The 72089-nt window shown below is 36.8% G+C and overlaps 2 pseudogenes; one reads left to right on the top strand and one right to left on the bottom strand.

Annotated features, from left to right (window-relative positions):
- Window positions 1-22774: 22774 nt before the first annotated feature.
- On the bottom strand, window positions 22775-28897 carry LOC100714487 (DCN1-like protein 1; annotated as a pseudogene).
- A 19141-nt stretch (window positions 28898-48038) lies between these two features.
- LOC100714766 (RNA-binding protein 39-like) lies at window positions 48039-49341 on the top strand (annotated as a pseudogene).
- The last annotated feature ends 22748 nt before the right edge of the window (window positions 49342-72089 follow it).

Genomic DNA, 72089 nt, shown 5'->3' with positions numbered 1-72089 from the left:
TTACACCAGAGACACAATGTGATTTTATAAATATGATTCTTATTTATTTCACTTATGAGAATAGTCTCCAGTCGCCTCCATTTACCTATAAAAGCCTAAGATCATCTTTTTATAGCTGAGTAATATTTTATTGTATAAAAATACCACATCTTTTTCATCTACTCTGTGGTGAATGGGCACTTTTGGTTGTTTCCAAGATTTAGCTATTACAAATTGTGCTGCTATGAATATGGGTGCAAACATACATCACTGTGACATTACCTTTTCAGTTTTTCTGGGAAAATACCCAGGAGGTGAATAGCTGGATTGAATGGAGCTTCCAATTCTAGTCTTCTGAGAAATCTCCATACTTATTTCCATAGTGGTTGCACTAGTCTACACTCCCACCAACAGTGGGAGCAGTGCTCCTTTTTCCCCACAGCCTCACCAGCATTTATCAGCTATTTTCTTGATGGCAACCATTCTTTCTGGAGTGAGATAAAATCTCAATGTTGTTTTAATTTGCATTTCTCAAATGACCAGTGATGGTGAACATTTCTTCATGTATTTATTTGCCATTGTGTATCTTCCTCTGAGAAATATGTGTTCATCACAGATGCTCATTTTTGGAGAGGATCTTTGAATTTGGGGGGCTTGATGTTTTTCATTTCTTTTATGTTCTGGATATAAGTTATTTTTCTGAGGGATTTCTGGCTAAAATTCCTTCCCACTCTGTCGCTTTTCTTTTCACTCTGTTGGTGATTTCTTTTGAAGTGCAGAAACTTTTCAATAGTATGAGATCCCAGTTGTTGATTCTTTGAAATGTTTCCTGTGCAGTTTGTGTTTTGTTCATGAATTCTCTGCCTACCCCTATGTCTCCAAGACTTCTACCTATCTTGTTTTCCAGTAGATTTAGTGTTTCTGTTTTAATATTTAGATCTTTGATCCATTTAGATTTTAGTTTTAGCAGCTTGTCTTTTAAGCTTTTTTTTTTTTTTGAGATTTCTCCACTCTAGGATGTGAACTTTCACTAATGATGATCTCCCTATCTTGGTTGAAACACCTGGTACTGGCTTCTACATGGGCATCAACTTTCAAGCCATCACCCCTCGTGATCCCCAGCGTGATGCTCCTGTTCAGCAGGAATCAATCTGAGAGAGTCATTGCCCTTTCTTAACACAACAAAAAGATGAAAATGAAATGTTTCTGCCCAAATATAAATTACTGAATATTATGGTAGTGGTCTAACATGACAGAAGTCCAAAACAAAAATGACAGCTTATTTCCCTGATGGCTACTGTCTCCTCCTTATCCCCTCATCCCTGATTACAATTTCCTCTATTTTTCTGTGTGCAAGAAGAAAATTCCTATCAGTTCCTCATGCATCATTAGTACCTACCCCAAGCTCTGCCTCTGGCCAGAGGTCTGATAAAATTCAGCCCCCTTTGTATATAGCCAGAGGTGGAGCCCCACCCCATGAGATGTGCACTCCTCTTTACATCTTCAGTAAAACCTTCTTTCTCTTGTTTTTGTGTCTCTCTATTGTGTCAGAAAACCTAACAGTGATAGGCTTTCCTTTATAGGTGATTTAGTTCTTTTGTATAACAGTTTTTAATATTCTGCTCTGGTGTAGAATTTATAGAATCTTGAGTATTATAATCTTGGCTACTTTTTTATTATAGTTAATTGGGGTCCTAGATTCTTCACTTATCTGTATGTCAAATTCATTTTCTCTGCCAGGGAAATTTTTTGCCATGCGTCTGTGAAGAGTTTTTCTTTTATATCATTTGTGCCATCTCTTGCTTATTCATTGACTCCAATCAATGTTATGTTATTCTCCTTTGTCTCATCTAGCAGCTTCTGGGTTGGTTTCTCATGGTTCCTTGCTGTTTTTATTTGTTTTGTTTTTTGGTACTGGAACCAAAATCATGACCTCATCATTGCCAGGCAGGTGCTTGTTGTACTGAGCTAAACCCATGGCCCCTTTGTTGTTTTTAAGAAATATTTCTTTTCATGATCATTAACCACAAACCTGTCATCTGTGTCTAAAATTCTGTCCTCACATTGGTTTATTCTGCTATGTATACTTTCAATAGGAATTTTAAATCTGGATAGCTGCTTGAATCTGATTTATAGGTTCTATTTCTTTCTTGGTGGGTATTCATGGTTTCCATCATTTTCCTAAGTCCCTCTATTTTTTTATCTGTTTCTGATCTAAGAGTCACTAAGCATGTTTTTCTTCATGATCACTATCTCTGTAGTTATCTGAGAAATTATTTCTGGTTTGAGATTTTCTAGAGTCTTGTTCATTCACTTTGTTGTTACCACCTCAGAGTGGCCAACTGAGTGGCTTTCAGATTGTCCTTCCTTGACCCCTGGGTTTGCCTTTGGTTAACTGGATGTATGGTGCTGTGTTTGTTTGTCTTGTCATTTTCTATTTTTAATCTTAATTCCTAGGTTGATGTTTGTAAATTGCCTGTGGTGAGTTGCTTTATTGCTAGTATTTAGAATCCCTAGGAAATGACTACTTCTTAGAGGTTTCTTCCAGGTATAGCTTTTTTTGAGTTTTGAGACTATTACAAGATCTTACCTCTTCAATTTGTTGGCTGTGAGAAGTTCTTGCCTGCTTGGCTTGGCTCCTGGTCCTTTGGCACTGGTCCACAGTGTTTTCTGACTCTTAGGCAATCTCAGTCTTGGTATACAGGAAGAATAGCTAGCTACAGTAATTATGTCACTTTGGCTAAAGTGATACAATCAGCAATAACAATAGCATCCAACATAACCTACAAAATGATAAATTGAGGTAGTCATTACATTGACACCTTCAACTATATGAACTAGATTTGTGGTTATATAAAAAATATAAAACAATCCAGAAAATTTTATGCCATAAATAAGCCATCAAAATGCCAGTTTTGTCCCCAGGGGAGAAAATTTAAAAGGGGTTGGGGAAAGATAGACAAATAGAAAGAAAGGAAGAGATTAGAAGCAAGGCTGGAGGACAAAGGAAGCTAATACAAACTTGGGGAAACTGGTAAAGAAGACAGGAGGGAAAGAGAGAAGAAAGAAATAACAGAACAACAGCCACAAAAATCTAGAAATCACATTCACACTCTTGAGTACAAGATAAACAATGAAAAGAAAAAAGTTAAAAAATAAGAAAAGAGAGAAAAAAGTGTCCACCTCCAGATTTGTCTCTGCTGTCACTGGTAGGTAGTGTGTTGAGACAAAGCCCAGATCCATGTTGATTTATCCCAGTAAGCCAACAGTACCTTTGTGGTAGGGTAGTGTATTATCTCAGTGAGCCTGTGTCTTTATTTCCCCTGAAGTTCAGGCTGATTTGTGTCAGTGAGGCTGGAACCAGACCTGTTCAGCCCACAGCATTTAGTGCATTTTTTGTGGGCTTGAACTCAGCTAGGAGCTGCTAGATGGAGCTAGGAGTTTTTCTGAGTTCTAAGTTCAGTTAGTTCCTCCCAAACATGGCTCTTAGCCAATTACCCTCTCTCACGGAACATCCATTCCCCACAAAACTCACCACAAGCCAGTGCAGTCCTCCAGATTCACTGCTCCCTTCCACTGCTTTGTCTCTCCATGGAGACCTTTGTGGTTAACAGCAGTCATTGTGTTATGGTTTGTGTTTGGATGTTCCCCCTGAAGCTTCATATAGTCATGAAGGTGGCTGAATGTAGTATTTGTGATTGATTCATTGTCTAGTGCTGGGATTGGCAGTGTGAGTGCTGCACTTGCTGAGAGGTGAGTAACTGACACACAGTATAAGGGAGGGAAAGAAGCTTGCTTCTCAGTTTTGTCCTTTTTTTGCCCTTTTCACATCTGGTGTCTGCCACAGATGCCATGTTGTTCCTCAGACATGCCACCCTGACTTGGAGACAGCTGAGTATGGACTGAAAACTCCATGAACTGTGACCTAAATAAACCTTTCTTTCCTTTATTTTGGGTGTCAAGTATTTTGTCTCAGCAAGGAGAGAAAATAATCACAAACCATGTGTCCACAGGTTTGCCCCTCCCACACAGTGGGTTCCAACTTAGAGAGAAGGCTCCACCACTACCTCATTCTTTGTTGAGATTTCTCTCTTCACTCTCCCCTTGGGCTTCAATTCTCACTTCAGATCATTCCTGGGTCCAGAGGACCCACTTCCCTCTTTTTTCTTCTCTGCAATGCTACATTCCAGTGTCTTAACAATTCTCAGAGAGGCACTTTCTCTGTTGCTTACCCATTCTACCATCTTCCTGGAAGTCACTCTCAGGATAAACTCCTACACTGTTTTATTTTGTTTGCTTTCTTGCTTTGGTTGTTTTTTTTTTTTTTTTTTTAACATCAGCTGTTGACTTTTCTTGCAGTGAGCCCTGCTGGGCCTTTATTTCACTCCTAAAATTCATCTGGTACTAGAAGAGACCTAGAATAGCAAAGACATTTCTAAGCAACAAAAGCAAGGCAGGAGGAATCAAAATCCCTGATTTGAAGTTATACTACAAATCTACTGTAATAAAATCAACATGGTACTGGAATAAAAACAGAATTCAAGATCAATGGAATAGATTAGAAGATACAACTACAAATATAAACACACTTATTCACCTTATCTTTGATAAAGGGGTTAAACATGTCCACTGGATGAAACATAGTCTCTTTAATAAATGGTGCTAAAAAATTGGCTCTCCATATGCCAAAAACTAGAACTAGACCCATGTCTATTACCATGTACTAAACTACAGTCTAAATGGATCACAGGTCTGAATATTAAAACATAAACACTAAATCTGTTGGAAGACAAAGTAGCTAAAAATCTTGAACACGTAGGGGTAGGTAGAGAATTTATGAACAAGAATCAAACACAGGAAATACTTCCCAGAATCAATAACTGGAATAATGTCTTATTAAATAGTTTCTGAATGTCAAAAGAAATCTCCAGCATAGTGAAAAGAAAACCCACAAATTGGAAAAAGTCTCAGTGAATCATCCTTCAGACAAAGGACTTTTGTCTAAAACATATAAAGAATTAAAAAAATCAGATTCCCTAAATTCAAAGACTGAATCTAAAAATGGGTATCTGAGATGAATACACAGTTCTCAGATGAAGAAATACAAATGACAAATACATGAAAAAATGTTCAGCTTCATTAGTCATTAGAGAAATGTCAATTAAAACCACACTGAGATTCCATCTCACTCCTGAAAGAATGGCCAGGATCAAGAAAACTACAAACAACAAATGCTGGACAGGCTGCAAGGAAAAAGAAGCTCTTCTACACTGTTGGTGGGAGTGTCGACTGGCACAACCTTTGTGGAGGTCAGTTTGGAGATTTCTCAAAAAGGTGGGGTTAGAAGTCCCATTTGACCCAGCTATTCAACTTCTGGGTATATTCCCAGAAGAACCGAAAGCATCATACCACAGTGATATATGTGCTCCCATATTTATAGCAGCACAATTTGTAATAGCCAGGTCTTGGAAACAGCGTAAATGCCCATCAACTAAGGAATGGATAAAAAAAGATGTGGTATTTTTATATAATGGAGTTCTGCTCTGCTGTAAAGAATGATCACATTGAGATGTTTATAAATAAATGGATGCAATTTGAGACCATACTCATAAGCAAGATAAATCAAACTCGCATGTGTAAATACTGTATCGTCTCCCTAATGAAGGAAATGGTAAGAGTACATAAGATTTTACGGTAATAATGGTTTCCCATTATATTGCTTTGAAGTCTTATAATGTTTTCATTCATTAGTTCAAATAGTTTTATTCTGTTTTGTTTGATTTTATAATGTGTGATCGTATGAACAGATACTTTGAAGAAAATAAGACATTATGGCAGCCATTGCTGATTTACTGTCATCTTGGTTTGAAGTCCTACCATGCTTCTGTTCTTCTGTTTTGATTGGTTCTAACCTGTTGTGTCTTGTTAGATTTTATTATGTGTGATGGCACAAAAAATTTTTAAGAAGAGAATGAGATATTATAGTAGCCATTGTTCATCTCCTGTTATTTAATTTTGAGTGTTCTATAATGCTTTCGTTCTCTTGAACAGTTTTATACTATTTTGTTATGTTTGATATTACTGTGTGTGTACGTATGCTCATGTATTTCAAAGAAAAGAGACATTATGGTAGCTACTGTTGATATCCAGTTGCCTTGCTGTGAAGTGCTCTGTTGTTTGCACTGTACTGTTTTGATTTATTTTGTTCTCTTTTGTTTTATTCTATTAAGAACAAAAAAGAAAGAAAAAAAAAGAAAGTCTATCTTCAGTCTCTTGCACGTGGTTTTGCTAGGTTTTGATTGAATTTTTAATTTCCTGCATCTCTCTTTGAATGTGTTTCCTGCATTGTAATTCCTTTCTACATTCATTCAAGGTTTCCATTATTTTCCTATGCTCCTCTTTGTTGACTCCATCTTCTTTAGACCATCTGAACAATTCTTTCAGTATGTTTGTGATTTGTCCTTTTACCTGAAGCATTATTTCTGACTTGACTGCTTTTACAATCTAATGAAGTTGTTTCCTTACTTCAGTTGCTATCCTTTCAGAGATTTCAGATGTGTGACTTCTGTTTTCTTCCATGACTGTATCTCCCAGACTTATTCTGTGTGGGCTCAGTTTGCCTTTTGCTCTTTTGTTTTGACATTCCCCTGGGTTCCTCCTGACAAGCTGGCTGTGGAACCCCAGGCACTTCCCACAATGTCTGCCCCTAGGCAGTGTAGGAGGATGAGACAGGCAGCTGGGTTCCTCTAATTCCAGGTTTACAGGGAGCCAGCAGGGCATGAAGCAGGCTTCTCTCAAAGTATGTGGCTACACTGTGGCTTTGCTGATGATCAGGGTGCATGGAGGTGTGGCTACTTCTCTCAGCCTGCGTGTCTACACTGGGCTGTCCCAGGATGGTGGCAGACACAATGGAGTGTGTTTGTCTTATTCTCCTAGTGGGTAATGGCTGCCTGAGGGAATCAAGGACCTCCAATGGTGACCTATAGATGCACAGGGCTTACCTAGCTGTGTGTCTCCGATCTTGCTGCTGCCCGCAGGAAGGAGCCTTCTGGTGGCAGCTCCCTGAAGGTAAAGGTGGATCTGCTGGTTCTCTTTGCCCATGCTGGCCATGTGCAGGATGTGGTCTTTTGGTGGTGGCGCACAACAGGCAGAAGTGGATCTGTCTTCCTCAATCTGCATGGGACACACAGAGGAAAGGGCCTTCAGGTGGTGGCACCCAGTAGGCAGAGGCTGATCTCCTGGTTCTTTCAGCCCACACTGGGTGTGCAGAGGACTAGAATTCCTTAACTGTGTCTCCAATAGCTTTTAAGATTCTATTATTCTGTTGGTCTTCTGAAATTTTGAATATTATGTGGCATAGAAAAGCCACATCTTTTCTGATTGTGGCTATTGGGGTTCTGTATGCCTTTCCTATCTACACATTAAACTCTTTTCCTATATTTGGAAGTTTTTAAGTATTATTTCAGAAAACAGGTTTGTTTTTAAAAAAGTGCTGTGTGCTAATTCTTCACTAATTCCAGTTAATCTTAGATTAGTCTTTGCAACATTTAGAAGCTAGCTATTGGGTGCATTTTTCATGTTCTCTTGCCCTTTTTAAAGATACCTCTTATTAGCTGATCATCAACATCCACACTACCTTTTATTCTGCCACTCTATCCTCACATTGGTCACTTCTCTTGCTCATATTTCAATAGAAATTTTAATCTGAATTTCTGTTTGGTATCTTTTTATGGACTGTGATTCTTTTATATGCTGAACATTTATGTTTTGTGTCATTTTGTTTAGCTCAGCTAGCTTTTCATTAGGGTCTTCCATAGGCTTACTGATTGTTTGTTTATTAGGTCAATTATCTATTTAGTTATATCATCTTTAAGCTTGCCAAGCACCTTGTTGATATGTTTTTCAATATCCTCTATTATCCTTTTGAATAATTTAACTATGTTGCTTTTGATTTCCTCCCCCTCAATTCTCCATGTGTCAGCTTTGGAAGAGTTGGGAGTTTGGAGGGGCATTTTATTGACTTTTCTTCTCATGTCTCCATTGTTGTTTTTTTGTCCTGAAATTTGAAGGTTGATTATAATGTAAAAGTTTTCTATTAGTTTGGAGATTTCTTAATTGGTGTCTGCTTTTCTGTGATGCACTCGGCATGGTTAACTACAGACTTTGTCACTGTCTGGAAGTTCAATAATCTCCATTCATTTGGAAGGGGAGCCTCCAGTGCATTTGGCCCAACATACAATTTGCTAGGAATGTACCACAATATTGACACAAAACCAACCCAGATATTGTCATACAGAGAAAACCAACTAATAACAACAAGTATTGGACTTTGGCAATAGCAATAAAATCAACAACTATAATAGAATCAAAGACAAACTACATATTTTCATATCGAAATGACCAATAATATATCACCCTTTAGTATAAAATGAGATCTATAATTACAGTATAAATACTAAGGCAAACCAAATATTGGCACACAACAAATATCTAGTAAATGCAACAACGATACTTCCACTGAATATAGAAAAGTATTCAACAATAATGGCATGGAGTTAATGATAAAATTTTTTTATTTCTTTCCATTTTAAAAGAAAAAGAAAAAATCATAAATCTTAATGGTTATACTAAAGATGGAGTGGGAAACTGAAGAACAAAAAATATATGTAAAAAATGCATCATACTTCTCAGATGAAAAAATACAAATGACAAACAAATATATGAAAAATGTTCAATGTTATTGGTCATTTGAGAAATGCAAAATAAAACAACACTGAGATTTCATCTCTCCCCGAAAGAATATCTATCATCAAGAAATGAACTAGTAACAAATGTTGGAAAGGTTGTGGGGAAAATGAAACCCTTCTCCATTGTTGATGGGTGTGTAAACTGGTGCAACCATTGTGGAAATCAATGTGGAGATTCCTAAAAAAAAAAACTAGCATTAGAAGTCCCATTTAACTCAGCTCTTCCTCATCTGGATGTTTTCCTAGAAGAATTAAAAACATCATACCACAGTGACATATGTGTACTTGTGTTTATAGCAGCCCAATTTATAGTAGCCAAATCCCAGAAACAACACAAATTCCCAGCAACTGAGGAAGGGATTAAAAAAGATGTGATATTTTTATACAATGAAATATTACTCAGGTATAAAACAACATAAATTCAAGGATTTTATAGGTAAATGGATGCAATTCGAAACCAATTTTAAATGAAATAAATCAGACTGACATGTGTAAACATTGTGTTGTCTCCCTCAGAAACTGAAAAATTAAATAAGATCTAAAATGTACAGTAGATATTGTGAAAGGAAATGAAACTGTTCAAGAGGAAAAAACAACTGGGATGGGGAAAAATTATATATGCATATTTGACTATTGTGAATTTCCTATCACCTTGTTTTGAAATCCTATATCATTTCTATTGTTTTGTTCTCATATTTTGTTTTCTTTTAATCTCTTTAAAATAAAAAAAGAAGGCCTGACCGCACCCTCAATTCTGGAGACTGGGCGGCCTGGGGTGAGTGTCCTGGCACCATCCCAAGACCCAGGAGTTTAAGATCCTTGTTCTCGCCCTGCCAGGAAACTTCACTACTGCCTGCCACCCTGGACTGGCTCAGCAGGTCTTGGGCCTGCCTGCACTAACTTCCCGACTTCTTGCTGTGCTTGGCCAGCTCTGGGGATCTTGGACCTGCCTGTGCCCTCAACTTTGGAAACTGTTTGGCCTGAGTTTCCCTGCATCATCTGGAGCCTGGGAGATTGGAATCATTCCTCCCACCAGTCAAGGAACTTCACAGCTTCCTGCCACACTCCACTGGCCCCACAGGGCTTGGGCCTGCCTGCTCCACCCCCAGTGAACCTCTCTCAATCCAGGTAATGGTGCCCAGAGTCTGAGGAGCTGAGAGTATAGAAGAGGATTTCCAACAGGTCAAGGGGAAGCCTTGGAATAACACTTGAAACATGGAAATATAGGAAAATGACAAAACTAAAGACCAAAATACAATCTCAAACATCCAGCCCATCCCAAGAAACCTTAGGAGCTGTGTACATAGAAGAAAATATATGCCATACACCTGAAATACCTGAAATAATAGCAACTGAAATAAAGAAACAACTCTGGAAAGCTTTAAAGGAATTCAAAATAGAAATGATCTCCCAGGTAAAAGAAGAAATGATAAAATAAATGAAATAGATTCTGAACATATCTAAAGAAGACACAGTTAAAAAAATTGCAGGAACTAAACAAAAAGATAGAATCCCTGGATGAACAATATAAGAAACAAACAGAACACATAAAATAGATGCAAAGAGATATACAGGAAATCAAAAATTCCATTGAAAGTTGTCAAAATTGCCTCAATGAAAGTGAAGATAGAATCTCTGACCTCGAAGACAAGATTGAAGCTGGTGAACAGGAAAGGAAAGATCTTTTAAAAATAACAAGGAATCAGGAAATAACAATTCAACACCTGCAAGATAATGCAAAGAATACCAACATAACATTGAAAGGGATAAAGCATAAAGAAGGGGACAACATAAAGGATGTCAAGAGGATATTTAGAAAATAGCTGAAAATTTCCCAAAAATGAGAATGGAAACTGACATAAGGATCACTGAAGCATACAGAAGTCCAAATAGCCATAAACAAAATAAAATTCACCCAGACATATAATAATCGCTATCCCAAAAATTCAACATAAGAATAGAATATTAAAAGCTATCAGAGAGAAAAGATAGATTATCTATAGAGGGAAACCTATCAGAATCACAGCAGACTTGTCAGCACAAACAATAAAGTCAAGAAGACCATGGAGATAAGAATTTCAGATTTTTTTAAAAAATTTTATTTAAAGAAAGACTAAACAAAACTGAAAATGGGTAGAAATAATACATACGTTCAGAGAAAAATAAACAGTAAGAAATCACTAGTTAATATTTACATACTGTCCTTTTGCAAATTAGTTGTTCAAGATACAAAAGTGGAACATATAAAGTGGGAATTCAAACAGCAAGACTGTAAACAGTTCTGTTCAACTATCCAACAAAAACTTAGAAATATGGTCATCAATCCTATACACTTAAACATACATGCAGTTATCCATATCTTCAATTATGTTGAGATTGAACAAACCCAAGCAGTCTAATATCACTCTGAACAGAGAATAATACTATTGCTGGGTTTCACATTATGACACTCCAGGATCAGCACAGAGTATTTTAGTGTCTCTTTTTCTCCAAAGTACCTATTCATTTCATCATGTGTCATAAGATCAGTTCTTATAAACTGTTTATAGATTCTACACATGCATGAGTCTTAACATGTATTTCTATCCTTTCTATATTAGGGGTAGAAACAAAACAAAGCAAGACAAAACAAAACATATTCTTATAAACACATGAAACAAAAAAGACATATAAGACCGTTGTGCAAGGAGTTCTACCATAGTTCCTGTGTTGTCTCTCATTATCTTCAACAGAATTGGCTATATCATCAGATATAAAAAAAAGACACCACAGCACCCAGTGGTGAACCCGGAGTGTCATGATATGAAATCCAGCAACACTAGTATTCTTTGTTCAGAATGACTTTAGCTTGCTTTTGTTTGTTTAATCACAACATAATTGAAGATATGGATAACTGCATGTATGTTTAAGTGTATAGGATTGACAACCATATTACTAAGTTTTTGTTGGATAGTTGAACAGAACTGTTTGCAGTCTCGCTGTTTGAATTCCCACTTTATATGTTCCACTTTTGTATCTTGAACAACTATTTGCAAAAGGACAGTATGTAAACATTAACTAGTGATTTCTTACTGTTTATTTTTTCTCTGAACGTATGTATTATTTCTACCCATTTTCTGTTTTGTCTAGTCTTTCTTTAAATAAAGTTTAATAAAAATTAGAGGGGAAAAAGAAAATTAAGAAAAGTGAGAAGTATTAAAGGAAAAATTGAAAAAAAGAGAAAACACCCCACACTCCATTTCTTAGTTACTTTCCTCATTGCTGAGACTAAAAACATGACACTCAAAGTTAAAGGAGTAAAGATTTATTATAGCCCAGTTGTTGGAGAGTTACTATTTGTCTGGCTAAAAGCCACATGCTGAGGCAGAGGATACACTGCTGAGCAGAAATAGTTCATAGCAAGCAGAATCCAGCAAAGCAGTATAATAGTGAAGAATCAGCAAGCAACAAACCACATCATCCTTCTTTTTCTTTTTTCTTTTGGTACCAGGGAATTGAACTCAGGACCCCGTGGTTGCCAGGCCAGGCACCTATGCTGCTGAGCTAAATCTCTGGCTCCTCACAGCATCCTTCTTTCTCTTCATTATATTCTACCCAAGCTATACACCTTAGAGTGGGTAGCACTCACACCCAGGGATCGCCTTCCTATCTACACCCCAAACTATGCCATACCAATCAATGGACTAATTTAGTAATCTTACATCTTTAATCCTAGCATTACATTCTTTAGATCCAGCCACCGCTGAAAAACTCCATTTACAATGGTATTAGATTTTGGAGGAACATCTAGACAAAAGCCATAACACTCCCCAAAAACCAACAAAGGAAAAAGAATGAAAAAAATTAAATTAAAATCTCTCCTCCATAGTTTTTTCTTCCATATTTTGAGTGAGTGGTTTCTTTCCAGAATCTGCAGTTTGAAATCCAGCAAGTCACTATTTTTTCCACTTAGCTCTATAGCTGTGGATTTGTGTGATTACCCTCACCCCTGCTCCAGAGGCCCTTCAAGCCAAGGCATGTCCTTTGTCACATTGGAAGATGGGGAAAACAATCAGATCACTGATATCTGCTGGATGTAGGCAGCATGGTGGGGCTTCAAGCAGACTGAAGCACTTATTACCAGCACTTTCAGATTCAGCTGCCTCTGAAAGCCACTCTTCTGAGGCACTGTTTCTCACCATGGAGAGCATTGCCTGTGCCCTTCCCAGCCTGAGTTTAAATTTCTCAGAATGTCTGTATTTAGGCCACACCCTCTCTGTGACTGTCTTGCATGGCTGTCTCTTACTTAGTCATTGTGGGATGATAACACTGGAAACCCTGAAGTGGAGTTGTTAGTTTATAGTTATTATGTGGCTCAGTCTTACACAATTAATCCCTTCTTAAAATGGCACCTGATTAAATGCTCACTAGCAATGCATCAGGTGCTGCATTGGGCTTCTTCTCAAACTCTACCTTGTCACAAAGAGTCACTTTCAGAGTAAGACCCCATGCTGTTTCTTTGCAGTTTATAATAGCTGTGGGATTTTCTTGGGATTAGTGCTGCTGGCTAGGTCTGTAATTTTTCCCGGGACTTGCTAACCTTCTGGGTTTGCTTTATCTCCTTATGTTTGCTTCATTCCTGATCAGGTTGGTTGACTAGCTGATGCCTTTGCTGCACGGTGCCAAGGGACTACAAAAATGCAGAGCCAGCTCAGAGTTGATGGGTGACGACAGCCAGGGCATGGTTTTCATCAGAATGGAATTGGTTGGGGGTCAGCATGCAACTCCATAATCCATGAGATATTGCTTCATTGACTGAGTGTTCCAATTTTTCTATATCCTCACTAATGCATGTTTTCATCTGTCTTTTTCATCATATTCATGCTGGTAGGTAGAATAATATATAATTGTGGTTTAGATTTGCATTTTCCCATTGGTTAATGATGTTCAGTATTTTTTCATGTGTTTAGCGCCATTTGTACTTCTCTGGATAAATATCTATTAAAATCTTAGTCCTTTAAAAATAAATTTAAAAAATTTTAAAAATAAATAGGCATGGTGGCATGACTGTAATCCCATTACTCAGGAGGCTGACACTGGAGGACCAACATAGGTTTTAGTCAGCTAATGCTACCAAGGTCATTCTGAACTACATGGTGAAACCCTGTCTCAAAAAAACAACAACAAAAAATCAATCTTTTCTGTTTTTGAGTTGTAGACATTCTTTCTCTATTCTGGATACTGGACATGTTTACAATGTTTCTCTATTCTGGATGTTTCTCTATTCTACATGTTTCTCTATTCTGTATACTGGACATTATTACATACGATCTGTAGATATTTTATTCTATTTTGTGGGTTAATAAATCTTTTCTTGGGTTGGGATTTTGAGACAAGGTTTCTCTGTGTAGTCCAGGATGACCTTAAACTCACTATGGCTCCAATTTTTTGGTGATCCTCCTGCCTCAGCTTCCTGAATTCTTTGTTTACATGTGTGCACCAGCACACGCAGCTAATAATTCTTAAATGTATGTAGCATTGTGTATTGATTTAAAAAGCAGCACCATTCAAAGTAGCCAAAAGGTAGAAGCCACCCAAATGTTGATTAATAGATAAACAAAATGTAAGATGTATACATATATATATATATTTCAACCTTAAAAAGGTATGAAATTCTGATATATACTACAATATGAATGAGCCTTGAAGATATTATGCTAAGTAAAGAAACCAAACCCTTCTAGTCTGTTCTGTTCCTGTCCCTGAAATCTTCAAGATTTTGGCCTTTGTGTTCTTAACCAGGTGACCGGAGTGATGTATTAAAGGAGAAAGAAAGCTAGAGTACCAAGCAAAGCATATCTACCTTTAGGGAATGTGTTTCTTAGCTCTAGATTCCTGACTTCAATTTTTTCATTCAATTTAACATTTTATGAGTAAGTTCATGTGTCACTTAACAATGGCAATACATTCTGAAAAAATGCATCATTGGGTGACTTAATTATTATCATAGAGTATATTTACACAAACTTGTATAGGATAGTCTTCTACCCACCGAGGATTTATAGCATATATCATCATACATGTGGTCCATTGTTGACTGAAACTTCATTATGTGATACATTGTGGTATTTGCTTATGCCACATACTTTGTGATACTTTAGGGTAAGAGTTGAGTATGATTTAGTTCCCTTACAGGAAGAGTTCATAATTTTGTAGGGAATACAAATATAACAAATAATTACAATACTGCAAAGTATAAGTTCTAGAATAGAGATACGAGTATGCCATGTGAGAACCTGAGAGTACCAGAAAAAATAAACCTACAGAAGAAATATTTGATTTAAATACTGATGCATAAGGCAAGTTTACTGGCAGACATTGGGGCAGTATGAGGAAGGACAGAGGATAAAAGAATGCAGAATATTTTAAAATGTTTAGAATGTTTCCTCCAATTAGAATAGCATGTTTATCATGATGAAATTGGACCGATAGGATGATACTAGATTACAAAGACTTTGCCATTGAAGTTTAGATTTTATCACATAGGCTGTTTCCCAAAGTTCACTTACTCATATTTTACCTTAATCACTTAGGATCTTAAATTCAGGTAATATTTTGATATCATGAACTTTATGTTGTATTTCTTATATATAAAAATATACCTATTAAAATAAAAATACATTTATTTATGTACCATGTATAATCATGCTGTTTACCCTGCAACAATTGAGAAAGCTAATTCCAAGAGCATTGTTTAAGAGTATAGTTATGTAAGGAGTAAGATAAGGCTTACTTTGAAAGCTATTTAAATACTGAAAGATGATAGTCCTGAAATTAAAAGAACCTATTGGCAAGGAAGATGAAGAAGAGAAGGGATTTTAAAACACATCTAGGAACAAGAAAAAATAGGGCTTATTTATTAGCGGAAGTTAGGGATATTTATGAATTAGGATCTGGATTTGTTAATGAAGTGAGGAAGATTACAGAAAGATTACCTACCAATTTCTGTCCTGGGAATGAATGATGACAGAAGGCAAAAGCAACAGCGGGTTTGTGGGAAAAGCTGTTTGTTCCTCAAAAGAATTTTTTGATTCACTTCACTTTTCTTTTAAATTAAAAAGACAGTGTATTTTCATTGTAATAAGTGAAACAACCCAAAGATACAAGACAATAATTTTAATAGTCTCTCCCCCCTTTCTTGTATAGAGTGAGACATATGTAAAAGAGAGATCAGATGTGAAATAATTTCCCTAATAATATTTTTAATGTAGAAAAGAGACAACTACATATATTGTAAAAATAGGTAAATAATCATGATACCTAACCCAGATGAGTTATATACTTTCTTACACATCACCAAGAAAAAATCCAAGTCCATTATATAAGCATTTTGTCTAACTTTAATTCCCAACTGAAAATTTCTGATACCTGCATAAGGTCAGAAAGTGTATTTCATCAAAAGTTTCACAAAGCAGCAGCTTATGAAATGTATTCCTTTATTTTGTGTGTTTTCACTGATAATCTGTTAAGCTAATATATCCTAATATAAGCTATTGAAAGTTTATAATAGTAATAAAATCTGGTTAGAACACTCTTGTTTATAAGATAATAGTAATTGGGGCTGGGAATTTAGCTCAGTGGTGTAAGTGCCTGCCTGGCAAGTGCGAGGTCATAAGTTCAGTCCCTGGTACAAAAAAAGAGAAGATAATAGTAATCTATACTCCTTCATATCCTTCTATTCTGCTCTTATGACACTGAGGGGACCAATAAGTGTAGGATTTCATGCCATCTTCTTGAGTGTGTGTATGCATGTAAACATATATATGATTTTGATAATGATTGTTTTACTTTATAGAAAATGATGTTATACTCTCTATAAAATCCCATTTATACAGAAAACTTCATAAAATGAAATATATAAAAATACGTATTCCTACAACTTGATTTTTTTCACTAGATAACACTGCCATGGCTATACCCTAGATCAATGGTGGCAAATCCATGGCATATGTACCAAAGTGAGCTATTTGCCTCATTGAAAGCTCTGGAAAGTTCACCATCACCCTAGGTCAACAGGTAACAATCTAACTTTTTTGAATAATGTATGTATAGTATATCTTTCCACATCCTTTTATTTTCAATCTACTAATCATGTTTCAAGTAAATTTCTTGTAGACAGCAACCTTTGGTTCATTTTTAAAATCTATTCTGTCAGTCTCCTATTTTTTCTTTTTAGCCCTAATATCTTTGTTTAATTCTAAGATGCCATCATAGTGAACAATCTTAACTTTTATGCTCTATAATTATAGTCAAAGCTTTAGGTATTTTATTTATAATTGCACAGTAATTATGAATATTTATCACAAAACTGATGACAAATATTATTTTGTTGAAAAGTCTTGTATTTAAAAGAAATATGTGTAAGATGCAAGGCACTAAATCACAACAAATATCAGATTTTTATAAATAATAATTTATATTGGGGAAAAATGGGACATCATTTGAAAACACAACAAACTTGAATTAATTAATCTGAAAATATTATAACTCAAAATCCTCAAAATAGAAAATAAAGATATATATATATATATATATCTTTTAAAGTTTTTTGCAATTGAAATTTCTCTTCCAAATTACAAAAATAAAATCAGGAAACACTGAAAACAGTGATTCTTCTCTTTTTTTTTTTCTCTTAATAACTAATTCCAATAACCTGAATAGAAATTTAAAAATTTTTCTTTTGGTAAAATTACATTCTTTTTTCTTTTAAAAATTTTTTATTAAGGAGAAAAAGAAAGAAAAAACAGAAATAGGGTACAAGTTATACAGAATTTCAGAAAAAATAAACAGTAGGAAATCACTAGTTAATAGATTACATATTGTATCTTAAAAATAGTTGTTCAAGTTACAAAATTAAGGCATATAAAGTGGACTTTCAAACAGTGAGACTGCCAACAGTTTTCTTCAATGATCCAACAAAACTCAGTAATATGGTTATCTATCTTATATACTTAAATATGTATGCAGTTATATTCTTTAGAGCACTTTCTTTTCCTTCCTTTTGTACAATGACAATTACACATTTTGTGTTTTATTACTCCCACAGTTCTTATTACTTTTTTTTTAAGAGAGTAAAACCAAATGTGACATAACAGAACAGAGTCAGTCAAATCAAAAGGATGGACATAATAGATAATGTAAAAACAAAATACTAGGTGACTAACAATGGTTATCAGACTGCCTCTTGCTATCTTAAAAAGAATTGCCTATATCATCAGTTATAATAAAATTGAACAAAACGGTAAAGAATAAAACCAAAAAATTGGAGACATTATGGGCTTAAAAAGAAGATAATAGTCAATCAGAATGGGCGTCATAATGAATCTTATTGTCTTTACAGTTGTTGCCTATACTTTCGAACTTGCTACTATCAAGCAAAGCAGAATAGAGGAAAATCAGTCAAAGCAAGATGGAGAGGGCTATACAGGATTCCAAATCAAGTTAATAGGAAATCAAAGTGGGTTACTATAATATATCCTGCTATTTTTAAAATTTTTCCCTTAAAAAGAAAAAAATAAAAAAGTAAATAATTGAAAAAAACGAGACTGAGATAAAAGAGGGCATAACAACAAAACAGCGCAGGTCAAAGCATAACCATTTAAGCAAAATAGTGTTTCACCACAAGACATCCCGACATAAGAGTAGTTACCATAATGTCTCTTTCCTTGAAATCTTTGAGTATAAGTTCATATACTGTAGCACCAAACATATCAAGACAATGTAAAACCATTCAAGAGAATGACAGTATTACAGGGTATTTAGAACCAACTATCAGAAAATGAACAATGGTTTCTGTATAATCTCCTTGTCTATAAAAGTTTTTGCTTATATTATCACATATAATAAAATCCAATAAGATACAACCTGTTAAGACTGATGGAGACAGAAGAATAAAAGCTTGATGGGACTTCAAAGCAAGATGATACTAAATCAGCACTAGCTATTATGATATCTTGTTTTCTCCAACATAGCTGTTCCTACCATCCAATCTTTTTTGCCTCATTTCTGTTGAGCTCTTTTTCTGTCATTTGTTGTCACTTTGTCTTCATTTTGCTTTCTGCCCCATTCATTGTGGCCTCTCTGCCATTGTTTCTGAAGTCTTGGTATTTTCCTTTTTTAGAATATCAGTATTCTCTGTAGAGTTGAATTGGTGGTTGCAAATTCCTCTAGCTCCTCTTTATCCTGGAAGCACTTTGTTTTTCCATCAATTTCTAGGGACAGTTGTGCACGATATATCAATCTTGGCTGGAGGTTGTTATCTTTCAAAGCTTGAATTATTTCCCCCCACGCTCTGCATGATTTGATTATTTGTGCTGAGAAGTCTGCTGTAATTCTGACGGGTGTTCCCTTGTAAGTGATCTGTTTCTTGTCTTTGATGGCTTTTAGTATTCTGTTCTTATATTGGATTTCTGGAATTTTGATTATTATATGCCTGGGTGTGGCTGTGTTTGGGTTGTAGGTCGCTGGGGTCCTGTATGCCTCATACATCTGAGTATCTTTACCTTTTGCTAAATTAGGGAAATTATTTTGGATTATTTCTGTGAATAGCTTTTGTAGTCCATTTGTTTGTGTCCCTACTTCTTCTTTTATGTTCTTAATTCTTAGGTTATAGATCCTATCATCTTCTAGCCTTTGCATTATTGATGTTTGTTTTCTTGTTATTTTTAAGAAGTTTTTCATTTCATGCTTCCATATTACAAGTCTGCCCTCCAATTCAAATAATCTATCCTTAGTTTCTTTCAAGCTGTTATGCCAGCTTTTGACAGTTTTTCATTTCCTAGTAATGTCTTTGAACTTGCTTCACATATTCTATGTTTTCTCCATCAAACAATTCTCCCCTTTTTTTCTGTTCTTCCATTCCACCATCTGTTTTTTCTTGGGTGGTGCTTAGCACTTCTCTAACTATTCTACTTATATCTTGCTTTATTTTGTTAAGTACTTCATTTTTAAACTTGTCTATGTGGCTCTGGAGATATTGCTTTATGTCTATTGGTGCCGTGTCTGATACTGCATGTTTTCTGTCTTCCTTTGTGTTTCCCTTTCCTGGATCAGTGTTCTCAGGATTGGGGATTGAGGACCCTTTCTTGTTGCTTCCTCTTCCCGTACTTTTTGTTCCTTCCATATAAGTGAATGTAGGAGGCCCAATTTTTTTCTCTTTTTTGGTTACAGTTTGTTTGAATTGCACCAGCTAGGTGTTCCTGCCCACTGCAGTGTACTAGGGAGACACAGACCTGGGCAGCCTCTGCTGGGCCCGCCCCTCCAGGTCGACCTACCAAAGGCTTCACCACTAGGGTGCACCTCCAGGTGCTGGGACCTGGTTTGGGCTAGCCTACTGGGTCTTAGTCAGCAGCTCACGCAGGCCAGGCACTCCCCACCAATCCTGCTTGAGAGGGGAATATGCCACTAATGTCACTGCAGCACCCTGTTCTGGCAAGTCTGTACGGTCCCAGTATGTCCTTTGCTGAAGCCTCCTACTCTGTGAAAGTGTCCCCATTCCACTCACTCACTGCAAGTCAATGTAGGGTTCCCTGCTAGTCCTGCTCACAACTCTGTTTGCAGATTCCTGCTCTCAGAGCTTTTACACATCTCTCTCCCTGCCCTGCAGATTTGGACACAGCAGCGGCAGCAGGAAATTCAAATTGCGGCTTCTAGTGGCGTGGGTTCTAGTTTCCACACTGAGATTTTATCTGTTTCTGTTATAGCACCAGGATTGGATTTCCAGTTGGTTTCTCTTAGCTTAGTTCATTCCTGGGTCAGCAGGGTGTATTTCCCCTTGCTTAGCACTCCTCGTACCGCAGCATTCCTGGATTCTAAGCAGGGTATCTCAGAGAGCCTCCATAGCTGCTGCTATCTATCCGCCATGATGAGACTGGGTCTCGTAAAATTACATTCTTAAATTAAATGTTATGACTAAAATATTAATGACATCATCAATTTCAAAATTATATATAAATAAAAAGCAGTTTTGTAAATCATTGTTTCTTAAAATCAGTTCTGCCTCTGCATAAAATTTACTGCCATTTTAAGTACATTCTGAAAGGTTCTTGCCCTAGTATAAGTTACTGTACAATTATGGCAGTGGTGAAAGGCCAAAGCAGAAATTCTTATCCTTCTTCCTTCTTCTTCAGCCCTAATTGTAACTCCATTTCCTGTTTGCATGCAAAGAAAATTCCAATCAGTTTCTCATACATCATCAATGTCACTTCCAATCAGAGGTCATATAACCCTTTGCTTTTCTGTATCTAGTTGAAGGAGATAGCCCAACCACCATGGGTTGTGTGCTCCTTTCCACATCCTTAATAAATCTGTCCTTTTCTTTTTTTACTTTTTGCTTTTCTATTGCACCAGAAAAGTCTAACACATTCCTTTATTAATATCAATACTAGCCCTTAGAGAGTACCTGGATATACCAAGCACAATCTGTTCCTGGTAAAGATTATCATTTTCCAAAACTGAAGTTCAACATTTTTAACCTGCCTTAAAGAAATGTTTAAGAAAGTAATGAACTCTTTTGCACATGACAGTAAGTAAACAAAAATTGGCAATAGAAAGAAGAAAGCCATTGACAGGTTTTGTAACCAAAAAGCGGAGGGGGTGGTTTCTATGCAAGATAGCACTCTGCTTTGATGTGGAAACTGAGCTAATACGAGTGAAACAAAAACAGTAGACTAAATAAATTTTTTAAAAAAGAAGCCAGATTGCTATTTTTTATCAAGTATATGCTTGTTTAAAATCTTTGCTGCTTAAGTAAATATTTGGCAACCACAGTGATTAGGAGTTACAGAAATTTCAACAAAATAAGAAGTCATCAAAAATGGACTACTTGTCTGAAAAAGCAGTACCTATATTATATAGATTGAACTTCATGGCTCATCACAACCATTTCTGAAATCTAATTCATACTATCATTTATAAAGAGAATTTAATTTGTGTTCCATAGTGTGATAACCAAAGAGGAAGAAAAAAGCAAAAACAAAAACAAAAATACACCTTATACCTAAATTTAGGATACTGTAATATATAGCAATTCAAAAATTATTCAAAACAAATTAAATAGTTTAATTTATTTGATAGGCATTTATGCATTTCAAAAGCATAGTGCAATCCAATTACATAGTGCATAAAGTAGATAAGAGTGGAATCTAACATTATGCAGAGATTTGCTAAATAAAAGTTCCCTGTAGGGCCATTACATACAAACATAGGTAAGGTGAGTGCAGACTAATTCCATGGAGCCTTTTTTGAAATTGAGAGTGTAAGATACAACACATATTTCAGGTAGGAACCAAATTACCAAATTATTCTTAAAAATGTTCATGATGGTTGTTTTGGCATTTCTTTCATCACTCTATTTACATTAATACATGTGATTTTCCAAGAAAAAAATCCCTCCTAACCAAAACACCATTCCAGATCCAGTTTGCTTAAATATATCATTCTCATTGGAAATACTATCAGCATAGTCTTTGAAACTAACCCAAAGCATATATTTAAGAAGTTATTTTAAACTGTTTTTGATATTCATTATGTTTACTTTTTATGCCAAACTATCATGTGATGAAAACAGACAGCAATGTGCTTTACTAAAGAATGAAAACTTCAAAATAGTCTCTATATAGCTTCTAAGACGTGTGGGAGAATAAACTAAAACGGTCCATAGACATTAAGATGAAATTCACAATGTTGGAATTATAAATGTTTAGAGCATCCCAGATTAGAAGAGAAGCCCAAACCACCATTAGAAGAATGAAATATGATTATGGTCCAAAATGTATCCTTAAAGTTTTATCTCAAATCTCAGTTTGAATAGTGAGAACTGATGTTCAGTTCAGCTCAGCCAGAAAAAATTGTGCAATTTTCCATTGTATTTATTTTACAGACTATGTACATTGTAGAAAATTTCTTTAGTGGTACACTGTTGTACGTTTTGTACAATTCAAGGGTATGCAAATTCCACAAAGCCATCAATAAGAACAGGCTATGCTCCTTCTTCATAATAATTAAACATATCATCTGCAATCATTGTACTGAAGTCTAAAAGAAAATTCCAAGTATCTTTTGGTATTGATCATTTTTGATGTTCAAAAAAAATTTGTTACATAAGTCTAAGAATTTAAATCTTCCATTAAGTACTAAGTTCCAGTAGGCAATAGCCACTTCCAGATCTAATACTTTTTGTCCTGGATTCTTTGCAAAATTAAAAGTAAACTGGTAAAAGTCCATAAATCATCCTGGTTCTATCAATTCCTGTTCCAATTTGAGTAATTGAGCCTTTAGCTTTTCTATGCCGTCACATACTAATTCTGTCATATGGTCCATGAACTTCTTCTTGGAGAACTCACATTGTGTTGCTGCTCTGAACTTCCATGCAGTGATCAAAACGCTAATGCTGGCTGGATCAAGTACCTGTTCATGGAATTGCTGTATGCCATCTATGCCAATTTTATTTTCATCTTGAGGATTTTTGGTGGTTTTTTTTTTTTTGTTTTTGTTTTTGTTTGTTTGTTTTTTTTTGACACTGAGGATCACACTCAGGGCCTCAGGCTTGCCAGGCAGGAACTTATTCTGCTGAGCTAAATCCCTGATGTCTTGAGGATTTTCATATCTATTATATAGTTGTTCTGAGTTCTTTTCTTCCACGATCCTGTTACATTCTCTCCTATACAAAGTTCAGGATTTTGGAAAAAATTATCTGTTGCAACATTTAAGTTCCAGTCATTTTGAGAAAGACAACTTACTGCAGTTTTTTTTTTACTATATTGTGTGAAGATCATAAACTGTTGAACTTTATCCTGCTGCAATGATTTAAACTAATACACATTGGTCTCCTTCAAGCCTCTCCCCTCCTACTCCCACTCCTCAGAGAATGGACTGTCCCAGAGGCATTGCTGGTGGCTTCTCTCAAGAACTCTTCTGGCTCCACTCATTCTCAGAGTAGCCCCCCCACCCCTGCTACCTCTCTGGGAAGCCTGAGGAGGCCACCCAGGACCATAGGATCCTGAGAGAAGGGGTTGGGTTGGGTCAGGTAAGTTGCCAGCTCTGGCCAGTGCGGGGCTTCCCTGATCCAGTTTATTTTTAATTTGTTACATTTGGACTGTTTACATTTTACATAATTGTATTAGTTTCCAATGGTTGCTGTAACAAAGTAATTGTTAGAGTTTTCTGGCACAATAGAGAAGCAGAATACGAGAAAAAGTAAAAGTGGCCTTTTTATTTAAAGGATGTGGAGAGGAAACTACAGCCAGCAATGATTTGGCTTTCTCCTCTGACTGGAGATAGATAGGGGTGTGGGGTATATGTGCCCTTTGACCCAATGTCAAAGGGTACTTGGCGTGGGTATTGATGACATGCAAGGAGCTGATTGGAATTTTCTTGGCACACACTGGGAAAAGAAGAAAGAAATTATAATCGAGCAAGAAGGAGAAAGTGGCCGTCAGGATAAGCATCCCCAATTTGGCCTTCCAGCATGTTGAACTACTACCATAATGTCCTATAATTTATTCTAGGGAAAACCTCTTTCATTCCTATCTTTTCATTGTTAGGAAAAGGGCAAAGACTCTTCTGACTACTTCTTGCTGAATGGGGCATCATGTTGGGGTTTAGTATGGTGGACAGGATGACAACTGATGCTCAGGTAGAAGCTGGTATCAGGTGTTTCAACCAGGACAAGGAGTTTATCATTGGTGAATGCTCACATCCTAGATTGGAGAAATGAAAAGATAAGGTGCTATGAAGAGGCAGGCCATTATCATATTTAAAGGATTTAAAGGAGAGGTAAAAGGAAAGGTGCCCTTAATCAGAATGCATTGTTCCATCAGGTCCACGGTGAGGAAGAATCTGAAAAACAAGTTTGGAGTTGGGAGGGATGGAGTTACAAGAGGTAATTATTCCCCTGTCTGAAAAGGTAAAAGTGTAGGTAGGACCCCTCTTTGGTCTAGGAGTTGAGCTGGAGAGAATGGAAAGCATAAGAAATATAAGGCCTGATAGTTGAATCATGTTTGGGAGTAGGGGTGGGAAGGCTATGGCTGTATCACTATAAGGGAGACAAGAGCCTAGACCCACAGGGTTCTCATGTTTAACTAAACAGCTGAGGGTAGAGAGAACTAAGATAGTTGTTATGTAGAACAGCATGAAGCAAATTTTACATATGATGTGGAAGTCTTTAGGAGAGACTAGCCAGAGTCCTACAGCAAAAAACATAATTAAACAATCAGGAACCAAATACGATAATAAAGCATGACCTAGCCTGAAAATTGTGGCTGTGGGGCCTTGGTGAGATGGAGACAGGAGATGAGATGAGTGACCACTCAGGATGTTTAGAGTCAGGGGAGTTAGGGTTAGAAGGCCACTGCTTAGCTTGAGTGATGTGGAACCAGGATGGCAGTCCAGTGACCTTGACCATCATAGAAGTTCTGGGGAAGGCCAGTTGGAGCCACTCCACTTTGGTTGTAATCCTGTTGAGGCATCTGAGAAATAAAGGCTGGGCCATTATCTGACTGGATACTCTGAGGTAGACCAAACCTTGGAATGGTTTTTTTGTAACAGAACTTTAGTAAGTACATCAGCAGTCTCCCTGATTTTAGGAAAGGCTTTTATCCATCCTGGAAAAAGTATTTTAAAAGATGAGAAGATATTTGAAAGTTTTGTGGTGGGGGCATGTGTGTAAAATCTACCTGCCAGTCTTGAACAGGGGTGTATCCACAAAATTGGTGAGTAGGAAAGGAAGAGGGTGGCATGTGTCCCTGAGGATAAGTTCTAGCACAGATATGACATGTGTAAGTTGTTGAAACCTGAGAGTGTCTGGGTCCATTGCATAAATGCAAAGGAATCTTGACAATCAGGGTGTAGGGTGAAGGTAAAAAAAGCCAACTTTAAGGCCTAGGACTATGAAGTGAATGCTGGAGGGAGGAATATGAGAGAACATCGTATAAGGATTTTGCACCACTGGGTGAATTGGGGGACAGAATCACTGATTACACTAAAGTCTTGTATTAGATGACAGGGCCCCTTAGGTTTGAGTACCGGGGGAATGCGAGTATTGTAGGGTGAATGGGTAGGTTAAGGAAACCCGTCATCTAAAAGATGCTTGGCTATAGGTTTAAATCCCTGTAAATGTTTGGGAGCTATAGGATATTGGGGAACACAAGGAAAAATTGAAGGATCCTTGAGACAAAACAGGTATGGCATGGGTAGCATGGGTGGGGTTGGAGGTATCTCAAACTATGGGATCAACCAAAGAAGGGGGAGAGGAAGGGGTGTTTGGAGGGTGAGAGCTGTTAGGAGAAAGAAGGTAGAGAAGTTAAGCTTTTGAAGAAGTTCCCTACCTAAAAGGAGTGAAGGACATGTTGGAATTACTAGAAAGCTATGGGTAAAGAATAGAATTTGGAACCTGCATGCAATGGGTCCTGTTTGAAGAGGCTGTGTAGGTTGGCTGTCAACACCACCATAGAGACTGAGGATTTACTATAATGGTGTGAAAACTCAGGAAGAACACTATACATGGCCTCCATGTCTACAAGTACAGAGAAGTTTTACCTGAGACCTTCAGTGAGACTTGAGGCTCTGAGAAGGATACCTTAATGGGAGCTGTGGGCCCTGAGCCCCATCAGTCTTCAGCAGCAAGTCCAAGAAGATTAGCCAGTGATGAATCCAGTGACGATGTGATCTCCTATGAGGGCAAGGAGTTAGAGGGTGGCTTACCCATTCTCTGGTGGCAAAGATAGTCACTCTTCCAGTTGCCCTTGAGATTGCAGAAGGGGCATTCTCTTGTCCAGTGTCCTGTTTGTCATACTTGAAGCATGGTCTTGGAGGAGCTTGGGCAGCTCCACCTTGTTTCAGTTTACCTATCTTAGAGCTCCAAGTGTCACTGCTAAAAGATCAGATTGTTATTTTTTCTTTCCTTTGATTTTTATCTCTATTGTTGAAAACACAAAAAGCCATATGAAGAAGGTCTCCCTGTGGTTTGAGGGCCAAGTTTAACCTTTTGTCTTGCAATCTGGCCCAAAGAAGGAAGTATGTGTCTCCTCCAAGGTCAGAAGACATCAGTTCCTCTGTACTGGCTCCTTTGGCCCTAGCCCTATCTGACTGCCTGTAATATTTTTAACTGACTTAGCTGCCTGTAGCAGTTTTTCCTCTGAGGAGGTAACCCAAACTGCCATGAGACATAATGGGCAATGACCGATCTGGCTTCTTCAGGCTGAATGGGGTTGAAGTTGTCAAATGGCAGTCAGAGATACTCTGCAGAGCTTTTATCTAGTGGTCCTTAGTAGATAACAGGCATTTTCATCTTGGGTAGGCATACAACTAAGTCTAGAGGAGGTAAAGACCAAGAATCAATTAAGTATGCAGGGGCCAAATAATAGAATCAACTGGGTATTTATGAGTATAGTTCCACTAATGGCTTCCTATAAGGAGGATAAGGATAAGGTCCAGGGAATTTTAGAAACTGGCATGTCATTAATTTGTCATATACCTGTTTAGGTTTTACAGTTGTATAAGTATCTCTTGTGCTGTTAAAATGTCTAATACCATCTGATTTTGGAGGCTGCCCTATTTTATTAATTTGACCTTTTATTTAGAAGAGAGATCAACTGTGGTGTCATTTAAAACAAGTTGAGTATAGTTAATTATGGCCTCAATATGTGTCATACAACCATTTTCTAGAAACGATCTGGTGGATCTCAGTAAAAGGAATCTGAAAGGAATTTATAATCATTTCTTGATTTTAGTTGTTGAGCATCTAGAAGAAAATATTGATAACAGTGCAGTGTAGTAGAGACAGTAAGCTTAACATAGAACATTAAATGGAATGGCTACTTTCTATTAACCATGGATGTTTTAACATTTGAGCACTGAAGAAATTTGTGACAGTGTTTGGACTGCTCAGTATTTAAGCATCTCTAAGTATAACATATATATTACATAAATTTTTTGTTTGAAAATTATTATTTAACTGATGACCTCATGTTAGTTTGACTAGGATTTCCTGGCCGGCACACAAGAAAAAGGCAGATGTTTGGATCTAAAAAAAATATTTATCATCAGGAACAATCCCAATTTTATATTTGAAGGCATGAATACACAAGATCAGCAATAATGAATTGTCTTAGTCATATGAACTTTAGTTGGGGTGTCTCCCATAAGGCTATGGAGATTATTGGGGGCCTCCAATTAATGAATAAGTTCTGGGTAAAGTTACAAAGTGGCCACTTTTTTATTCACCTATTGAAGTCTTGTCTAGTGTCTCCTCATGCCAAGGAATTTTGTTTAACCAGTTTTAGCATCATTTTGATCAGCTGGAAATCTAGGTGGAAGCATGCTTTTTAAATCTGTAACTCAAATAAACCTTGATTAAATGTTCTGAAAATGCAAAATAAAAAGAGAAAAAGATTGTTGAGCTGAAATAAAAAGGAACTGCTGTCTACAGAGCAACAAATGAACACACATGGACAGCTCTGCACAGTATAAACAGACTGGACAAACAGACAACAGATATACAGACTGACAAATATTTTACAAAATCATAGTGCACTCAAATATATAATGAATAGACTAGTGCAAACCCTTTTGTAGATTAATTAATAGAGACCTCCTGAAATAAGAATAGCAGAAAATGAACCTAATTTATGATTATTCTGAGATAGGTCAGCAAGGGAAAAAGGAACATGAATATGAGCTAGTCCTTTGGGACCAGCCTGTTCCTGAAGTGGGAATAGAAACTGAGGCTGAGAGGGCTGTGGAGTGCGAGTTATAGATGGCCACTGAGCTACCATCTGTGGGCAATCACTGGATGATTGACCACAAAATGGCCACTGGTCACCATGTGACAGGGAAGCACAAGATGGCAACTGATTACCATTTGACTCACAACAAGATAGCTGTTGTTGGTGATATAGTGAGGGAGCACAAGTTGGCAATTGGTCATCATGTGAACCTGCAACAAGATGGCTTCTGTTGATCACATGATGAGGAACTGAAAGATGGTAGCCATTTACCTTGTGACCTGTTGCAAAATTGCAGCACACTGTCACATGGAAGGTAGCAAGATGGCAGCTGTCCTCCATGTGAACTGCAGCAAGATGGTTGCTGAAAACCATATAGTATGGAATCATAAAATGGCAGCTGAATACCATGCTAGATGGCTGAAACACACAAGACCAAAATGGTGAACCAGTGGGGAAATGGCAATGCAGAGTAGGGGACAAAGAAGAAGAGCTGTCCAATGGAATAGATGACTCAGGTGGAAGGGATTGAGAAATCTGAGACTGAGGAGAGAAACTAAGGGAAGAATTAGTGGCCACGGGGGTGAGGAAGAGAAAGGACTATGTAGAGGGCACAGAAACATCTATCTGAGAAAGCTGTGGAGTTTGGTCTTGGATATATGGGGGAGGAGCCATAAAGACAGGAGATATATAATCTAAGGGGTTTGGTGGGCAGGAAGGGAGAGTTTCTGGTGGAGCAGAGTGAGCCAGAAGTATTTCAGCCATCATACAAGACAGAATGAAAGAAGGATACATCCTCAAAGTGAAAAAGACCTAAAAATGGGGGATTTCTGCCAACTTGCTGCCATTGTGACAAAAGTAAAGTAAAAGATCAGGTTTTTTTTTGTAACCTTCTTGAGGCCAAGAGCACCAAGGTTATGAACCAGACACCTCAGAGGTATGTTTTTCACGGAATAGGAAATGGTCCCCACGACCAAACTATAAGTGAGCTGAGAGAACAACTTTGCCTCAGGACATAGGAACTTTAGCTCCCCCCAAGGAACATGGAACCCATCCTGGATCACACCTATGAAAATAAATCATCTGTGTTTTGAAAGTGTGACATGGAAGCACCCAATACCTGTCCTCTTTGGCCATCACTGAGAGTGCAGGGTGGGATCCCAGAGAACAAGAAGGTAACAGTTTTCCATTGGGCTGTCCTGCCCAAGGAACATGAAAACTGCTATCTCTGTGCAGGGACACCAACAGATGGTTTACTGCTGCACACTTGAGGATGTTAGGAGTGAAAACACAGAACCTCAGATGGCAGCTCACCTGTGATGATTAAGGGTAGTTGGTGTTGTATGCAGATTAGAGGCAACAAATCAATAGGTCCCAGGGAAGGAAAAGTGGTTCATAGGCAAGGGAGTTCAAACTAGGAGTGGCTCTGTCATCTGAATCTCAAGGCGCCAAAATGAGATTTCTGGCACAATATAGGAGCAGAATATAAGAAACATTAAAACTGGCCTTTTTATTTATAGGATGTGAAAAGGAGCCCACAACCTTTTTAACCAGATGTGATGCTTGGGGTGGGCATTGATTATGTATGGGGAGCTGATTGGAATTTTCTTTGAATACCCTGGGAAAGGAAGGAGGAAATTATAAGCAGGGGAGAAGGAGGAAGTGACCATCAGGGTAAGCATCCCCAATTTGGCCTTCTACCATGTTGAACTACTGCCATGATGTTCTATAATTTACTTTAGGGAAAAACTCTTAACTCTTTCACTATATCCATTTTCTCCTATTTTCAACATTTATATAATTTAAGCACATCTGTTACAATTAGTGAAGCAATAATGATATTATTAAAGCTCATACTTTATGCAGGTTTTCATCAATTTAGTCTAATGACCTTGATTTTTTCCAACATGCCATCAAGAATGCCATGTTATATTTAGTTATTATGTTCCCATTGGATTCTCAGGACTGCAATGGTTTCTCAGATGTTAATAGTTTCAGATGATCTTGATTTTTGTTGTTGTTGTTGTTGTTTCTTGTTTTGGTACCGGGGAATTGAACTCAGGACCATGTGCTTGCCAGGCAGGCACTTATGCCTTGAGCTAAATTCCCAGCCCAACCTTGAATGTTTTGAGGAATACTCTCAGCTGTTTTGTAAAATATTGTAATTTGTCTGGTGTTTCTCATAATTAGGATGAGTTTATGGTTTTTGGAGAGGAAGATTAAAGAGATAAAATATGTCAAGGACAAATGCTATCAAAGTGACTTTTCACTGTTGATGTTGGCCTTTGTCACCTGGTTAAGGTGTCTGTCAGTGTTCTCCACAGTATGGTCATCTTTCTCCCCTTTCCATACTATACACTTTTTTGTGTGTGCAGTACTGTGGATTGAGCCCAGGGCATTCTCACTGACATACTTCCCAGGGCTTTTAATTTTTTTTAACTTGAGACAGTGTTTCTCTAAGTTACTAAGTTACCTGGACTGGGCTCAAAATTGTAATCCTTCTGCTTCAGCTTCCCAGCAGGAATGTGCCAGGTAGCCCAGCTTCTATACCATACTCTTGAAAGTTTCAGGTACCTGTGTTGAATGTCCGACTTAAAATATTACATTAGAAGTTCCAGAAATAAACAATTCACAGAGTTTTTTTGCTTGTTTGTTTGAGACAGGATCTTGTTTTGCAGGGCAGGCTGGCCTGAGCTCACCATGTAGCCCAGACTGACCTTGAACTTGTAGTGATCCTTCTGTCCCAACTTCCCAAATGCTGGGATTACAGGTGTGCACTACCACACCTGACCACAAGTTTTAAAATTGTACAATGTTCTGAGTATTGTGATGAAAGTGTTGAAATATTGTGCTGTCCCACTAAACCCATCTGGGATGTGAATCACCACTTTGCTTAAGAGTACATGCACACTATATGCACTACCTACCCATTAGGCTCTGTTTTTTATACATTTGTCTTATTTATTCCACTAATGAGTATGGTCTCAAGTTGCAGACATTTAATTATAAAAGTCTATAGTTTATTCGTCTTTAGGGCTGAGTAGCACTCAGTTGAATAAGAATACCACATCTTTGTAATTCAATTCTCAGTTGATGGGCATTTGGGTTGTTTCCAAGAACTGGCTATTACAAACTGTGCTGCTATAAATATGGGTGCATATGTGTCCCTGTGGTATGATGTTTTTGATTCTTTTGGGATGATACTCAGAAAGGGATTAGCTGACTTGAATGGGGCCTCCACACTCAGTTTTGTGAGGAACCTCTACACTGATTTCCACAGTGGTTGCACTAGTCGGTATTCCTACCAATAGTGGAGAACGGTTCTTTTTCCCCTCCAGTATTGTTATTGCTTGATTTCTTGATGTCAGACATTCTTTCTGGGATGAGGTGGAATCTCAGAATTGTTTTAATTTTCAGCTCTCAAATGACCAGTGATGTTGAACATTTTTTCATATATTTATTTGCTGTTCATATTTCTTCACATGAGAAGCACATACATGGGACATCTCAGATGCCCGTTTTTGGATTGGGCCCTCAAATTTTGGAGGACTAACTTTTTAAAAAATTTCATTTAAGGAGAAAAACAAGCAAAACAGAAAAAAAGGTAGAAATAATACAGAATCACAAAAACAACACTAAGAAATCACTACTTGATAAGTTACATATTGTCATCTTAGAAATAGTTAAGTTACAAAATTAAAGGATACAAATTGGCCATTCAAATAGTGAGACTGCAAACAGTTGTTCAATGATCAAACAAATGTTAGTAATATGGTGATCAATCCTACACATTTAAACATAGATGCAGTTATACCCTTTAGAGCACTTTCTTTTCCTCTCTGATTTTACAACAGCAATTACACATTTTGGGTTTTATTATTCTTACATTTCTTATTAGTTTTGTACCAGAGAAATAATGTGATATTTACAAATATGATTATTTATTTCACTTATGAAGATAGTCTCAAGTTGTCTCCATTCACCTATGAAGGCCTCATGATCATCCATTTTATAGGTGAGTAACATTTTATTGAATAAAAATACAACATCTTTTTTGTCCACTCTGTGGTTGATGGGCATTTTGGTTGTTTCCAAGATTCAACTACTACAAATTGTGCTGCTATGAATATGGGTGCACATATATCACTGTGATATGATTTTTCAGTTTTTCTGGGAAAATACCCAGGAGGGGAATAGCTGTATTGAATGGAACTTTCAATCCTAGTCTTCTGAGAAATCTCCATAGTTATTTCCATAGTGGTTGCACCAGTCTACACTCCCACCAACAGTGGAGGAGTGTTCCTTTTTCCCCACAGCCCCACCAACATTTGTTATCAGTTGATCTGTTGATAGCAGCTATTCTTTCCAGAGTGACATGAAATCTCTTTTCTATTTTATAGAGGGTAAAATTAAACAGAACAAAACAGATCATAAGGAGACAATTTTAAGAAACTCAGATATCAAAGCAAGACCACTGGAGAGCTTCACTTTCAATCATATTGTTTTTATTTTCTTCCAAATAGTTGTTCATATCTTCACACAGAGTGAATGCATACTGAACAATAAAGTACTAAACTAATCACAACAGGATGATGAAGGCATTTGAGGTCTTCAAGACCAACAAAGGGAAGTCAGTAATGCCTGCCATAATGTCTCTCATTCTCTTTGAAATAGCTGTCCATATCTTTACATATGTTGGAATCAAACATGAGACTAGGCTGATATCACTCTGAATAATGAATAATAGTATTGCTAGATTTTATATCATAATGCTACAGAACTAGCACTGAGTATCTTAGTGTCTCTTCTTCTTTAGAGTATCCATTCATTACATCACATATTATATAATCTGTTCCCATAAACTGTTTAGAAATTCTCCACATGTGTGAATCTCTATATGTATACCTATCCTTTCTGTATTATAGGGAAAACAGATCAAAACAACACTACAAAACAAATTCCTAGAGAAACATGAAATGAAAAAGGCACATAAAACCACGATATTACATGATCTACAGTAGATACTATGCTTTCTCGTGTTATTTTCAATAGAATTGTCTACATCATCAGGCACAATATAATTGAACATATCATTACAATATAATTGAACATATCATTACATAGCAATTTTAATAAAAACATAACATTGGGGACATTGTAGGACTTCAAAAGCAGTTAATACCAAACCGGAATGGGTATCTTATTACATCTTGTCATCTTCAGAGTAGTTGCCTCTACTCTTAGACTTGATACTTTTAAGCATACCAAATTCGAATACAATCAGTCAAGTCAAAACAGCAGTCTAACAAACCGTCTAACAGACAGTGCAAACTGTCTAACAGACAGTGCAAGTAATACAGGGTTTCAGTTTAAGTTAATAGGAAATTAAGGATAGTTACTGTAGTATATCCTGCTATTTTGGGGATAGCTGTCTATGCTTTCAAATCTAGTATGAGTAGACAGACTGGAACAGAATAAAATCAAACTAAACACAGCAATAAGACTAATGTGGCTTTTAAATCCTGGTACACTATTAGTAATGTCTTCTGCCTTCCCTTTTTAGACAATTACTCCCCTTTCCCTTTCTTAGGATGCTTTGTATATTTTGGGTCCTACTAACTCCTTTAGCCTTTCGATTATGGGGGCACCCATTATCTATCTAAGTGGTGCTGAACTCTTTAACCACTGAGCTTGATATTGAGCTGTATTCCTTTACCTACTGAAGCCTCAAGGTTTTCCTTCCTTATAGCTGAGTAGGTCTCCACTGCACAAGTGTCATGACTTTCCAACCTATCTGCAGCTGCTGGATGTGTTGTCCCTATTTCTCTCTGGCTCCCTGTCTCATAGAGCATCATTTTCTCATCTTTGACTTTCAGTTTAGTAACCCTCTTTCAGGTTGAGTATATTTCCTATTTAGAGCATCTTGATGGATTTCATCTCCTGATCTACTTTGCCTGTGTTTCTTTTTGTTAGTGTATCAAGGCTATCTATATTAGAAACTATAGCGCGCCTTCTCTACCTCATTTCTACTATTCTATTTTTCTGCTATTATTTGTCTACTTTTCTCCTTCATTCCACTGTCTGCCCCATTCATTGAGGTTTCTCTGCCACTATGGCTGGAATTCTCATATTTTTCTATCTTTCTCTAGAATGTACTTCAGCATTTTTTGTAGGGCTAGATTGGTGGTCATGAACACCCACAGTTCCTCTTTGTTACGGAACCATCGTGTTTCTCCATTAATTTTGAAAGAGAGTTTTTCAAGGTGCATCAATCTGTGTTGGAGATTATTTTCTTTCAGGGCTTGGACTACTTCACTCCAAGCTCTTTTTGATTTGATAGTTTGTGTTGAGAAGCCTGTCATGATTTTGATGGATTTTCCTTTATAGGTAATCTGTATCTCTTCTCTGAATGCTTCTAATATTCTGTTCTTGTGGTGAATTTCTGGTATCTTGATTATTATATGTCTGTGTGTATATCTGTTCTGGATATAGTTGGCTGGAGTTCTGTAGGCCTCATTTATCTGGATATCATTTCCTTTTCCTATGCTTGGGAAGCTTTCCTTAATTATTTCTGTGAATAGCCTTTGTAATTCATTTGTGTTTACTCCTGCTTCTTCACTCAAATTTTATATTCTTAAGTTGTAAATCCTCTTGTTGTTTTCTAGCCTTTGTATTGTTACTTCCTGGTTACTTGTTATTTTTAAGAGGTCTTTTCTTTCATGATCACACATTGCAAATCTGTCTTCAAATTTTAAAGGCTAACTTTAGTTTGTCAAGGCATTTTTCCAGCTTTCAATGGAGATTTTAATTTCCTAGTAATCTCTTTGGATCTGTTTCATGTATTCTAGATTTTGTTTATATTCATCACCAAAGGTTTCTCTTCTTTGCCTGGGTTCTTCTATTCTTCCATCTGTGTATTCTTGAGAGGGGTTTAGCATTTCTTTTACCAATCTTTTTATATCTTGCCTCACTTGGATTAGAATTTCAGTTTTAAGTTTGTCTATGAGGTCCAAAGGTATTTCTTTATGTCTGCTGATGTTGTGGCCAATATTGCGTGATTGCTGCACTGGTTCTCTTCTGTATTTACCTCTCCTGGACTTATTTTCCTAGGGTCAGTGGCTACAGGCTTTTTCTTATTTCTTTCTTTTGTCATGTTTCTGGTTTCTTTCAGACAGGTGTATGGTGGAGGTCTCAGGCCCTTTCCATATTGCTTACAGTTTTTCTGAAGCATGTTGGCTGGGGGCTTGCTCCCTTCTCCAGTTTACTGTTATCTCAGGTACACGCATGGACAATGTGGGCAGTTCCCACTTCTCTGAGCCAGTCAATCGGTGAGTGCTGTCAGCACATTAGTCTGTGCTGTGTGGTTGTCATAGATTTGGGACAGTTTCATTCCTGGCTATTGGATCCTTACCAAGGGTGTGACCCAGCCCAAGCATATCCCACCAGTCCTTTGAGCCAGGGATGGCTGACTGATGCCACTGTGGTTCCAGGTTCAGGCCTGTTCTGCCCAACTCCAATATGTCCTCCAGCTGGCCATACCTGCTGTTGGACACAATTTCCAGCACTCATCATGAATTAATGCAGCTCTCTGCCTTAGTTCCACTCTATGCTGCACTGCATCCCCTGCCAATGGCGCCAGACTCACCAACTCCTAATTTTAGTGGCCGTGGCTTCAGTGCGACCATGAATCTTTTGGCTCCAAGGCATACCCAGCATAGCGTGGGACTGGACTCAGTGAGTGCATCTGTTGCAGCATTTTATCGATTTTTTTCTTTTTTTTATTTAAAGAAAAAAACAGTATAAGGGTACAAGCAATACAGAATTACAAAAAAAAGGTAAGAAATCACTAGTTAATAGATTATATATTGTTATCTTAAAAATTGTTGTTCAAGTTACAGGATTAAAGCATACAAAGTGGACATTCAAACAGTGAGACTGCAAACAGTTGTGTTCAATGATCCAACAAAACTCAGTAATACAAGCATCTATCTAAACACACCTAAACACACTTGCAGTTGTATCCTTTAGGGCACTTTTTTCCCCTCACTTTTTTACAACAAAATTTACACATTTGGGGTTTTATTACTCCCATAGTTCTTATTAGTATTTTTAGAAGAGAGTAAAACCAAATATGACAAAACAAAGCAGTCAGTCAAAACAAAGGAAGACATAGAACATGATGTAAAAACAGAATACAAGGTTATCAACAATGGTTACCATAATGCCTCTTGCTTCCTAGAAAAGAATTGCCTATATCATTAGGTATAATAAAATTGAACAAAAAAGTACAGAACAAGGCCAATAAAACCTAAACATTGGAAACACTGCAGGACTTCAAAAGAAGATAATAGTCAAACCAGAATGTGCATCATAGTGAATCTTATTGCCTTCAAAATAGTTGCCTATACTCTCAAACTTGATACTATAAAACAGTAAGGAACAGAGTAAAATCAGTGAAAACAAGATAGTGGAAGTAATACAGGGCTTCAAATCAAGTTAATAGGAAATCAAAAAAGTTACTATGATATATCCTGCTAATTTTTTTGATTTTTTCCCTTAATTAATAAGATAATACATAAATGAATAAAATTTTTAAGAAAAAGGAGGAGATTGAGATAAAAGAGGACATAACAGCATAGCAATATAGGTCAAATCATAACAATTTCAGCAACCTAATGCTTCACCACAAAATAACCCAACTTAATTGTAATTACCATAGTGTCTCCTTCAAATATTTGAGTAAAACTTGGTATACTATAGCATCAAACATATCAAGAGAATGTGAAACCATTCAAGAGGATGAAAGTATTACAGGGTATTTAGAACCATCTAACGGAAAACGAACAATGGTTTCTATATAATCTCTTTGCCTATAAAAATTTTTGTTTATACTATCACATAAAATAAAATCCAGTAAGATACAACATGATAAAAGCAAGAGAGACAGAAGAGCAACAGTTTGGTGGGACTTCAAAACAATATGGTATTAAATCAACACTAGCTATTATGATGTCTTGTTTTCTTCAAAATAGCTGTTCATTTCATTACAGGCAATAACTTCAAGCAGCCCAGAATAAAATCATTCCAATTAATGAGTGAAAACTTTATAAGGCTTCAAAGCCACGTAATGGGGAATCATGGATTACCACATACTTTTATATATTTTAATCATTTCTTACAATAGGGAAACTATTCGGTATTCATACATGTGAGTTTGTTTTATTTCACTTATGAGTGTGGTCTCAAGCTGCATCCATTTATTTATAAATATCTCAATGTGATCATTCTTTATAGCTGAGTAGTACTCCATTCCATAGAAATACCACAACTTTTTTATTTATTCCTCAGTTGATGGACATTTGGGTTGTTACCAAGATCTGGCCATTACAAATTGTGCTGCTATAAACATGAGTGCACATATATCACTGTGGTATGATGCTTTCAGTTTTTCTGGGAATATGCCTAAAAGTGGAATAGTTGGAACAAATGGGACTCCCAATCCCAGCTTTTTGGGAAATCTCCAACCTGACTTCCAATGGTTGCACCAATCTACACTCCCACCAACAGTGCAGGACAGTTCCTTTTTCCCACAGCCTCACCAGCATTTGTTGTTGCTGGTTTTCTTGATCCAGGCCATTCTTTCAGGAGTGAGAAGGAATCTGAGTGCAGTTTTAATTTGCATTTCTCTAATGAGCAATGATGATGAACATTTTTTCATGTATTTATTTGCCATTTGTATTTCTTCATCTGAGAAGTGTGTATTCATCTCAGATGCCCATTTTTGGATTGGATCTTTGAATTTTGGGGGTCTGATTTTTTTAATTCTTTGTATGTTTTAGACACAAGTCCTTTGTCTGAGGGACAGTTCACTACGATTTTTTTCCCAGTTTGTGGGTTTTCTTTTCATTATGCTTGAGATTTCTTTTAACATGCAGAAACTTTTTAGTAAGAGGTGGTCCCAGGTATTGATTCTGGGAAGTCTTTCCCATGCAGTTTGAGTCTTGTTCATGAATTCTTTCCCTATCCCTACATCTTCAAGGATTCTACCCAATTTGAATTCCAATAGAATTAGTGTTTCCGTTTTAATATTCAGATCTTTGAATCCTTTAGATTTTAATTTAGTATATGATGATAGGCATGTGTCTAGTTTTAGTTTTTGGCAAATGGACAGCCAGGTTTTCCAACACCATTTATTAAAGAGACTGTCGTTCTTCTAGTGAATCTGTTTTGCTCCTGTATCAAAGATAAGGTGATTGACTGTGTTTGTAGTTGTGGTTGTATCTTCTAATCTATTCCATTGATCTTTGGCTCTGTTTTGATTCCAGTACCATTTTGAATTCACTACGGTTGCTTTGTAGTATAACTTCGAGTCAGGGATTGTGATGCCTCCTGCCTTGCCTTTGTTGCTTAGAACTGTCTTTGCTATTCTAGGTCTCTTCTCATTCCAGATGAATTTTAGGAGTGATTTCTGTAGATCTATGAGGTATGTTGATGGTAATATTATTGGGATTGCATTGAATCTGTGTAAGAGTGTTGGAAGAATGGTCATTTTCACAATATTTATTCTTCCTATCCATGAACAAGGGATGTCTTTCCATTTTGTAAGATCATCTTCAGTTTCTTTTTTCAGTGCATTTTAAATTTCCCAGTATAGGTTTTTCACTTCTTTCATAAGAGTACTTTATAAATATTTCATTTTTTTGCTTGATAGTGTGAAGTGTGTGGTCTCTCTTATATGTTTCTCTGTGATTTTCTTGTTAGTGTATAGGAATGGTATTGATTTTTGGGTAGTGAGTTTTGTATCCAGCTACATTACTGAATTAATTATTATATCTAAGAGTCTTTCAATGGGGGTATTCTATAAAGTATCAGGTCATCTGCAAACAATGATAATTTAACTTCTTCTTTTCTCATCTTTACCCTTCTTTTTCTCTCTCATCTAATTTATCTGGCTAGTATTATCAGTACTATTTCAAATAGGAGTGGTGATAAAGGACATCCTTGTCTTGTGCCTCATTTTAAAGTAAAGGCCTTCAATTTTTGGCCATTTAGTATGATACTGGCTGTTGGTTTGTTGTAGATGGCCTTTATTATATTGAGGTAAAGACCATCTCTTCCAATTTTCTGTAAAGTTCTTATCATGAGGGAATACTGGACCTTATCAAAAGATTTTTCTGCATCCATAGAAAATGATCATGTGATTCTTATTTTTGGATTTATTGATATGGTGGATTACATTTATTGATTTACATATGTTGAACCATCCCTGCATGACTGGGGTGAATCTCTCTTGGTCATGGTGTATAATCTTCTTGATGATTTGCTGGATCCTATTTGCCAATATTTTATTGAGGATTTTTGCATCTGTGTTCATTATGGAGATTGGTCTATAGTTTTCTTTTTTACTTGGATCTTTCTTAGGTTAATATTTGCTTCCAGGAATGATTTAGGAAGGATTGCTTCCCTTTCAATTTCATTGAAGTGTTTGAGGAGTGTTGGCCTTAGGTCTTCTTTGTATTTCTTGTAGAATTCTGCAGTGAATCCGTCTGGGCCTGGGCTCTTCTTTGTAGGTGAGGACTTAATTGTGTTTTCAATTTCATTAATAGAGATTGGGTTACATCCTCTTGACCTAGCTTTGGTACTTTATACGTTTCTAGGAATCTGTCTATTTCTTCTGTGTTATCACTTGCTCTTCTTTTTCTAGCTGTTTGGCTGTAGCATCAGGTTATTTGTTTGTACTCATTCTGTTTTCCTGATGTGAGAACACAGTGCAATATATTTTCCTCTGAGGATGGCTTTCATTGCATCCCACAGATTCTGGTGAGTTGTATCTGTATTTTCATTTTCTTGTAGGTATTGTTTAATTTCCCCTGTGACTCACTGATTACCCAAGAGTATATTATTCAGTTTGCATGTGTTTGTGGGATTTTTGCAGTATCTTTTATCATTAATTTCTAATTTCAAATTGCTATGATTTGATAACATGCAAGGGATAATTTCAACTCTTTTGCATTTATATAAATATGTTATTTGAGCTAATATATGGTCTATTTTAGAGAATGACCTATGTACTGTTGAGAAGAATGTGTATTCTGATGTTGTTAGGTGGGACACTCTGTAGATTTCTATCAAGTCCATTTGTTCACATGTGTGATTCAGTTCTGTTATTTCTTTGCTGATTTTCTGTCTGGTTGATCTGTCCCTTGGAGTCAGTGCTGTGTTAAGTTCTCCTGTTACAATTGTGTTACTGATAATTTGATTTTGCACTTCTGTTAATACTTGTTTTATATAAGTGGGTGCTCTGGAATTTGCTGCATATATGTTTAACATAGTTATCTTTTCCTCTTGAAGTTTTCCCCTAACAAGTACGTAGTGACCTGCTTTGTCTCTTCTGATCATTATTGGTTTAAAGTTCACATTGTCTGCAGACAGGATGGCTAATCTTGCTTTTTTGGGGGGTTCCTGTTGCATGAAGTATTATTTTCCATCCTTTGGCTTTCAGTCTGTGAGTATCCTTCTGGGTTCTACAAGTTTCTGGTAGAGAGCATATGGTTGGATTTTGTTTCTTGATCCATTCTGCCAGTCTGTTTCTTTTAATTGATGCATTGAGACCATTTACATTAATGGTTATAACTGTTAAATGCTGGTTTATTGTTGACATGTTATCTTTCTGCTGTTGCATCTTTATCTTTCTGTTCTGTTTAATTTTCTGCTTTGCTTAGTGGTTTTTTCCTAAGTCTATCTAAACTGTCTTTCAATATTTTTTCAGGGTTGGCTTGGTGATCATGAAGTTCTTCAGCTGTTCTTTGTCATGGAAGTATCTTATTTCACCATCAATTTTGAAGGATAATTTTACAGGGTACATCAGTCTAGGTTGGAAATCATTTTCCTTTAGGATCTGGAATACTTCACTCCATGCTCTTCTTGACTTTATTTTTGTGCTGAGAAGTCTGCTGTGATTCTGATAGGTTTTCCTTTATAAGTGTTCTGTCTTTTTTCTCTGACAGCTTTTAATAGTCCATTCTTGTGTTGGATTTCTGGGATGGTGATTATTATATGTCTGGGTGTAGTTTTATTTCGGTTGTGACTATTTGGAGTTCTCTATGGTTCACTGAACCTGATGTCAGTTTCTGATCTCATGCTTGGGAAATTTTCAGCTATTACTTCTCTAAATATCCTCTTGACTTCCTTTATGTCATCCCCCCTTTATGTCTTTTTCATTAATCCCTATCAATCTTTTGCTGTGTATCTTTGTGTCATCTTGCAGTTGTTGAACTGTTATTTCCTGATTCTTTGTTATTTTTAAAAGATCTTTCCTTTCCTGTTCACTAGCTGAAATCCTATCTTTGCGGTCTGAAATTCTATCTTCACGTTCATTTAGGCAGCTTTTACAGCTTTAAGTGGAATTTTTGATTTCCTGTATAACTCTGTGCATCTGCTTTATGTATTCTGTTTCTTATATTGCTCATTGAGGGATTCTATCTTTTTGTTTAGTTCTTGCAATTTTTTAACTGTATTTTCTTTAGATATGTTTAGCATACCTTTGATTTCTTTTATCATGGCTTCTTTTACCTGGGATATTATTTCCAGTTTGAATTCTTGTAAAGTTTCCCAGAGTTGCTTTTTTATTTCTGTTGCTAATATGTCTGATATTTGAGCTGTATGGCATATATTTTCTTCTATATACATCATTCCTAAGGTTTCTTTGGATAGGCTGGAGGCTTGAGATTGCAATTTGGTCTTTCATTTTTTCATTTTCCTATATTTCTCTGTTTCAAGTGTTATTTGATAGCTTCCTCTCAGACTGTTGGAAATCCCCTTCTATGCCCTCAACTCCTGGGACTCTGGCACCCAGTTACCCCAGGCCGCCGGGCCTCTGGAACAGTGGTGCTTGCCTCCTTGCTTCGAACTCCACTGTCCTCCAAGCACGTGGGAGGTGGATGCAGGCACCCCTGACCCACCTAGCTCTTCCAGTGCACCCAGAAGCCTCGAGGGTCCCAAACAAGCTGGACTCGGGGGAAAGTGCATGGGGCACTTCCTCCAGGATGCTGGGCCTCTGGAATCGGTGGCACTTGCCTACTTGCTTAGAACTCCACAGGCCTCCAAGCACATGGGGAGGGGGATGCAGGCACCCCAGACCTGCCTAGCTGTTTCAGTGCACCCCGAGGTTGCAAGAGTCCCAGACAAGCTGGGCTCCAGGCAAAGTGGGTGCCTGCCTGCTTGGTTAGAACTCCACAGTTCTCCAAGCACAGCTGGAATGGGGAAGCAGATGCAGGTGCCTCAGATCCATCTAGCTGTTTCTTTTATCCACATTTTTCCTTCCTTTCCTTTTTCCTGAGTTTCTTCCTGCATCATGAGAATCAGTCTCCTTTTGTCTGATCTTCTCCATGTTGTTAAATTCTAGTGTTTGAGTTTTTTTTTTTCCTCAGAGAGACTCTCTACCCTGCCACCTATCAAGCCATCATCTTCAAAATTCAAGTGTGAGGTGCAATCTCAATGCTGTTTTAATTTGCATTTCTCATATTATCAGTTATGGTGAACATTTCTTCATGTATTTGTTTGACATTTGTATTTCTTCATCTGAGAACTGTGTGTTTATCATATTTGGAGAGGGTCTTTGAATTTGGGGGGCTTCACGTTTTTCAGTTCTTTTTTTTTTTTTTTTTTTGTCTTTTTTCCTTTTTATCAGTATGGGGAATCGAACTCATGACTGCCTGCTTCCAAGGTAGGTGCTTATGTCACTGAGCTAAATCCCCAGCCCTGTTTTTCAATTCTTTATATGTTCTTGATATAAGTCATTTGTCTGAGGGGTTGCTTGCTAAAATTCTTTCCCATTTTGTGGGTTTTAGTTTTACTCTTCTGGTGATTTCTTTTGAAATGCAGAAACTGTTCAATAATATGAGACCCCAGTTGTTGATTCTTTGAAATGTTTCCCATGCAGTTTGCATTTTGTTCATGAATTTTCAGCCTACCCCTGTGCCTCCAAGACTTCACTGATATTGTCTTCCAGTAGATTTAGTGTTTCTGTTTCAATATTTAGATCTTTAATCCATTTTGACTTTAGTTTAGTGTATGGTGACGGGCATTGGTCTAGTTTCAGTCTTGAGGAGAGCCAATTTTTCCAACACTATTTATTAAAGAGGCTATCCTTCTTCCAGTGAACATGTTTAGCCTCTTTGTCAAAAATAAGGTTGCTGAGTGTTTTCATAGTTGCATTTGGATCTTCTAATCTATTCCATTGGTCTTCAGGTGTATTTCTTTCCAGGACCATGCTGATTTTATCACTGTGGTTTTGTAGTATAGTTTCAATTCAGGAATTGAGATGCCCCCTGCCTTGCCTTTGTTGCCCAGCATTGACTTTGCTATTCTAGATTTCTTCTGTTTCCAAATGAATTTTAGGAGTGTTTTCTCTCGATTTGTGAGGTATATTAATGGCATTTTGATTGGGATTGAAATAAATGTATGTAAGACTTTGGGAGTATGGTGACTTTCACAATGTTTATTCTTCCTATCAAAGAGCAGGGAATACCCTTCTATTTTTAAATATCCTCTTCCATCTCCTTTTTTAGTGTAGCATACTTTTCAGTATTCAGATCTTTAACATTCTTAGTTAGGTGAATTCCCAAGTATTTCATTTTTTAGATGCTATTATGAAGGGCAATGTTTCCATAATTTCTCTCTCTGTGAGTTTTTTGTTTGTATACACAAATGCTATTGATTTTTGAGCATTGATTTTGTATCCAGCTACACTGCTGAACTTGTTTATTACTTCTAATAGTTTTTTTAAATGAGTTTTTGGGTCTTCTATATAGAGTGTCATGTCATCTGCAAACAGTGATAATTTAACTTCTTCCTTTCCTATTTTTACTCCTTTTATTTTTCTCTCTTGTCTGATTGCTCTGGCTAGTATTTCCAGAACTATATTGAACAGGGGTAGTGATAGTGGACATCCTTGTCTTGTTCCTGATTTTAGGGTAAAGGCTTTCAGTTCTTGGCTATTTAATATGATGCTGGCTGTTGGTTTGTCGTAGATGGCCTTTAGAAGATTGAGGTAGACAGACTGTATTCTGAGTTTCTGAAGGGCTTTTTTTAAAAATCATAAACAGGGGTTGGACTTTATTGAAAGCTTTTTCTGCATCTACTGAGATGACCATGTGGTTTTTGTTTTTTGGCTCTGTTGATGTGGTGTATTACATTTGTTGATTTGCATGTTCTAAACCATCCCTGCATTCCAGGAATAAATCTCACTTGGTCATCATGTATAATCTTCCTGATGATTTGCTGCATTCTATTGGCTCATATTTTATTGAGAATGTTTGCAACAGTGTTCTTTAGTGAGACTGGCTATAGTTCTCCTTTTTGGTTGAGTGTTTCTCTGGTTTTGGAATCAGACTAATACTTGCCTCCAGGAATGATTTAGGGAGAATTGCTTCCATCTCAATTTCACTGATGAATTTAAGGAGTATTGGCATCAAATCTTCTCTGAATTTCTTGTGGAATTCAGTCATGAATCCATCAGGACCTGGGCTTTCTCATTGGTAAGTTTTTAATTACATTTTCAATCTCAATAGCTGATATTGAGTTGGTTATTCAAAATTGCTATACCTTCTTTGTTGAGGTTTGGTTGTTCATATGTTTCTAGAAATCTTTCCATTTCCTCTGTATTTTCCACTCTATGTGAGTAGAGATTTTTAATTTCTTGGGATCTGCAGTAATTTCCCCCTTTATAGTTCTTATTGTGTGAATTTGTGTTTTTTCTTTCTTCTTCTTGATAGCGAGAAATTTGTCAATTTTATCATCTCAAAAAACCAGCTTTTTGATTCATTCTTTTAATTTTTTAGTTTCAATTGCACTGATTTTTGCTCTAATCTTTACATTTTATTGTCTTCTGTGAGCTTTGGGTTTAACTTGCTCTTCTTTTTCTTGAAGCCTGAGATGAAGCATTAGGTTGTTTATTTGTGCTCATTCTGTTTTCTTGATATGACAATTTATTGCTACATATTTCCCATTTAGGACTGCTTTCACTGCCTTCCACAGATTGCGATATGTTGTTTCTGCATTTTCACTGGATTGTAGCTATTGCTTTATTTCTTTTTTAATTTCATCTGTAGCTCACTGGTTGTTCAGAAGCTTGTTGTTTAATTTCCATGTATTTATGCAGGTTTTGCCATTTCTTTTGCCTTTAATTTCCAATTTACTGTGCTATGCTCAGATATTTTGCATGCAATACTTTCAATACCTTTCCATTTACTTAAGAATGTTTTATGGGATAATATGTGGTCTATTTTGGAGAATGTCCCATGTGCAGCTGAGAAAATGCATATTCTGATGTGGTTGGGTAGAATACTTTGTAAATATCTACTAAGTCCAATTGCTTACATGTATGATTCAGTATTACTATTTCTTTACTGGCTTTTTATCTAGTTAATCTATCTGTTTGTGACAATAGGGTGTTAACATCCCCTGTTATAATTGTGTTCTTGTGTATTTGTTTTTTATGCCCATTAGTATTTGTCTTATATAGCTGATTGCTCCTATATTTCATGCATTATATCTATAATTGTTAGTACTTCCTCTTGAGCTTTTCCACTAACAAGTATGTAGTGACATTTTTTTATCATTTTAATCATTTTGTGTTTGAAATTCATGTTGTCTGCAAATAGAATAGTTACACCTGCTTTTCTCTGGTTACCTGTCACATGGAATACCACCATTTGATTATGAGTTTCCTTTTGGGTCAGATGTGTTTCTTGTATACAGCATATTGTGGGATCATGTTTCTTGATCCGTTCTGTCAACCTATTTCTTTGATAGGTGAATGGAGGCCATTTACATTTATGGGTATAACTGATATGTACTGGCTCGACTTTGTCATGTTATGTTCCTCTTGCTTGTTTTCTCCTTTTCCCCCTTGTTTAATTGCTTGCCCTGCCTGGTAGTGTTTTACTGTTGTGATTCTGGAGATTGTGGTCATTTGTATCTCTATCCAGTATGTCTTTCAATAGTCTTTCTAGGGTTGAGTTGATGGACATGAATTTCTTCAGTTATTGTCATGGAAGTATCTTGTTTCTCCTTTAAATTTGAATGAAAGTTTTGCTGAGTACATCAGTCTGGGTTGAAAGTTGATTTCTTGGGAGGGAGAGAAGATGGCAACTTGATAGGTAGCTGGGTGGATCCTCTGTGGGAAAAGCAGCTCAGATGCTGGAATTTGACAATATGGAGAGGAGTGGATGAGTGGAGAGAAACTCTTATGAATCCAGGAGGAAACTTAAGGAAAAAGAAAAATAGGAAGAGGAAGAAAAAATGCAAATGGAGGGCTGGAGTCCAACGTGCATACTGAGACCAGTCCATGCTGTGCTGGGAGTGCTTGGGTGATTTAAGGTCACACTGAAGCCATGGCAGATAATGGGAATTGGTGAGTACTGGGCCCTTGGTGGGAGGACATGGTGCTGTGTTGAGTGGAGCCAAGGTGGAGAACTATAATAGTTTGCAGTGAGTGCTGTAAATTGGATCCTTCTGTGGGTGTTGCTGGCTAGAAGACATCTTGGAGTGGAGCAGAGCCTGGCACCATGGTGGTATCAGTCAGCTGCCCCTGGCCCAGAGAGGATTGATGCAATCTGCTTGGGCTGAGCCCTGCCCCTGGTTGGGACACAATAGCCAGGATGAAACTGTCCCAAACCTGTTATGTCCACCACAGCACAGCCTAAGTTGCTGAAGGGACTTGCCAGTTGACTGTCTCAGAGGTGAGAGGCTAGCCTGCATTGTCCCTGTGTGATACTTGCTGGTTGACTGGCTCAGAGGCGAGAGGCTAGCCTGCAACATCCCTGCATACACCTCAGATACCAGCAAATTGGAGAGGGCAGCAAAACCCCAGTCAGTAAACTTCAGAAACACTGTAAGAAATACGAAGAGTGCCAGAAACCTCCACTACACACCTGTCTGAGAGAAACCAGAAATGTAACAAGAGAAAGAAATTTTTAAAAAAAACCTCCAGCTGCTGACCCTGGAAAAATAAGCCCAGGAGAGGTAAATACAGAAGAGAACCAGTGCAGCAATCATGCAATATTAACCACAACATCAGCGGACATAAAGAAATACCTTCATGACCTCATAGACAAACTTAAAACTGAAATTCTAATTCAAGTGAGGTAAGATATAAACAGAATAATTCTAATAATAGGGCTGGACCGAACTGCAGCCTGGACCTAGGGCTTAGTAGCAATAGCAGCAGCCAACTTTCCGAATATGAGCACTACAGGCATCCGAAAGCCTGCACAGGTGTTTAGAAAAAATGGCAGAAGATATTGATATTGACGCAATGCTTGAGGTTCCTTATAAGAAGGATGAGAACCAGTTGAGCAGTGCTAATGGCCATGAAGAATGTAGCAAAAAGAGGAGGAAAAGCAAGAGCAGAAGTCAAAATCATGAATGAAAGAGAACCAAAAGTAAGGAAAGAAAGTGTAGTAGAGATAAAGGAAAAAGAGCAAAAGCCATGAATAGAAGTGAAGCAGAAGCAAAGAAAGGAGATGGAGCCACACAAGAAGTTGAGATCAAAGATTCTGAGGCCGCTAAAGAAGTCCCTACTCCAGACCAAAATTTAACAGGGCCATCCTAGGAAACACTGGGTTGCCTCATAGCATCAAATTAAGCAGACGACGTTCTCGAAGCAAAAGCCCATTCAGAAAAGATAAGAGCCCTGTGAGGGAACCTATTGATAATCTAACTCCAGAGGAAGGAGATGTAAGAACAATTTTCTGCATGCAGCTGGCAGCAAGACTTCAACCAAGAGATTTGGAAGAGTTTTTCTCTACAGTAGGAAAGGTTCGAGATGTAAGGATGATTTCTGATAGAAATTCTAGACGTTCCAAAGGAATTGCTTATGTGGAGTTTGTTGATGTTAGTTCAGTGCCTCTAGCAATAGGATTAACTGGCCAATGGGTTTTAGGAGTGCCAATCATAGTTCAAGCATCACAGGCAGAAAAAAAACAGAGCTGCAGCAATGGCAAACAATTTACAAAAGGGAAGTGCTGGACCTATGAGGCTTTATGCGGGCTCATTACACTTTAACATAACTGAAGATATGCTTCAGGGGATATTTGAGCCTTTTGGAAGGATTGAAGGTATCCAGCTCATGATGGACAGTGAAACAGGTTGATTGAAAGGATACAGATTCATTACATTTTCTGACTCAAAATGTGCCAAGAAGGCATTGGAACAGCTTGATGGCTTTGGACTAGCAGGAAGGCCAATGAAAGTTGGTCATGTTACTGAACATACAGATGCTTCTAGTGCCAGTACATTTTTGGACAGTGATGAACTGGAATTGACTTGGGAACAACTGGTAATCTCCAGTTAATGGCTAGACTTGTGGAAGGTACTGGTTTGCAGATTCCACCAGCTGCACAGCAAGCTTTACAATTGAGTGGCTCTCTGACATTTGGTGCTGTGGCAGAATTCTCTTTTGTTACAGATTTTCAGACACAACTTCCCCCACAGACTGAAACTTCAGCTTTAGCTGCAGCTGCCTCTGTGCAACCCCTTGCAACACAGTGTTTCCAGCTGTCTAATATGTTTAATCCCCAAACAGAAGAAGAAGTTGGATACAGAGATTAAGGATGATGTGATAGACGAGTGTAACAAACATGAAGGAGTTATTCGTATTTATGTTGACAAGAATTCTGCTCAGGGCAATGTGTATGTGAAGTGCCCATCAACTGCTGCAGCTATTGCTGCTGTCAATGCATTGCATGGCAGATGGTTTGCTGGTAAAATGATAACAGCAGCATATGTACCTCTTCCAACTTACCACAACCTATTTTCTGACAGCAACACAACTACTGGTTCCAAGTAGATGATGAAGCAAGATATAGTTCCTTATGTACATAGCTTTTTTCCCTTGAGAATCCATCTTTTATTTAGATAAAAAAGAGGCAAGGGTCTACTGTCATTTGTATACAATTCCTGTTACCTTGAAGAAAATAAAAATGTTAACAGAAAAAAAAAATAAAAAGAATAATTAAAGAAAAGCTAAGCCATTCCCAAGAAAATACAGATGGAAGAATTGAGAAACCCAGAAAAGGAAGAGAAACCTTTGGTGAAGAATATAAACAAAATCTAGAATACATGAAACAGATCCAAAGAGATTACCAGGAAACTAAAAACTCCATTGAAAGCTGGCAAAATGCCTTGGTAGAAACTAAAGTTAGCCTTTTGAAACTTGAGAGGTTTATAATGTGTGATCATGAAAGAAAAGATCTCTTAAAAATAACAAGGAACCAGGAAGAAACAATTTAAAGGCTGGATGACAACAAGAGGATCTATAACTTAAGAATAAAAAACATGAGTGAAGAAGCAGGAGTAACCACAAATGAACTACAAAGACTATTCACAGAAATAATTGAGGAAAACATCCAAGCATAGGAAAGAGAAATGATATCCACATAAATCATGCATATGAAATTCCAACCAACTACAACCAAAACAGATCTACACCCAGACATATAATAATCAAGATCCCAGAAGTCCACCACATGAACAGAATATTAAAAGCAGCCAGAGAAAACAAGCAGATCACCTACAAAGGAAAAATCATCAAAATAATGACACACTTAACAACATAAACTCTCAAATCAAGAAGAGCCTGGGGGGGAAGTCCAAGCCCTGAAAGAAAATAACCTCCAACACAGATTGATGTACCCTGAAAACTCTCTCTCAAAATTAATGGTGAAGTAAGATGTTTCCAAAACAAGGAGGAACTGCAGGAGTTCGTGGCCACCAATCCAACTACAAAAAATACTAAAGGACATTCTAGAGAGAAAAAAATGCCAGGATTCCAGCAACAGTAGCAGAGAAACCTCAATCAACAGTGCAGACAGTGGAATGAAGGAGAAAAGTGGATGAATAATAGCAGAAAAACAGAATAGCAGTGATGAGGCAGAGAAGGTAGGCCATGATCTTTAATACAGATAGCCTTGATATACTAACATAAAGAAACACAGGCAGAGTATATTAGGAGGCAGGATCCATCAAGATGCTTTGAATAGGAAATATACTCAACCTGAAAGAGGGTCAATAATCTGAAAGTCAAAGATGAGAAAACAATGCTTTATGTGACAGGGAACCAAAGAGAAATAAGGGCAACTTGTCCCACAGCTGCAGATAGGTTGGAAAGTTATGACACTTTTGGACAGTGTCGAACTACACAGCTGGAAGGAAGGAAAACCTTGTGGCTTTAGTAAGTAAAGGAGTACAGCTCAAGCTCAAGCTTAGGGGTAAAAAGGTTCAGCAACACTCAGATAGATAACAGGTTGACCTCCTAATCTAAAAATAGGAGCTAGTGGCACCCAAAATACACAAAGCATCCTGAGAAGGGGAAAGGTGAGGATTTGCCTAGAAAAGGAAGGAAGGGGACATTGTCAATAGTCTATCAGGATTTAAAAGCCACAGTAGTCTTATCGCTCTGTGTAGTTTGATTTTATTTTGGTCCGGTCTGTCTACTCATACTAGATTTCAGGGCACAGACATCTATCCAAAAATAGGTTATACCATGGTAAGTATACTTAATTTACTATAAACTTAAACGGAAGACCTTTATTACTTACACTGTATTACTATAACTGATCTTATCTGAAGCTGGTTTGTTAGACCACTGTTTTGCCTTGACTGATTTATTCGAATTTGGTATGTTTGATAGTATCAAGTCTAAGAGTAGAGGCAACTACTCTGAAGATGACAAGATGTAATAAGATACCCATTCCAGTTTGGTTATTAACTGCTTTTGAAGTCCTACAATGTCCCCAATGTTGCATTTTTATTAAAATTGCTATGTAATGATATGTTCAATTATATTATGCCTGATGATGTAGATAATTCTATTGAAAATAACATGAGAAAGCATAGTAACTACCATAGATCACCTGGTATTGTGGTTTTATATGTCTTTTTTATTTCATATTTTTCTAGGAATTGGTTTTGTTGTCTTGTTTTGATCTGTTTTTCCCTATAATACAGAAAGGTTAGATATACATGTAGAGATTCACACATGGTGAGAATTTCTAAACTGTTTACAGGAACAGATTATATAATGCATGATGTAACGAACACATACTCTGAAGAAGAAGAGGCACTGAGAATCCCAGTGCTAATTCTGTAGCATTATGATGTAAAATGTAGCAACACTATTATTCACTGTTCAGAGTGATATTAGTCTAGTCTCTTATGTTCAATTTCAGCATATGTAAAGATAAGGACAGCTACTACAAAGAGAATTAGAGGCATAATGGTAGTCATTATTGACTTCCCCTATGTCAGGCCTGGAAGACCTAAAAAGCCTTCATCATCCTGTAATGATTTGATTAGTTCTATAATATTCAATATGTATTCAATGTGTATGAAGATGTGTACAACTATTTGGAAGAAAACAAGAGACAATAAGATTGATAGTGAAGATCTCCAGTGGACTTGCTTTGAAATCCATGTTGCTTAAAATTGTTCCCTTATGATCCGTTTTGTTCTTTTTTATGTTTAATCTTATCCTTTTAAAATTAAATTTTAAAAAAAGAAAGTTGGTTTCCTTCAGGTTTTAAATGCCTCACTCTAAGATCATCTTAGCTTCAGGGTTTGTGTTCAAAATTCTTTAATCATTTTAATGGGCTTTCCTTGATAGGTGAGTTGTGTCTTTTCTCTAACAGCTTTCAGTTATCTGTTTCTATGTTGTATGTCTGGGATCTTAATTATTATATGTTGGTGTGTGGATTTACACTGGTTGTGAATGTTTGACAATCTATATGCCTCACTTATCTGCATAACAGATATTTCCCCATGTTTAAGAAATTTTCTGCTATATCTTCTGTGAGTATTTTAGTTATGCCATTTGTATTGACTCCTGTGTCTTCACTGATGCCTATTAATCTTACATTGTTGTTCTTGGCATCATCTATTTTTTATTTCTTAAATTAATTTTATTGGTATACTTCTGACATACATAATGATCACATACATCATAGGGAATTTGTACCTGCACATAATACGTCTCAATTTTTTTTAATTTAAAAAATGCATCAGGATAAAAGAGAACATAACAACACAGGTCAGAACAGAACAATTTAACAACATAGTATTTCAACACAAGACAACCTGACATAACAGGAGTTCACATAGGGTCTCTTTCCTTAAAATATTTGAGTGTATCTTCATATACTATAGCATCAAACATAACTAGACAGCGTAAAACCATTCAAGAGAATGAAAGTACTACAGTGTATTCAGATCCAACCAACAGAAAATGAGCAATGGTTACTATATTATCTGCTTGTCTATAAAAATTCTTGCTTATGCTATCACATATAATAAAATCCAATAAAATACAACTTGATAAAACCAATGGAAACCAAAGAACAAACCTTGGTGGGACTTCAAAGTGAGATGACATTAAATCATCACTGGCTATTATAGTGCCTTATTTTCTTCAAAATAGCTGTATATACCATCACAGACAAAATCAAACAACCCAGAATAAAACCATTTCTTTTTTTTTTTAATTTTATGTAAGGAGGAAAAAAAAGCAGAGAAAGGGTACAAGTTATACAGATTTACAGAAAAAAAAATAAACAGTAGGAAATCACTAGTTAATGGATTACATATTGTCATCTTAGAAATAATTGTTCAAGTCACAAAATTAAAGCTTGTAAAGTGGACATTTCAACAATGATACTGCAAACAGTTCTGTTCAATGATCCAATAAAACTCAGTGATATCATTTTCTATCTTATACACTTAAATATACATGCAGTTATATAGTTTAGAGCACTTTCTTTTCTTCTCTTTTGTACAATGACTATTACACATTTTGGGTTTTATTGCTCCCACAGTTCTTATTACTTTTTTGGAAGAGAGTAGAACCAAATGTGACATAACAGAACAGAGTTGGTCAAATCAAAAGGGTGGACATAATAGATAATGTAAAAACATAATACAAGGTGATCAACAATGGTTTCCATAATGCCTCCCGCTATCTCTAATAGAATTGCCTATATCATTAGTTATAATAAAATTGAACAAAACAGTAAAGAACAAAACCGATAAAACCAAAACATTGGAGACATTATAGGTCTTCAAAAGTAGATAAAAGTCAACGAGAATGGGCATCATAATGAATCTCATTATCTTCACAGCTGTTGCCTAAACTTTTGAACCTGATACTATCCAGCAAAACAGACTAGGGGAACATCAGTCAAAAACAAGATGGTGAGAGTAATACAGGGCTTCAAATCGAGATAATAGAAAGTCAAAGTGGGTTACTATATCCTGCTATTTTTCCCCTTTAATTAAATGGATAAAAATAAAAAAGTAAATAATGGAGTGGAGATTGAGAAAAAAGAGGGCATAACAGCGAAACAGCACAGATCAAAACATAACCATTTAAGCAGAATAGTGTTTCACCACCAGATAATCCTGACCTAAAAGTAGTTACCATATTGTCTCTTTCCTTGAAATCCTTGAGTACAACTTTGTATACTGTAGCATTAAATATATCAAAACAATGTAAAACCATTTAAGAGAATGACAGCATTACAGGGTGTTTAGAATCGACTAACAGAAAATGAACAATGGTTTCTGTATAATCTCCTTGTCTTTAAAAGGTTTTGCTTATGCTATCATACATAATAAAATCCAATAAGATACAACCTATTTAGACCAATGGAGACAGAAGAACAAAAGCTTGATGAGACTTCAAAACAAGATGATACTAAATCAGTATTACCTATTAAGATGTCATTTTCTCCAAAATAGCTGTTCCTATCATCCAATCTTCTCTGCCTCATTTCTGTTGAGCTCTTTTTCTGTCAGTAGCTGTCAGTTTGTCTTCTTCATTTTGTTCTCTGCTCCATTCGTTGTGGCCTCCCCGCCACTATTTCTGGATTCTTTGTAGTTTTGTTTTTTAAGAATATCCTGCAATACTCTCTGTAGAGTTGAATTGGTGATTGCAAATTCCCCCAGTTCCTCTTTATCCTGGAAGCACCTTGTTTTTCCATCAATTTCCAGGGACAGTTGTGCAGGATATCTCAATCTTGGCTGGAGATTATTATCTTTCAAAGCTTGAATTATTTCCTCCCATGCTCTTCATGATTTGATGGTTTGTGCAGAGAAATCTGCTGTAATTCTGATGGGTGTTCCCTTGTAAGTGGTCTGTTTCTTGTCTCTGACAGCTTTTAATATTCTGTTCTTGTATTGAATTTCTGGAATTTTAATTATTATATGCCTGGGTGTTGCTCTGTTTGGGTTGTAGGTAGCTGGGGTCCTGTATGCCTCATACATCTGAGTATCTTTACCTTTTGCTAAATTAGGAAAATTCTCCTGGATTATTTCTGTGAGTAGCTTTTGTAATTCATTTGTTTGTGTCCCTACTTCTTCTTTTATGTTCTTAATTCTTAGGTTATGGATCCTCTTATCATCTTCTTGTCTTTGTATTATTGCTGTTTGTTTCTTTGTTATTTTTAGGAAGTTTTTCATTTCATTCTCCCATATTACAAATCTGCCCTCCAGTTCAGATAGTCTGTCCTTAGTTTCTTTCAAGCTGTTATGCCAGTTTTTGATAGACGTTTTAGTTTCTTGGTAGTCCCTTTGAACCTGCTTCACGTATTCTATGCTTTCTCTGTTTTCTCCATCAAACAATTCTCCCTTCTTTTTCTGTTCTTCCATTCCATCATCTGTTTTTTCTTGGGTGGTGCTTAGCATTTCTCTAACTATTCTGCATACTTCTAGCTTCAGGTCATTGATACCTTCATTCCTGAACTGATCTATGAGGCTCTCTAGATGGCACTTTATGTCTATTGGTGCGGTGTCCGCTATTACCTGTTTCTCAGAATTGGGGGCCGAGGAGCCTTTCTTGTTGCTGCCTCTTCCCATATTCTCTGTTCCTTGTATATGCAAGCTTATATAGGAGGCCCAGCTTCCCTCCCTGTCAGCCACAGCCTGATCGAATTGCGCAGGTTAGGTGTTCCCGCCCACTGCAGCACACCAGGAAGTTCCAGACCAGGCAGCATACACGGGGCCTGTCCCTCCAGGCCACCGTCAGGCTCTGGGATCTGGGTTGGGCTAGCCTACTGGGTCCACCCACGAGCAGTGTCACGTAGGCTAGGCACTTTTCACCAATCCCACCTGAGAGGGGCATGTATGGCTGAAGTCGCCACAGCGCCCTGCTCCCGCAGGACTGCCTGGGCCCAGAATGTCCTCCACTGGAGTCAAACTGTGGTAGAGTGTCAGTTTCTCTCACTCAACTCACCACAAATCAGTGCACGCCTCCCTGCCCATCCTGTTTTCGACTCCGTTCGCAGATTCCCGTTCTCAGAGCTTCCGCGCGTCTCTCTCCTTGCGGAGCCGATGTAGAGGCAGCTGCCGCATGCCGGGAAACCCAAATCCCAGCTTCCAATGGCGCGGGCTCCAGCCTCCACACTGAGGCTTTTCTGTTCCTGTTCTAGCACTAGGACTGCATTCCAAGTTGGTTTCTCTCAGCCCAGTTCATTCCTGAGTCAGCAGAGCATATCTCCACCTGCTTATGACTCCTTACTCTGCACTGTTCCTGAACTATGAGCTGAGTCTTTCAGAGAGCCTCCGTGGTTGCGGTTATCTGTCTGCCATGTTCTCCCAGAAGTCCCAAAACCATTTCAACTAATGAATGAAAACATTATACGGCTTCAAAGAAATACAATAGTGAATCATGATTAGCACTTAATTTTATGTATTCTTACCATTACTTACACTGGGGAAACTTTTCAGTATTTATACATGTGAGTGTGATTTATTTCACTTATGAGTGTGGTCTCAAGTTGTGTCCATTGATTTATAAATATCTCAATGAGATCATTCTTTACAGCTGAGTAGCACTCCACTGTATAAAAATACCACACTTTTTTATCTATTTCTCAGTGACATCCTTGTCTTGTGCCTAATTTTAAAGTAAGGCCTTCAATTTTTGGCCATTCAGTATGATACTGGCTGTTGGTTTGTCATATATGGCCTTTATTATATTGAGGTAAAGACCATCTATTCCAATTTTCTGTAAAGTTCTTATCATGAATGAGTGTTGCACCTTATCAAAAGCTTTTTCTGCATCTATAGAAAGGATCATGTGATTCTTACTTTTGGCTTTATTGATATGGTGGGTTACATTTATTGATTTACATACGTTGAAACCATCCTTGCATGCCTGGGATGAATCCCACTTGGTAATGGTGTTTAATCTATTGATGTTTTGCTGCATCCTATATGCCAATATTTTATTGAGGGTTTTTGCATCTGTGTTCATTAGGGAGATTGGTCTACAGTTCTCTTTTATAATTGGGTGTTTCTCAGGTTTTGGTACTAGAGTAATATTTGCTTCCAGGAATGACTTAGGAAGGATTGCTTCCCTTTCAATTTCATTGAAGAGTTTGAGGAGTGTCGGGATTAGGTCTTCATTGTATTTCTTGTAGAATTCTGCAGAAAATCCGTCTGGGCCTGGGATCTTCTTTGTAGGTAAGGACTTAATTATGTTTTCAATTTCATTAATAGAAATTGGGTTACATCCTCTTGACCTAGCTTTGGTACTTTATATGTTTCTAGTGATCTGTCTATTTCTTCTGTGTTATCAAACCTCTGAGAGTAGCGATTTTCAAAACAGGTGTTGATAATCTTTTGTATTTCTGAGGGGGTGTAGTGATTTTAATTTTTTTATTTCTTATTGCATGAATTTGAGCTTTTTCTTCCCTTTTTAAAATAAGGTTGGCTAGGGGCTTATCAATTTTACTCATTCTTTCAAAGAACCAACTCTTTGATTCATTGATTCTTTGGATTGTTTTTTTAGTCTCTGTTGCATTGATTTCTGCTCTGATGTTTATAATTTCCTCTCTTCTTTTGGCTTTAGGCTTGACTTGCTCTTCTTATTCTAGCTGTTTGAGGTGTAGCATCAGGTTATTTATTTGTGTTCATTCTGTTTTCCTGATGTGGGAACTCAGTGCAATATATTTTCCTCTGAGGACGGTTTTCATTGCATCCCACAGATTCTGTTGTATCAATATTTTCATTTTTCTTGTAGGTATCGCTTAATTTCCTCTGTGGCCCACTGATTACTCAAGACCGTGTTATTCAGTTTCCATGTGTTTGTCCATTTTTTTTTCAGTATCTTTTATCATTAATTTCTAATTTCAAACTGCTATGATCCAAAAATATGCAAGTTATAATTTCAACTCTTTTGCATTTATTTAGACATGTTCTGTAATATATGGTCTATTGTAGAGAATGACCCATGTACTGCTGAGAAGAATGTGCATTCTGATGTTGTTGGATGGAACACTCTATAGATGTCTATCAAGTCCATTTGTTGACAGGTGTGATTCAGTTCTGCTTTTTCTTTGCTGATTTTCTTTCTTTTTGATCTGTCCCTTGGTGGCAATGGTGCGTTAAGTTCTCCTGTTACAATTGTGTTACTATAATTTCATTTTTCATTTCTGTTAATACTTGTTTTATATAACTGTGTGCTCTGGAATTTGTTGCATATATATTTAAGATAGTTAGCTCTTCCTCTTGGAGTTTTCCCCTGATCAGTATGTAGTGACCTTCTTTGTCTCTTCTGATCATTACTGGTTAAAGTTGACATTGTCTGCAAACAGAATAGCTCAATTCCTGTTGCATGAGGTATTGTTTTCCACCCTTTGACTTTCAGTCTGTGAATATCCTTTTGGGTTAGATGGGTTTCCTGTAAACAGCGTATGGTTGAATTTTGTTTCTTGATCCATTGTGCCAGTCTGTTTCTTTTCATTGGTGCATTGAGGCCATTTACATTAATAGTTATAACTGTTATATGTTGGTTTATTGTTGACATGTTATCTTTCTGCTGTTGCATCTTTATCTTTCCATTCTGTTTAATTGTCTATATTGTTTAGTGGTTTTTCCTAAGTGTATCTAAACTGTCTTTCAGTATTCTTTGCAGGGTTGGCTTGGTGATTATGAAGTTCTTCAAATATTCTTTGTCATGGAAGTATCTTATTTCTCCATCGATTTTGAAGGACAGTGTTTCAGGTTTCATCAGTCTAGGTTGGAAATCATTTCCTTTAGGATCTGGAATACTTCCCCCCATGCTCTTCTTGACTTTATTGTTTGTACTGAAAAGTCTGCTGTGATTCTGATAGGTTTTCCTTTGTAAGTCTTCTGTCTTTTCTCTCTGACAGCTTTTAATAGTTTATTCTTGTGTTGGATTTCTGGGATGGTGATTATTATATGTCTGGGTTTGTTTTATTTTGGTTACAACTATTTGGAATTCCATATGCTTCACTGAACGTGGTGTCAGTTTCCGACCTCATGCTTGGGAAATTTTCAGCTATTACTTCTCTAAATATCCTCTTGACTTCCTTTATGTTGTCCCTTCTTTTTCATTAATCCTTATCAATCTTATGTTGTCTTTCTTTGCCTCATATTGCAGTCGTTGAATTGTTATTTCCTGATTCTTTGTTATTTTTAAAAGATCTTTCTTTTCCTGTTCACTAGCTGCAGTCTTATCTTTGAGGCCTGAAACTCTATCTTCACTTTCATTAAGGTGGCTTTTACAGCTTTAAGTGGACTTTTTTTGATTTTCTGTATAACTCTGTGCATCTGCTTTATGTATTCTGTTTGTTTCTTATATTGCACATCTAGGGATTCTATCTTTTTGTTTAGTTCCTCCAATTTTTTAACTGTGTTTTCTTTAGATATGTTCAGCACCTCTTTCATTTCTTTTATCGTTTCTTCTTTTACCTGGGAGATTATTTTGAGTTTGAATTCCTTTAAATCTTCCTCAAGTTGATTTTTTATTTCATTTGCTATTATGTCCGATATCTGAGATGTATGGCACATATTTTCTTCTATATACATCACCCCTAAGGATTCTTTGGATGGGCTGGAGGTTTGAGATTGTAATTTGGTCTTTTGTTTTGTCATTTTCCTATATTCCTGTGTTTCAAGTGTTATTTGAAAGCTTCCTCAGGGTCTGTTCAAAATCCTCTTCTATGCCTGCAGCTCTTGAGACTCTGGCATTTAGCTCCCCCAGGCTGCCGGGCCTCTGGAACTGGTGGCACTTGCCTGCTTGCTTAGAACTCCACAGTGCCAAACAAGCTGTGCTCTGGGGAAAGTGAGCACCCGCCTGCTTGCTTAGAACGCCAGTGTTCTCCAAGCACATGGGAGGTGGATGCAGTCATCCCTGACCCACCTAGCTGTTCCAGTGCACCTGGAAGGCTCAAGGGTCCTGAACAAGCTGGGCTTGGGTTAAAGTGCACAGGGCACTTCCCCCAGGATGCAGGGCCTCTGGAACTGGTGGTGCTTGCCTGCTTGCTTAGAACTCCACAGTCCTCCAGACACATGGGGAGGCAGATGCAGGTGCCCCAGACCCACCTAGCTGATCCACTGTACCCAGACGGTGCAAGGGTCCCAAACAGGCTGGGCTCTGGGGAAAGTGGGCACCTGCCTGCTTGCTTAGAACTCCACAGTTCTCCAAGCACAGCCGGAACAGGGAGGTGGATGCGGGCACCTCAGACCCATCAAGCTGTTCCACTGCATCCAGAAGGCTTTAGGGTCCTGAACAAGCTGGGCTTGGGGAAAAGTGCACAGGGCACTTACCCCAGGACACCAGGCCTCTGGAAGCGGTGGTGCTCACCTGCCTGCTTAGAACTCCACAGTCCTCCAGACATATGGGAAGGTGGATGCAGGCGCCCCAGCCCCACCTAGTTGTTCCACTGCACCGAGATGGTGTGATGGTCCCAACCATGCTGAGCTCTGGGGAAAGTGGATGCCCACCTGATTGCTTAGAACTCCACAGTTCTCCAAGCACAGCCAGAATGGGGGTGAGATAAATATCTTTAATATATATGCACCAAATTCCAGAGCACACAGTTATATAAATCAAGCATTAACAGAAATAAAAAACCAAATTAGCAGTAATACAATTACAGCAGGAGATCTTAACACACCATTGACAGCAATGGACAGATCAATCAGACAGAAAATCAGCAAAGAAAGAAAAGAACTGAATCACACCTGTGACCAAATGGACTTGATAGACATATACAGAGTATTCCACCTAACAACAACAGAATACACATTCTTCTCAGCAGTACATGGGTCATTCTCTAAAATAGACCATATATTAACTCATGGAACATATTTAAATAAATGCAAAAGAGTTGAAATTATCCCTTGCATGTTATCAAATCATAGGGCTATGGAACTAGAAATTAATGATAAAAGACACTGCAAAAATCCCACAAACACATGGAAACTGAATAACATACTCTTGAATAATCAGTGGGTCACAGAGGAAATTAAAGAAGAAACTAAACATTGCCTACAAACAAATGAAAACACAAATACAACTAACCAGAATCTGTGGGTTGCAATGAAAGCTGTCCTCAGAGGAAAATTTATTGCACTGAGTCCCCACATCAGGAAAACAGAATGAATACAAACAAATAACCTGATGTTACACCTCAAACAGCTAGAAAAAGAAGAGCAAGTCAAGCCCAAAGCCAAAAGAAGAGAGGAAAATATAAAAAAAGAGCAGAAATCCATGCAATATAGACTAAGAAAACAATCCAAAAAATCAATGAATCAAAGAGTTGGTTCTTTGAAAGTACAAATAAAATCAATAAGCCCCTAGCCAACCTTATTAAAAACAGGGAAGAAAAAGCTCAAATTTATGCAGTAAGGAATGAAAAAGGCAAAATCACTACAGATCCTAGAGAAATACAGAAGATCATCAACACTTATTTTGAAAATCTCTACTCTCAGAGGTTTGATAACACAGAAGAAATAGAAAGATTCCTAGAAACTTTTGAAGAATCAAAGCTAAGTCAAGAAGATGTAAAACTGCTGAATAGTCCAATTTCTATTAATGAAATTCAAAACATCATTAAGTCCTTACCTACAAAGAAGAGGCCAGGTGCAGACAAATTCACCACAGAATTCTACAAGAAATACAAAGAAGACCTAAAGCTGACACTCCTCAAACACTTCAATAAAATTGAAAGGGAAGCAATCCTTCCTGAGTCATTCCTGGAAGCAAATATTACTCTAGTACCCAAACCAGAGAAGGACCCAAAAAAAGAGAACTACAGACCAATCTCCTGGATGAACACAGATGCAAAAATCCTCAGTAAAATATTGGCAAATAGGATCCAGCAAATTATCAAGATTATACACCATGACCAAGTGGGATTCATCCCAAGGATGCAGGGATGGTTCAACATAAGCAAATCAATAAATGTAATCCACCACATCAATAAAACCAAAAGTAAGAATCACATGATCATTTTATAGATGCATAAAAAGCATTTCATTAGGTCCAAAATTCATTTATGATAAAACCTTGCAGAAAATTGGAATAGATCATCTTTACCTCAATATAATAAAGGCCATCTTTGACAAACCAACAGCCAGTATCATCCCAAATGGCCAAAAGTTGAAGGCCTTTACTTTAAAATCAGGCACAAGACAAGGATGTCCCTTTTCACTGCTCCTATATAATATAGTACTGGAAATACCAGACAGAGCAGTTAGACAAGAGAGAGAAATAAAAGAGGTAAATAGGAAAAGAAGAAATTAAATTATCATTATTTGCAAATGACATCATACTTTACATGGAAGACCCCCAAAGCTCCATTGAAAGACTCTTAGATATAATAAATGAATTCAACACTGTGGCTGAATACAAAATCAATAATCAAACATCAATAGTATTCCGCTACACTAACAAGAAAGTCACAGAGAAAGAAATAAGAGAGCCACACTCTTCACACTAGCAACCAAAAAAATGAAATATTTATTTATTTATTTTTAAAATTTTATTTAAAAGTAAAAGAAAAAACAAAACAGTGTAAGGGTACAAGTAATACAGAACTACAAAAAAACTGTAAGAAATCACCAGTTAATAGATTACACATTGTCATCTTAGAAATAGTTGCTCAAGTCCCAGGATCAAAGCATACAAAGTAGACATTCAAACAGTGAGACTGCAAAGAGTTGTGGTCAATGATCCAACAAAAACTCAGTAATATGGTCATCTATCCTAACACACCTAAACACACTTGCAGTTGTATCCTTTAGAGCACTTTTTTTCCTCTCTTTTTTACAATAAAATTTACACATTATGGATTTTATTACTCCCATAGTTCTTATTACATTTTTGGGGAAAAAAATAAAACCAGATATAACAAAACAAAGCTATCAGTCAAAACCAAGGATAGACATAGCACATGATGTAAAAACAGAGTGCAAGGTTACCAACAATTATCATAATGCCTCTTGCTTCCTTAAAAAGAATTGCCTATATCATTAGGTATAATAAAGTTGAACAAAACAGTACAGAACAAGACCAATAAAACCTAAACATTGTTAACATTACAGGACCTCGAAAGAAGATAATAGTCAAACCAGAATGGCCATCATAGTGAATCTTATTGTCTTCAAAGTAGTTGCCTATACCGTCAAACTTCATACTATCAAACAGAATGGAACAGAGTCTAATCAGTCAAAACAAGATAGTGGGAGTAATACAGGACTTCAAATCAAGTTAATAGGAAATCAAAAAGTTACTATATCATGCTAAATTTTTTGTTTTTTCCCCTTAATTAAAAAATAATAAAAAATAAACAAATAATTTTTTAATGAATAAGGGGGAGATTGAGATAAAAGAGGACATACCAATATAAAAGTACAGGTCAAAGCATGACAATTTCAGCAACCTAGTGATTCACCACCAAATAAGCTGACTTAATAGTAGTTACCATACTGTCTTTTTCCTTGAAATATTTGAATATAACTTTGTATACTATAGTATCAAACATATCAAGACAGTGTGAAACCATTCAAGTGGATGAAAGTATTACAGGGTATTTAGAACCAGCTAACAGAAAACAAACAATGTTTTCTATATTATCTCTTTGCCTATAAAAATTTTTGTTTATACTATCACATATAATAAAACCCAGTAAGATACAACATGATAAAACCAATGGAGACAGAAGAGCAATAGTTTGGTGGGGCTTCAAAACAAGATGATATTAAATCAGCACTAGCTATTATGATGTCTTGTTTTCTTCAAAATAGCTGTTCATTTCATCACAGGCAATAATATCAAGCAGACCAGAATAAAGCCATTCCAGTTAATGAGTGAAAACTTTAGAAGGCTTTAAGGCCACATAATGGGGAATCATGATTATGACATACTTTTATACATTTTAATCATTTCTTACAATAGGGAAACTATTCGTTATACACATGTGAGTTTGATTTATTTCACTTATGAGTATGGTCTCAAGCTGCATCCATTTGTTTATAAATATCTCAGTGTGATCCTTCTTTATAGCTGAGTAGTACTCCGTTGTATACAATACCACAACTTTTTTTATCCATTCCTCAGTCGATGGACATTTGGGTTGTTTCCAAGATCTGGCGATTATAAATTTTGCTGCTATAAACATAGGTGTGCATATATTACTGTGGTATGATGCTTTCATTCTTCGAGGAATATGCCTAGTAGTGGAATAACTAGAACAAATGGGACTTCCAATCCCAGCTTTCTAAGAAATGTCCAGACTGACCTACACCAAGGTTGAACCAGTGTACACTCCCACCAACAGTGAAGGAGAGTTCCTTTTCCCCACAGCCTCTCCAGCATTTGGTGTTAGTGGTTTTCTTGATTCTGGCCATTCTTTGAGGAGTGAGATGGAATCTCAGTGTAGTTTTAATTTGCATTTCTGTAATGACTAAGGATGATGAACATTTTTTCATGTGTTTATTTGCCATTTATATTTCTTCATCTGAGAAATGTGTATTCATCTGAGATGCCCATTTTTGGATTGGATCTTTGAATTTTGGGGTTGTGAGTTATTTTAATTCTTTATATGTTTAGACAAAAGTCCCTTGTAAAGGAGGAGTTCACTAAGATCTTTTCCCAGTTTTTGGGTTTTCTTTTCACTATGCTGGAGATTTTTTTGACATGAAGAAACCTTTTATTAAGAGGTGGTCCCAGTTATTTATTCTGGGAAGTATTTCCTGTGTGGTGTGAGTCCTGCTCATGAATTCTCTACCTACCCCTATGTCTTCAAGGTTTCTACCTAGTTTGTCTTCCAATAGATTTAGTGTTTCTGTTTTAATATTCAGATCATTGAATCATTTAGATTTTAATTTAGTACATGGTGATAGGCATTGGTCTGGTTTTAGTTTTTGGCAAATGAAGAGCCAGTTTTTCCAATACCATTTATTACAGAGACTGTTGTTCTTCCAGTGAACCTGCTTAGCTCCTTTATCAAAGATAAGGTGGTTGAGTAAAACTGAAATATTTAGGAATTACTTTCACGAAAGAAGTGAATGATCTATATAGGGAAAATTATAATACACTGAAAAATGAAATTGAAGATGATCTCAGAAAATGGAAAGTCATCCCTTGCTCATGGATAGGAAGAATAAATATTGTGAAAATGGCCATTCTCCCAAACTGTTATACAGATTAAATGCAATCCCAATACACATACCATCCACATACCTCACATACCCAGAGAAATCACTCCTAAAATTCATCTGGAGTGGAAGAGATCTAGAACAGCAAAAACAGTTCTAATCAGCAAAGGAAAGGCAGGAGGCATCACAATCCCTGACTTGAAGTTATACTACAAAGCCACTGTACTATAATCAACATGGTACTGGAACTAAAACAGATCCAAAGATCAGTGGAACAGATTAGAAGATACAACCACAACTACAAACACACTCAACCAACATATTTTTGATAAGGGGACCAAACACATTCACTGGAAAACGACAGTCTCTTTAATAAATGGTGTTGGAAAAACTGGCTCTCCATATGCTGAATACTATAACTAAACCGATGCCTATCACCATGTTCTAAAATAAGTAACTGTAGTAAAATGAACATATTTCTGGAATGAAAACAGAGCCAAAGATCAATGGAATAGATTAGAAGATACAACCACAACTACAAACACAGTCACCCACCTGATTTTTGATAAAGGGCCAAACATGTTCACTGGAAGAATGACAGTCTCTTTAATAAATGGTGTTGGAAAAACTGGCTCTCCCTATGCTGAAAACTAAAACCAGATCCATGCCTATCACCATGCACTAAATTAAAATCTAAGTGGATCAAAGATCAGAATATTAAAAAAGAAATGCTAAATCTATTGGAAGATAAATTGGGTAAAACACTTGAAGACATAGGGGTAGGTAGAGAATTCATGAAAAGGCCTCAAACCATACTGGAAATACTTCCCAGAATCAATAACTGGATCACTTCTTATTAAAAAGTTTCTGCATATCAAAAGAAATCTCCAACATAGTGAAAAGTAAACCCACAACCTGGAAAAGAATGTCAGTGAACTGTCCCTCAGACAAAGGACTTGTGTCTAAAACATATAAAGAGTTAAATAAAATCAGACTCCCAAAGTTCAAAGATCCAATCCAAAAATGGGCATCTCAGATGAATACACACTTCTCAGATGAAGAAATACAAATGGCAAATAAATACTTGATAAAATGTTCATCACATTAGTCATTAGAGAAATGCTGATTAAAACCACACTGAGATTTCATCTAACTCCTGAAATAATGGCCAGGATCAAGAAAACCACCAACAACAAATGCTGGAGAGGCTGTGGGGAAAAAGGAACTCACCTTCACTGTTGGTGGGAGTGTAGACTGGTGCAATCATGGTTCAGGTCAGTCTGGAGATTCCTCTAAAAGCTGGGATTGGACTCCCATTCAACCCAGTGATCCCACTTCTAGGCATAATCCCAGAAGAACTGGAAACATCATACCACAGTGATATATATGCAACCATGTTTATAGCAGCAAATTTTGTAATAGCCAGATTTTGGAAACAACCCAAGTGTTCATCAAGTGAGGAATGGATAAAAAAGATATGGTATTTTTATACAACGGATAATATACTACTCAGCTATAAAGAAGGATCACATTGAGATATTTATAAACAAATTGGTGCAGCTTGAGACCATACACATAAGTGAAATAATTCAAACTCACATGTATGAATATGGAATAGTTTCCCTAGTATAACAATTGATACAAAAACATAAAAGTATGTGGTAATCATGATTCCTTATTATATGCCTTTGAAGCCTGATGAAGTTTTCACTCATTATTTGGAATGCTTTTATTCTGGGCTGTTTGATATTGTCTGTGATGATATAAACAGCTATTTTGAAGAAAACAAGGCATCATAATAGCTAGTGCTGATTTAATATCAGCTTTTTTTGAAGTCCCATTAAACTGTTGTTATTCTGTCTCCATTGCTTTTACCATGTTGTATCTTATTGGATTTTAGTATATGTGATAGTATAAACAAAATTTTTTATCGGCAAAGAGGTAATATAGCAACCATTGTTCATTTTCTGTTAGCTGGTTCTAAATACCTTGTAATACTTTCATCCTCTTGAATGGTTTCACACTGTCATGATATGTTTGATGCTATAGTACATGAAGTTATAATGAAATATTTCAAGAGAAGAGACACTACGGTAAATACTAAGTTGGGTTATCTTGTGGGAAACACTTTATTGCTTAAATTGTTCTGTTCTGATCTGTATTGTTATGTTTTATGTCCTATTTTATCTCAGTCTCCTCCTTTTTAAAATTTTTATTTATTATTATAATTTTTTAAATTAAGGGATAAAATTTTTAAAAATAGCAGGATATATTATAGTAACTTTTTTGATTTCCTATTAACTTGACTTGTAGCCCTGTATTGCTCTCACCATCTCATTTTGAAATGATTTTACTCTATTCTGTTCCAGTTGATATTATCAATTTTGAGGGTATAGACATCTACTTAGAAGGCAATAAGTTTCACTATAATGCCCATTCTGGTTTGACTATTATCTTCTTTTGAAGTTCAGTAATGTTTCAAATGTTTAGGTTTTATTGGTTTTGTTCAATTTTATTATACCTGATGATATAGGCAATTCTTTTTAAGGTAGCAAGAGACATTATGGTAACCATTGTTGACTACCTTGTATTCTATTTTTACATCATGTACTATGTCCACCGTGTTTTTTTTTTTTTTTTTTTTTTTTTTTTTTTTTTTTTTTTTTTTTTTGACTAGCTGGTTTGTTTTTTCACATTTGGTTTTATTCTCTTCCAAAAAAAATGTAATAAGAACTGTGGGAGTAATAAAACCCCAAATGTTTAAATTGTATTGTAAAAAAGACAGGAAAAGGAAGTGCTCTAAAGGACACAACTGCAAGTTTGTTTAGGTGTGTAAGATAGATGAGTATATTACTAAGTTTTTTTTTGGATCATTGAACACAACTGTTTGCAGTCTCACTGTTTGAATGTCCACTTTGTATGCTTAATTTTGTAACTTGATCAACTATTTCTAAGATGACATTATGTAATCTATTTACTAGTGATTTCTCACTGTTTAGTTTTTTTTCAAATTCTGTATTACTTGTACTCTTTTACTGTTTTGTTTAGTTTTTTTCTTTAAATAAAAAAAAACAAATCGTAGTGCTATAAACATGGGTGCATATATATCACTGTGATATGATGATTTCAGTTCTTCTGGGAATATGCCTAGAAGTGGAATAGCTGGCTCGAATGGGACTTCCAATCCCAGCTGGGCATTGTACAATGAATAAGCTTAGGACACACAATGTATCACTACTGGGCTATTCATTTTAGCAAGCGTACCACATTAATATAGCATGTTAATTATCAAGGAAACTGTTGGGCTACAGGGTTGTATGGAAATTTCAAATTGATTTTTTGTAGACCTAAAACTACTCTAAGATTTGTAAATTTTAAAAAGTTAATCTCTCTGTCTCCTTATCTCTCTCAATATTTCTATCTCATAAAACAAAAAGCAAAACTAAGATGCAAGACCTGTAAAACCAAACCAAGCCATGATACAACAATTCTTTTTTTTATTTTAAAGAGGGTAAAATTAAATAGAACAAAACAAATCATAAGGAAACAATTTTAAGAAACATGGATTTCAAAGCAAGACCACTGGAGATCTTCACTGTCTATCATATTGTCTCTTGTTTTCTTCCAAACAATTGTCCACATCTTCACACACAGTGAATACATACTGAACATTATAGCAATAAACTAATAAGAAAAGGATGATGAAGGTTTTTTTAGGTCTTCAAGACCAGACAATAGGGAAGTCAACAATGGCAGCCATAATGTCTCTCATTCTCTTTGAAGTAGCTGTCCATTTCTTTATGCATGCTGAAATTAAACATGAGACTGGACTAATATCACTCTGAACAGTGAATAATAGTATTGCTAGATTTTATATCATAATGCTACAGAATTAGCACTGGGTATCTCAGTGTTTCTTCTTCAGAGTATCTGTTCATTACATCATGCATTATATAATCTGTTCCCATAAACTGTTTAGGAATTTTACACATGTATGAATCTCTACATGCATACCTATCCTTTCTGTATTATAAGGAAAAATAGATCAAACCAAGAAAAAAAACAAATTTCTAGAAAAACACGAAATGAAAAAGACATATAAAACCACAATACCAGGTGATCTACAGTTGTTACTATGCTTTCTCGTGTTATTTTCAATAGAATTGTCTACATCATCAGGAATAATATAACACTGGAGACATTGTAGGACTTCAAAAGAAGTTAATAACCAAACCAGAATGGGTATCTTATTACATCTAGTCATCTTCAGAGTAGTTGCCTCTACTCTTAGACTTGATACTATCAAGCATACCAAATTCAAATAAAATCAGTCAAGACAAAGCAGCAGTCTAACAAACCAGATTCAAATAAGATCAGTCATAGTAAGACAATGTAAGTAATACAGGGCTTCAGTTTAAGTCAATAGGAAATTAAGGTTGCTGTTGGGAGGAGGGAGCTGAGCTGTGGAGGCCTGTTCTTGCCTTGCCTGTCACTGTCTCTCAGTCTGGGGAGTGCGGCCACCACTACCACCATTGGGAGGAGGGAGCTGAGCTGCGGGTGCCTGTTGGGGAGTGCCACTGCTGCTACCACCATCTGGGGGAGGGAGCTGAGCTGCTGAGGCCTGCTTGGGCCTTGCTGGCAACCTCTTAACCTGGGAAGCACTGCCACTGCTGCCGCCATCTGCATGAGGGAGCTGCACTGTGGAGGAGGTTTGGAGCCTGTCTAGGCCACACTGGTAACCTTCTTTCAAACTGGGGAGCCTTGCCACCCTAGGAGGTGGATGCCTGCAGAACATTGGATCCCAGGAGAGTTTGAGATCTTTGCTCTGGGTGACTGGGGACGTGCCTGGCTTGCAGCCACACTAGATTGGGCATGGCAGGATTCAGGCCTGCCTGGAATGCAACTGGCGGCCTTATTTGGGTCCAGGGAGCTTTGCTGCCAGAGGGGGAGCTGCACCACTTGAGGAGGCTTTAGGCCTCCCTGAGCCATGCCTGGTAACCTTCTTTTAATCCAGGGGCCTCGCTGCCCAAGGAGGGAGTTACCCTACCAGAGGAGTCCCAGGAGCTCAGGACATAGGAGACAGTTTCCAACACGCCCAGGAGAAGCTTTGGAACAACACTTGAAACAGGGAAATATAGGAAAATGACAAAACAAAAGACAAAATGCAATCTCAAACATCCAGCCCATCCCAAGAAAGCCTAGGAGCTATGCACATTGAAGAAAATATATGCCGTACACCTGACAAACCTGAAATAATAGAAACTGAAATAAAGAAGAAACTCTGGGAAGATTTAAAGGAATTTAAACTAGAAATAATCTCTCAGGTAAAAGAAGAAATTTTAAAAATAATGACAGACATACTGAACACCTCTAAAAAAAGACACAGTTAAAAAATTAGAGGAAAAAAACAAAAAGATAGAGTCCTTGGAAGAACAAGATAAGAAACAGAACACATGAAGCAGATTCAAAGAGATATACAGGAAATCAAAAATTCCATTGAAAGTTGTCAAAACCGCCTCAACAAAAGTTAAGAAAGAATTTCAGACCTCGAAGCCAACATTGTAGCTAGTGAACAGGAAAGGAAAGTCACTTAAAAATAAACAGGAGTCAGGAAATAACAATCCAAAAGCTGCAAGATGATGCAAAAAAACCAACATAAGATTGATAGGGATAAATGAAAAAGAAAGGGACAATGCAAATGTTATCAAGAGACTATTTACAGAAGTAATAGATGAAAATTTCCCAAACATGAGACTGGAAACTGACATTAGGACCAGTAAAGCATATAGAACTCCAAATAGCCATAACAAAAATAAAACTACACCCAGACATATAATAATCACCAGTCCAGAAATACAACATAAAAATAAAATATTAAAAGCTGTTAGAGAAAAGAGACAGATCACCTATAAAGGAAACCCTATCAGAATCACAGAAGACTTTTCAACACAAACAGTGAAGTCAAGAAGAGCATGGAGTGAAATATTTCAGATGCTAAAGGAAAATGATTTCCAACCTAGACTGATGTACCCTGTAAAAATGCCCTTCAAAACTGACAGAAATAAGATATTTCCATGACAAAGAACAGCTGAAGAATTTCATGATCACCAACCCTGCAAAGAATACTGAAAGACAGTATTAGATGCACACAGGAAAAACCACTAAACAAGGCAAACAATTAAACAGAATGGAAAGATAAAGATGCAACAGCAAAAAGATAACATGTCAACAAAGAACCAATATATTACAGTTCTAACTATTAATGTAAATGGTCTCAATTCACCAATGAAAAGAAACAGACTGGCAGAATGGATAAAAAAACATTCAACCACATGCTGTCTACAAGAAACCCATCTAACCCAAAAGGAAACTCACAGACTGAATGTCAAAGGATGGAAAACAATAGTACAGGCAACAGGAACCCCCCAAAAAGCAGGGGTAGCTATTCTGTGTGCAAACAATGTGAATTTCATACCAACAATGGTCCTAAGAGATAAAGAAGCTCATTAAATACTGGTCAGGGGAAAACTTCAAGATGAGTGGATAACTATCTTAAATATATATGCACCAAATTCCAGAGCACCCAGTTATACAAAGCAAGTATTAATAGAAATGAACAATCAAGCAAGCAATAACATCATTATGACAGGAGACCTTAACAGACCATTGACACCAAAGGACAGATCAATCAGAAAGAAAATCAGCAAAGAAATAACAGAAATAAATCATAATTGTGATCAAATGTACAGAGTATTCCAACCAACAATATCAGATTATACATTCTTGTCAGTGGTACATGGGACATTCTCTAAAACAGACCAATACTAAACCACAGAACATATTTAAATAAATACAAAAGAGTGGAAATTATCCCATGCATGTTATCAGATCATAGTGCTATGGAACTAGAAATTAATGATAAAAGATACTGCAAAAATCCCACAAACACATGGAAACTGAATAACATACTCTTGAATAATCAGTGGGTTACAGAGGAAATTAAAGAAGAAATTAAACATTGCCTACAAACAAATGAAAACACAAATTCAACTAACCAGAATCTGTGGGATGCAATGAAAGCTGTCCTCAGAGGAAAATTTATTGCACTGAGTTCCCACATCAGGAAAACAGAATGAATACA

Source organism: Cavia porcellus, unplaced genomic scaffold (assembly GCF_034190915.1).
Source record: "Cavia porcellus strain 051 isolate PalLab524CR breed Dunkin Hartley unplaced genomic scaffold, mCavPor4.1 scaffold_3, whole genome shotgun sequence".
NCBI lineage: Eukaryota > Metazoa > Chordata > Mammalia > Rodentia > Caviidae > Cavia > Cavia porcellus.
Note: the sequence above shows the minus strand (reverse complement) of the source record. Positions and strands in the feature narration are given on the sequence as shown.